The sequence below is a fragment of the Buteo buteo genome, chromosome 2 (genome assembly GCF_964188355.1).
Source record: "Buteo buteo chromosome 2, bButBut1.hap1.1, whole genome shotgun sequence".
Lineage (NCBI taxonomy): Eukaryota > Metazoa > Chordata > Aves > Accipitriformes > Accipitridae > Buteo > Buteo buteo.
In genome coordinates this window covers 66,993,924-67,066,012 of record NC_134172.1, presented here as the reverse complement: position 1 = coordinate 67,066,012, position 72,089 = coordinate 66,993,924, and positions in this window count along the sequence as shown.

Sequence of the window (72,089 nt, the reverse complement as noted above, 5' to 3'; positions counted from 1 at the left end):
CCCCATCCTGTTTTGCAGAAGCAGCCAGCCCAGTCTGGCAGCCTGAGCCACGACCCTTGTGTGGTATTCTGCCAGGCAAGTACATCTGGCAGCTCTTCTGATCTGAAGTCCTGTGGTTTCCTTTGTGATGTGGCAAAGCACGTGGCCCCCAGTACATCTGTATAATTAATGTGAGGGGAAAATATGAGCAACAACAGAAAAAGAAAAAAAAAATAAAAAGAGCCCTTAAAGAACAGAAGCTGTTCAGGGTCAGCAGAAGGTCTGATAGCAAAAAGATGGAGCACAGAGCCACGGGATGGGAATGGGTTTGCCTCCATACGTTGGGGTATTTAGGAGATGAGGAGAGCTCTGACTGCACCCTGTGCCACCGAACAAATTCTCCGTTGCTTGGAACATCTGTTTTACCAGTTTCTGGTAGTTTACAAGCCCTGCAGGGCAGGGACACTTTCTGCATTTACATATAAGGTCTCAGCTGGACCCAATAGCAATATAGAAACAAGGATAAAATAATCATCTGCCTATTGCAACCAGTGGGAGTTACCGTGTCTGCAAAACTTTTTTAACACTATTTGTTGTGTTTTGCCATAGTGGGTTTTTTGAACATTTTACTTAGGTAATTGGCAGCCTGCGATAATGGGGACAAGTGTTATCTGTAAAGGACAACAAAAGGTTCAGCTGCAGCAAGGGCTGTGGCCCTTAAAGAGCAGAGCTGGCAAGCTGAGTTCCTAGCCACAAGAAGCACCAAAAGCAAAACTGCAGTGATGCTGAGCAAAGAGCACCAGCTCTGAGTGAGGACCCCGGGAGGCAGTGACAGCACCAGGGGACAAGAACTTCCAAAGCCAGTGGGTCATTTCTGAGCCCTCTTCCACTCAGATCTTGTTCTTTGCAATTGCACTGTCTGAAAAAAAGGAGAAGCAAAAATAAACCTTTTTCTTTTAAAGGAGAAAGGGAAATCCTGAAATTCAAAGGAAACTTCTTACGTGATTTATAATATTTATAAAACCCTGTTATCAGGGACGTGTTGTATTAATTTCTGCCCCCCTATACACACTGAAGGTCATAGGTAGGGGATGACTTTCCACGTTTTATATTATGAACTCTCTCCTGTTCAGAACTCCCTTGTGCCACCCTTCTTCCTAGGGATTTCATTTATATTTGTAAAAGTCTGAGTGTCATTCTATTGTGTTAATGGATACTTAACATGCTACCAAGTATTTTTTGGTAAGGCTTTATTTTAGATTTCCCATGATTATGAATTCATTTTACATTGGAATTAATAGTCCCACTTCTAATGAATTCCTCTGGTATTAACGTGCCTCTCGCATGTGTCCATAGGTCCTCAAGTGCAATTTAGCATTAGTTAAATGAGAGTTAATGGACACTAAAAGTGCCACTTACTTTCCAAGTGATCCATTAGCACACAAAAAAAAAACAAGACGAAAGCCAGCCAGCAGATTTCTTTTGTAAGATAACTCAAGAGATCTGTTCTCCACATGTAAAATTTGTTTGGATACCAAGGGTGGCTTTTAAAGCACTGGCTGAGTGGATGCATATCGCAGGTGTCAGAGTGCAAGAAGCTGATGTGAAAAAGGGGAGGAGAGGGTGAAATTTGTACTGAAGACACAGGGGAAGGGAGACAAGGCCAGAACAGCAGGAAATTATTGCCTGATGCCAGACAGACAGAGATGATGTGGCCACTGTTAAGCTAGCAGTTCTGAATGGGTTGTAAACACCAGTAGTTCGTCAGTGATTACTTAGAAAAAGTTCTTAAATGAGTTAAACTAGTTTTTACTTTAAGTACTATTATGACTAGTCAACTGAGATAGTAATAAATACACTAAGCCTATCTATGTTTTAGTTTCCTCTTTCATAAAGCTGTAATTAGGAATTTGAAATATCTCAGTATTAAATCAAAATAGTTTTAAGGTTGTTAATAAAACATAATAATTTCAACTAGGTGAGGAGGAAGAAAGGATGCTTTTCCTTAGTATTCAAATTCAAGTGAAAGTGAAGAACACTTGTGACTCATTTTAACAAGAAATAAATCACTGAAACAAAGCTGATCATGGTTCACAACCTTCTTCACTTTATATTCCATAACTTTTCTTCAGAAGGTGATACACAAGAAACCCAAACATACAAGTTCTGCAGCAAGGAAGCTCCAGGTGCTACAGAACTTGGTTTAGTGAGCAACACTGTCAGCTCAACCTAAGGATTGTCCCAGCAAGAAGCATATGCCAAGTATTCATGCAAAATGGCATACATACTTCCTAATAAGCCTCTTACCAAAATTACTACATTCACAATTTTTGTTTTCTGAAATTAGATGCTAGCATTTCCCACACCCCCCCAGGCTCCCCAAAACTGTAGTTCATCATGTTGAATACTCTAAGATTCAAGGAGTTTTTTCACCCCTTAGGAATACAGGCATCCCCCAAGTTCTCAGTCCTGCACTAGGGCTTATAAACTACAGCACTCATTAGAGTCATGGAAATGCAGGACCAGGAGACGCTAAAGTAAGGCCAAGACTATTTCATGAATTTCGCCTTAAGAATGGAGATGCTCTGTAGCATTATTCCATTTGGATGTGAAAGACAAACATAGATGCAGACTGACATTATTTCCAAGCAGGGGGAAATAAACCCAACATTATATATATGTATATATAGGTAGGAAAGGGGATCAGCTAGGGGTGCCGTGGCCAGCCAGGAGCAGCAGAGGGGATATGGCTCTCAGCAGGTCGCGGGGAGCAGATGCAATGTGGGCCACACATTTTGCTGCCTACTTAATCCTTCCCTCAGTTGGCATTAACCTCCAAAATGCCTTACAACAGCTGTGTTCTCTCTGGTGTAGGTAAGCATACAGCTCATCAGAGCATGCTAAAACAACTTCATAAACAACCTGAAAAGCAAATAACTGAAAGCATTTTACTTTTAAAAAATCTACTTTCATCAGTTTAAGGTAATTAGTTCTGGGAGATGATGATAGAGCGGTGAAAGTTGCTGCAAGTGACAGCAGTGAAACTCCTGACACAGATATGGTACAGATTGCACGACCAAATAACACTTCCCATGTTTCAGAAATCACAACGTCAACAATGTTTCCAGGCCCTGAAATTAGCTGAAGTAATCAGGAGCTGTTGGCAGGAAGCAGCAGGCAGCTTGTTGGATTGCTTTTCTTTTTCACTGCAAGCATCTCTGGTCACAGCTTAAAAAAATGCACACCTGTAATAGCTTTCAATTAAGTTTCCCTCTGTGTCCAAGGGGCAGCCTCCCAAAAATGATGCAAAAAATCAAGGTCCCTGGGCCTTCTGCAACACTCCTCCAGCATCTTCTCTGCCTCAGAGAGAAGTGTAGCCAAGTGGTCCAGGCTGGCTTTGTTCTAGGCAGAACAGGTCCTCCCTTTTTTTTGTTTCCATCTGAAATATAAAAAGGTTAATGCTATAGGAAAACATTTAAGTTGTCAGGATTTTCCCCAAAACATGTCTTGCTGTCTTCTGTATTCTCAGATCTCTGTTGCAGTGTGGGTAGATAAGAAATTAGGCATGTCATTTCTATCCAAAATGGGCTCATTCTGACCACCTTCATCTACTTTCCGCAGGACTTGATTCAGATGACAGCTCTGAGAACTGGATCCTAGTTGGTTACAATATGCCAGAAAAGCAGACACTTCTGCAAAGATCCCTGAGATATTAACTTCTTGGGGTCACCTCATCTATTTCCTACACCTGTGTTACCAGGCACCAATCTTCCAGGTATCCCTTTACACCCAAAGAGCAGCATTTGAAGAAAATTCCTCTGCACTGCTCAGTCCTGTGCAACTGCGCAACAACATGACAAAAGCTGTTGGAGACCACTACAAGTGGCTGAAGTTTCAGTCACTATTTGCATGTCTAATCTTTGCTTAAATCCAGAAACACTAAAGGTTTAACCCAGTGGTGGGCTTAGCTACAAGGCTGATACAAAGGAAAAATGCATCCTTTCCACTTCTGTGTCCCAGAGAGTGCATTGTTTCCAGTAGGCGCATGGTTGCTGCCAGCCGGCACAAAAACCTGCCTTCCCGTTGAAGCTCTAACCACACAGCGCTGTGAGAAATCCTGCATGACTGTTGGGTCACTCCCTTGAGGCCAGATTTTTGACCCTGTAGTATTTCAGAGAAGAGCTTTCAAGAGGGCTATTGCTGTTTCCAGCATTTTTTTCCTATGCAGGCATGGTATAGGATCTATACGCCAGGGGAAGAGCCTCCACAGAGGATGGGTTGCTCTAGCACACCAGAGAGCAACTCAGGGACCTTGGGCTCCCCAAGCGGCTGAGGGAAGGCTGCTTCTCCATGTTGTCTCCATAGCCTCTGGAGAGCTGCTCGAAGCCAGCACATGACTTCTGCAAAAGGCAGCACAGGATGAGGCCTCTTCTGTTTTACTGTGAAGGTCAGAGGTGTCCTGATGAACAAGAATTTTCCTCCCTCCCTGGCCCTGCACCTGGTTTTCTCCATTTGCCAATTATCAAATAAAGCATAGCAATAAATCATCATCACCTCAGAGGCAAGTCCCCCTGCAATCACGACATCCTAATGCAATGGAAGATGCACATGTTCCAGAGTTAAATCACTGCACGCTCACATGAGGGCACATCTTGTTCTCTTTCCTTCTGTTTCCCGCCACTTTTGATGTTCTTGCCTGTTCTGCAGTATTTTCAGATGACATCTCTGAGGCAGTTACCAGGCATTTTTTTGTTTGTTTGGGTTTTTTTTTTACACTCCTTAAAACCCTTGGGGAAGTACCTGAACTGGATTTTTAGATTAACTCACACACACCAATTCCAAGCCTCTCTTCCTCCTCCACAGAAGTTAAAAATAGAAAAGATAGTTTAGCAAGGCAGACAGATCGGTGGATAAAAGCCCAGGAGTGACAAGCCACAGCACCAAGATTGTTAACTATCATGATGCAAATACTGAAAGTGGTTTAATCTCCAAGGTCTTTTACCTTCTGCCCACAAACCTCACTTCAGTTCACTGATTCTGGCTATATTTAGTCAACGTCAGGTACAATGTACAAGGAGATGGGTCTTGAGGAAAATATAACTCTTATTTTGTGGAAGTTAGAATCATCTCAAGCAATGACACACAGTAAAGTCAACCTGGGTTCTGTCTTGGAAGGGAAAAATTAAAAGCTATATAGTCAATCTAAAATGTCAGGACAACAAAGAATGACACCTCTCAGTCTGATAAAAATTCAGGAAATAAAACTAGTTTTGAAGGGAAGCTTGCTCTTCTAGGGTTTTCTACTGAGTTTGTAGAGGGAATACCCTTGGAGTAAAACCTCTAAACCCTTACCCGTATCTAAAACCAACTTTTGAATAGCCAGTATAAAGCTGCTTTTTAATTGTATTTTAGTTTCGGAAAAAAGAATACAAAAGGCATCTTTGGATAGTCAATAGAAGAGGCGGAGACAATCAGTATGAATATGCAAGTATTCAGAGATCATGAGAGACAAAGTCTACAAATGAATGATCAAACTCACGTTTCACAGCTTGAATTTGCCTTTGCATTTTGACCCTATTGGGATACAGTGAATTGTGTTTTCAACCTTGTCTTAGTAACTAAGAAAGGAGAAAAAGGTTACTTTTTTTTTTTTCCAAACACAGAGGTTTTCATGCAAGTGGAATTTAAGGGTGAAAAAAACAACCAACAAATACCAAGACTCACTTTGTCCTGATGTTACTGAAAAGTAAAAGAAAAAAGCACAGGTTGATGATATTGGGGTCACAGCCATTGACTTAATATGTGGTTGCAAATATGAAAGAAATTAGAACATACAAGAAGAGAACTGAGTCCATCAAGTCATTTATAACAGCACAGGCAGAACAAGGGAGTGTCTAACATCCTCACAAAGAGGGGATAATTCCACAGAAATCTTACTGCCAAAGGCTGTAATTATAACCGAGCAGTTTAATCTTGCACCAGGTCTTGATTCAGCCTCCAGGTTTGGCCTTTTGTCTCTGCCCACAGGTTTTGTGTACACAGGTGGCACATGTGGCGATGTCTCATGTCTTATTCTAAAGGTAACAAAAATATAGTAGAGCTTCCTGTTCTACTTTTTTTTCTTTTTGATAGTGAAAGAAGAGCTGAGTTTAAATTTGTTCCTTTTGTCGCCTTTTTCATATAGCTTGTTTGTGGTTCAATTATTATGACATTCTCCCTGCGGATAGTGATGCTTAGGGAATCTGGTAATACTTAACAAAAATAAAAAAATAAAAGGATCCTGTCTGCCAAGCAGAAAGTAATTAAGGATCCTGGAACACACAGAGGGCAATAAAGTTATTGAAGGAACAGTATTCATTAAGCAAGATAAAGCACAGCAGGGCATGCATTCCTGGCCCTATCCACTGTGCCCTCCACAACATCAGGTACTCAAGGGCTAACGCAGTAGTGCTACACGTAGGATGGTGTCAGACTGCAAGCCGTGAGCCAGAGGAACAGAGCACTAATGAGTGGAAAGCCCAGACTGCAATATCTCACTGCTCTTCTAAATCAGCGCTTGTTTAAAGTTCAGCAGTTGGCTGAACAAATAATTCCCAACAATATTCTTAGCCTAAACTTGCTCTTCAGCATTATTCTAGTACAGTATTTCACATATGAATGCTAGATTGGTTGAAGAATAGCCCTCAGTAAACATTTGTTGCTCTGCTAGAGATCTGTTAAATTCTGGCTGGCTGATACAGTATTGCCTCCACTTCTGAGCAGGTACCTATACAAAACAGAGCAAGAAGACAGAAATAAAACATGCAACTCCAAACTCTGTGTTTACAAGTTTAGTTTCTTCAAGCATGCACACAGAAATCCTTTAGTTGGTGTCTTCACGCAAGCTGCAGTAAGACAAACTCTCCAGAAACTCTAGGAAACTTTTACTCTATAATGTGACAGCTCTAATTCTGGGGCATGCCATGTCCCACCCCAGAAGTTGCTGCATTTTGCTGCTGATTGAAAAGATCTCAGGTGCATGGTAAAGACCTTCAGAATCATCCATTTGTATCCAAAACTTTCTCTTAACTAACTATGGTTGTCGCTGCAGTATTTAGTTTTCCTACATTGCTACAACATAGGAAGTTGCTACATTCCCACTTTACACAGACAAAGAAAATTGTCTTGTTCAAAGTTGCACAGAAAGTATGTGGCAGGAATGGGAAGTGAAGCCAAGTCTCTCAGCCCTCGTCATACCCTAGTTCCTGATCTCCTTCATCATGACCTAAGAAATTGGGGGATTTTTTTTCCTTTGTTTCTTTTTCTTCCTGTCCTCAGAATGTATTTAGGTTTTATTTTAAACCTTTTCCGTTCAGCCCATAAGGCTAGAAACATGATCTGAACCACAAATACACATGACTCCAGGACCTAACCCTATCTGATAACTTCTCTCAATTCTTGCCAGCTGGTAATAATGCCACATTTGTATTCCATAATGACCTAAAATGCTTACACAACAGGTAATATGCACATAACCAAAACCCCTAGATTAAATTAAAACTATTTAAACGTTTGAGTAGTCCCACCATGGCCAATTCAAATATGCAGCACGTGTGATACTATCAGTGTTTAATTATATTCCACAATAACGTACTCTAGTTTGCTGTTTCTCAAATACATACACCTTAACAGACCATACACAGGAGCTGCTAGGAACACATTTACAGATGATAACTATTTTACCGATGCAGTTAAGTACACAATATCAAGGCTTCATTTAGCTAGATACAAGAAGTATAGCTAGAGACTGATGTCAATGGATACTTGCTCCCGAAGCGTGCAAGGCAACTTCCAAAAACCTCCCATCCAAGCAGCCCTGTCGCTGGGCAGCCCTGCACCGCCTGCATCACAGTTTGCCCGAGCAGATCCAGCCTGGCCCTGCGCTGCACAGCTGAAGCCTGACGTATTCGTGCCAACAGCCGCATCCTCACAAAATGGCAATGGCACTGGGACCACGGAGCTGGGCAGGCTGACAAAAGGCAGGCGTCTTTATTTACATTCATTTGCAGCCTGCTTTGGGGAAAGTCAGGGAGAGGAGGAGTCCAAGGGTGCTGGGGCTGGACCTGCAATGAGACCCATCGTGCCTCGGCAAAGGGGGTACAAAGCACAGCACTCAAGGGTCAGGTGTCACAGTAGATCAGGGAGGAAAGCTTCACACAATACGGCAACTCACAAATGAATGCCATCAGCATTTCTCAGTATTGCCCAAGATCTCAGTTGTGGGAGCTGCTGTCCAGTTGCAGGGCTTCCCATCATCAAGACCTTTAGCTACCTGTGTACTGCAGCTATCCTCTTCATCCAACCAAACCTTAACAAAAACTATTTGCATTTAATCCTTTTCTACAGGTGCAGGTTCAGAGAGCTCCTGCTTTTTCAGAATGGCTTTTCCCTGTTCCCTTGTTTCTAACGCTTCTCCTCCTGTCCCCTGACTGCCTATCATGTCACACTCTCCAGCCCCAAACTTTGGAAGATATTTTCTGAATTTATAAACTTCCCGCCTTACAGTTTTTGTGTGCACAAGAAGTACCTTGAACTCCTGAATTCCTCAACTCCTTCTGACAATGCCACCTTGGGTCAGGCCTCGGGCTGTCTCACCTGAGTCAGGAAGTAGCATTTTTCCACCTAAAAATCAAGGATTCCCCATTTAAAGGAGCACTCTGAGTGCTACAGACGATGTAGCTTACGACATGGCAGGGAGATGGAAACACGAGGAGAAGGAGGGAGAAATCCAGTGTTTGGAAGAGTGGCACCATTGTCTGAGTATATAAATAAAGCAGGAGTTTATCATAATTTATTTATAAAAACTATTTCTAATCTAATTCTTTGCATATTATCTAGGGGCAAGAGAGACGAGACAAAAAAAATGGTTCTTAATCAGGAATTGCCACATGGAGTGGTTTTGATTAATATGCAAAACATAGATTATAAATAGATTTATAAATAAATGATCAACTACGGCTGCTGCTTTATTTATCTATGGACTTGCAGAAAATTTGAAGGCTGAATTCTGATTAAATGAGAATCGCCACTAATGGTGGACTGGCTGGCTCCAAGGGACTGGTAAAGGAAAGTGAGAATATATTTGCATAGCACCTTTGATTCAGAAGAACTCCCAAGTGCTTTGCAGAATTAATATTATATTTTAGGGGTCACTTCATCCATTACTGAAATACAGACTCTGAGGAGGAGGGAAGATAACTTTCTGCATCTATTTCACCTTTCATTGAAGATCTCAAAGCACTTTGCACACTAATTAAGCCTCCTATTGTATCTATGCAATCCACTCCTCCTGCAAATTACTAAACCAATGCAACCTAAAGAACCAGGAATAAAACCAAGGAAAATTCATCAACTGTTCCTTGGTATAACTTAATTTCACTTCCAGATCATCAGGCTGAGGTCAGCTGGTACCTCAAAGAGGTGGCCTCACCTGAACAGCAGTACAGATCCCAAATCACAACATTCAGGTAACTTAGAAGGTAGACTCACTGTGTCCGATATCACACCAGCCCAAAGTTCTCATCTAAGAGCACTGTAGCATCCCATCATAATCAAAACCTCATCCCCAAAGTCTGCAGCTCTGACCCAAGAGCCTGCATTTCTTTTCACTGATCTATTCTGCTGTGGAGATGCACACATCGCTGGGAGACTGCAGTTCAACACGACACTGGAGGCCAAGTCTAAAGACATGACAGTTTGCAGGTGCAACAGTCTGCCCATTCCCATCTGCGCCAAATCTATTCACGTAGGTCAGACTTGCTGGTATCCACCCAACAGCAGGGCATAAGATAGCCATATATCCACTGAAAATGCCTGCGAGTTGATTCAGCCTCTTCCATTTACCTTGCCTTTTAAAAATAAGAAAGTCATAGCATTTTTTTTCCTACGGCAAAGCTGTCCTGCCAAGTCAGTTTTCACAGCTGAACACCTCCCAAGGTGCCAGTTCTGCAATTCAGGGCCTGGATGTGATCCCCCAAGCATGATGGACAGCTTTAAAATGAAGGCACTGCGAGAAGTACCAGCTGTCCAGGTGCACATTGGATCAGCATGGCTGAACCACCCCTCCTCCTCCGCTGCCTCCCTCAGAGGAAGGAGCAGGAGCTCATCCTGTGCAGGAAGAAGGCTTTGACGGCAGGAGAGACACGAAAGCCCAGCAGACATGAGCAGGGGCACAGCCACACGTAGGTCACACCTCACCCTAATGTGAGCCTGCTTTTACTACGTCTGAAATAACTTGCTGTTACACGGCAAGTTTGGGTGACTCCTTTTCAACCCCTTTATTTGACCACCTCATTTCTGTCTTCTTTATCCCAACAACCAGTAGCTAAAAGAAGAGGCAGACCAAATGCAAAATGAACTTATTTTCTCTGAACAAACCGAGCCAACCTCCAACCTCAGCCACACACACACACGCCTCCTCCCAGTGCCCATTCCAGGCTTCCAGATGTCCCGAGAAAGAGGTTTCATTCTAAGCCACTCTGTTAATTAACAGTTTCTGTTCTGAGTCCAGACTATGAAGACCATCTTTAAACACTCCTTGCACCACAGCAATGGAGCACGCTCACACTGCAAGGGGTCAGCAAGCAGCAGGAGCCATCTTCAGCAAAGGGCACCTCTCTAGCACTTGTTATTTGAGGACTAGATGTCTGGGCTGAAATTCAGCCATGCTACGCAAGAAAGGCACCAGTGTGACTCCTTGCATGTTGTGCACATGCAATCTAAGTGTTCTTGAAAGGAGAAGACTTGTCTCTATCTCTATCAAAGGTTTTCTTGTCTTACAGTGTTTTTCAAGACAGCACAGGACACGTTCCAGGCATTCCGGGGAATCTGATTCTGTAAGTGACATAGTTCAATCTCCATTTAGTAGAAACGGTATGCCAATACAGTCCTACTTCCTCTCTCCACCCAGCAAATTAGCAACGTGGACAGTCTATTGACTAAACAGAGCAAATTTTACCACAGCAATAATAGTCTGTCCGGAGAGAACATTACCACTCACTGCCCAATTAGAAGAACATTGAATGCACGGAAATGCCTTTTGAATAAACACTTGATAACCCTCAATAAAACTGTAAGAGAGAGTTACTGCAGATTTACTACCCAGGAAAGGAAAGCTCTTCACGGTGCAGCCAAGAGCTTATTGCTTCTTATTTAATGCTGATAAATGCAAGAGCTTCGCACTCCCACAGCAACCTGGTTTAAAGCAGCTTAGCAGGAAAATAAAATAGGTACCTTATGATCTGCCCACAGAGAGATGGAGGAGAACCACAGGCTGGCCACAGTGACTGCAAGTTGCACGGGCTTGCTCCAAGTTGTGTGGCATTTTCTGAGGGGTACGTCACTCCTTTGGTAAGCCAGCCGCACCGAGCAGCAGCACACACATTGCTGATACGCTGGGGGTTTGTATCCCAGCTTGCTGCACCGTAACTGCTGGTGTGCTCAGGCACTGCAGTTGCAGACGTGAGCTTGGGTGGCATTGCTGCCCGTTGGCTTCTGTACATCCCTGGTTCTTGACAGAAAGCACAGCTGTCATATGCATCTGTGGCGGTGGTAAGACCTCTCTTCCTGCTGCCTCACATGGAGAAAAGGAGCACCATAAAAAAAGCCAGGTGATCAGCCTTACTGCCTCGACTGTGATGATGCTTAGACAGTATTTGGGTTTTCTGAAGAGGTGTCATTGGTGAGGAGGAAGGAACGGGTTGGCTCTATTTACACTAATCCAGGCTTCCCACAAAGGCTGCCCAGCCAATTTGGGCAACAGCCCTTCCTGCGTGAGCACAATGGGGATATTTACAACCCCAGGGAGGATACCGCAGCACATTTGTTCTGCAAATGAACATTGACATAAAGGTCTTGCCCTTGCTGATGAGCATTGATGTGTAGTTTTCTGTATTCAGTTCTTGGTGATACGGAAGTATTTACAGGGTAATTTTATTTTCCTCCTTAAGTCTAGTGGGGAACAGCGCAGTGCTTAAAAAATAAACACCCAACAAAAATCATTACTAATTCCCTTATCATCTTTATTCACTTGAACATGTTTCCTCCCTGGTAACCCTGCAGCTGGCGCCTTACCTTCTCGGGAGCACCCAGGGTGCTGGGGATCACCAACCCCTGCGAGCCCAGCAGCCATGCCACTGCTGTACCACCAGGCATGGCAGTAGATGTATTCTGGTGCTACACTTCCAGTTCTTCTTTTCCAAGAAAGGATCGGTGAATAGGCCCAGCCAAGGGTGGTCTCCAAGGTCCAGACACTTGTGTATAACACAGCTTAACTGTCCTCTTCAGCTAATGGCAGCTCTTCCCATTGCGTGGCTAATAGTGCCTGATGTTTGTTTTATCTTAGCAGCAGCTGCTGCAGTCTTGTATTGAGCGAGACAGTAAACTGTACTTTGGAGACCTCTCCTACTCATGCTATTAATGCTACAGCAAGCAATCTTTGGGGTAACAGAGGAAGGCAATCAAAGAAAATTTTCCTCTAGGCTCCCACTATTATTTCCTGTCCAAAAAATAATATTAAATGTGATCTACAATTGTAGTAATTAAAGGGATAATGTGCCATTTCATATATTATTGGACCCCTCACACAAGTAAGTGGAGTTACCTACCTACCACTGTTCCAGCTGCTTTCTGAATGCAAAAATGTGATAAGTGTCTCCGAAAGACAACAGAGCTTAAGCCATTTAAAATGACACTACACTATTCCTATAGGACTAAAGGTGCGCTATTGCTCAAATGAGTGTGCATCAACACCTTCAAATCTTTCCTCATTTAAGCCTTAACGACTTTGTATAGCAGAGATGGAGCCCTCATGGTTTTCTACACGGGGAAACCGAGGCAAAGTTGAGGGAAAGGAAAAGGGTTTCGTCAGCATCGTGCAGTGGGTTAGTGACATGCGAGGACAGAAGAAACTTCCCTGAATGAAGATGGATGCAGATTTAGGAAGCTAATGCCCAGACAACTTTCAATTGTTGGGGTGCAAAGAAGAGAAAAGATCTTTCTAAGCCAAAACATCACTTAAAGAATAAAAAGCAACACTCAGTTGGTAATGAGGACACAAATGCTGGATTGTCCAAATTTCCTGGTGATTTTTTTCTTCTTCTAAGACAATGGAATGAATCTTGCTTATATCTTACATAAAAATTAGAGGTAACGCTGATCAGCACTGGAGCTATTAAACCTCCACCCCCTTAGCAATCTACATTTTGGAAAACACTTTCAAAATATGGGTACAAGTTTGTGTAAAAAATGAGAATACTTACATGTAGGCACTTGCACATTCCTAGCAGGCTTCTGCAGTTGTTCACACTAATTTAATAAGAAAGGAGTATATAAATTAGATACCGAGCTGTTGCTGTAATCAGTCTGTGCATGTGATTACAGCAACAGCATATCCTTTTATTCCATCTCCTGAATCAGTAAATAAAAAACAGTAAAAGACTAGTCTCTCTCTGATATCAGATAAATTGTCTTAGATTTGAAAACAGGAACTATCAAGACACAAAACTAACAGAAAAGCAAAGGTTGTTAAGAGAAAAATCTTCTGATACCGACACTTCAGCTGGATTTGGTTAAGAAGGAGGAATAAAAACTATACAAGATACAACCCCCCTACTTTCATAAACAAAAAATCCAAACCCAAAATACTTCCTGTGCAATGCTTACAATTAATAATGTAAAGTTTCTTCCACCAATTTTAAATCCTTTTTGTGAATGCTGATGTTCATATCTTTTCTTTCACTTTATCAAATGCAATGAAGTGCTGTAAAACCATCCTGGCTATTGCCTTTTCTTTCCCCATGCAGAATCATACCCAAATGTTTCAATTTTTTTTAGTGCTCCATTTCTTTTAATGGCAAATGTGGTTTCAAAACATAGAGGAAGTTTTGAAAAGATATTATGAAAAACAACAAATTGGAAAATAAAGGGAGAGAGAAACACGAAGTACTACCTGCACAACATTATTTACGTTGTAGGGGAAAATATTGGGAACATGCAGAGAGAAAACTTTTAAACACTTACAGTAGTGACTTCTGCTGTTTTGCAGAATTCTGCCTAGAAGAGCAGAGGAAAAAAATATTAATGGAGATTTAGCATAATTTTGACTTGTATAAATGCAAACATTTTTATTGCAACTTAAAAAATTTCTGATTTAAAATGTTTTAAATCCAAAATTTGTTAGGATCTGCATTTTTAAATTATTTCTGCAACAAAGTTTGTTTCAGTTTGACTGAAGCAGCAAAAGTTACTGTGGGTGCTTATTCAGCCCTGCACAGCAACAGTCTGTCATTGTGCTATCTATTTGTTGACCTTTCTTGAATCTATCATGTTTTCACAAATTATTCCAGATCTCTACCATGTTCAATCATCTCTTAATCTGTGTGGTGAAAGATGCAATTTACACTAAGCAAGTTTTTATTTCTCATAATCTTTCTCTTTAATGATAGAGATTTTTCAAAAAAAAAAGTCAGCAGAAAACAAGCAAACAAGTACAAGCCCTGCACTCAAGGCAATATTGTTCTCTACAAGGAAACAATAACCACTTGTGTGTTTTTTCCTTTTTTTTTTTCCCAGAAAAGTTGCATTAGATGTTGCTATATTTGGAAGTACACAGACATTCTCTATTACTGGCAGTCAATGAATACTACAGCTACACAGGGCAAGATGGTTTTTTTAGGGTGGATGTTGAATAAACATATTACTCAAACCAAGGACTACCCATGATTGCCTGAAGTAGAAGGGAAACATGCTCTAATAAGGCAGGGTCCTCTAGCACAGCTCCTGAGCCTGTGCATGATACCCTTGTGAGAAGTGTGCTGTATATGGGAAAGAGGCAGAAAATGCCAGTGCAATCAAATCATTCTGGAAAGGAAACGATGAAGGAAAGCTAAGATTGAAGGTGGTCCTTCTCCCTTGGAGAAGTGGAAGACAGACTCCCAGCAAAGTCCTGTCGTCTGTCACCATCTCGCTGATGTGAGATGGCCATTAGTTGTATATCCTGCAAACCGATGCTGAGGGAGCTGTTTACTCACGTACCACCAAGTCACTAGGAAAAAAGGTGTAACACACAAATCTTCCTCTGACTGATAATATCGTCCTGTGAATTTTGACTTTGTTAACTTAATATCCAACTCATTGTTGGATATTAATTAATTAATATTTTTTATTATTTAATTGATATTAATTAAATGTTGATTCATACAGAATTTCCAGTGTGTCTGAGAAGACCAAACCAAGCTCTAGATTTTATAACTCAAATATTTCTCTTTTTGATGCTTCTTTATTGCTTGTATTACCATGATCACAATGGTAAGGCAGCTTATTCAGCATTTCTATCAAACAAATCAAAGCACATTACAAAGCAGCTCAAAGGATAAAGTCTAAGTCTGGGGAATGCAGCCTCCAGATCTCTTTATGAAGTTACCAGAGTTGAGAATGATCACAGAAATTGCTGTAATGCTTTCTAGAAAGTAGATTAACATGCAAAATCTATTTTAGGAGTGGATATCTACTGCTGTGCTTACTGAACTCATATGTTTATACAGTATCTTGGACAATGGTCAGGCAGTCCCTTCTCTGCAGGATGGACAATTTCAACTGCCCAAAGAGACAGAACAAGGGAAAAAGCAATAACTATTCTCAATTTATAGGTTGGAAAGTGAGGAAGAGGTTCAGTCTCATGTGCAATGTCATTCAGGAACTTGGTGGCAAAGCTGGGAGTGGACTTCCAATTCACAGGTTACAGTGCAAGTGTTAATTGCAAATCTCTATTTTAGAATCATATACAGATTTAATTTGATAAGCCAAATTCTGACAGTTTGTTCAGCATTACTGTAGTTCCTGCTCTAAATTACTGGGTGCTATGACACTCAAAACATAAAACAGTACAATATTAATCATGGGTTGTTGTAAGATTCCATCTCACAAAAACTATTGAAAATTCAACCCCACTGCTTCTAGGGCTAGGAAAAAAATTACATCTTTAGGAATGATTTTGAGCTGACACACTGCACCGAGATGGCTTTTTCCCTTCGCAGCTTGTGTACAGCAGTTCAGCTCTTTCTGTTTTCCCTACCAGCTGCTCTACAAACACTACCCCTGTCAGCGGGAAGTTACAAAAAAATGAATGAAGACTGATGATTAAGGAAGAAAGAGGGTGAATATTAATCATGGAGTCAACATTTGATGGGAACATTGATGGAATAGTGGTCCCACTGGAAGTTGTTAGGAGTTGATTTTTATGCCCCAGGGCAGTAGTTTTAAACCAGGACTCATGATGGAAGATCGGTTGCTGGTAATGCTTTAAACAGGCCATTGTGGAAAACATACCTGCGCCCTCCCCTCCCCCTGCCCCAACTGCATTCTTTGTTGTGCTAAGTTGAGAGCATAGCCCAGGTCTATTGTGCACCCTACATTCTCCCAAAACACCCAAAACTGTAAGGATCAAACCTTTGAACAGAAGCAAAACAGGAACAGGACATCTCCATTTTTCCTTGCTGAAATACAAGCGAGCCCTCACTACCTGAAGCCAGTTGTGTTGACTCAAGAAATACCAATGTTGCTAGTTCTGAGCAACTTTTCCCATTCAGCACACTCATATTACACCAGGAGAAGAAGGAGTGTCTGGCACAACACACTTCCATAGCTAGGTAATTCAGGTTTGAATTTTGGTTATTTGCAACCTGATCCAAAGCTCTTTGAAGGCAATAGGAGTCACAGCTACATTAGGGAGCTGTGTAGTCAAGCCCTCCTAACCTTGCCCGGAATTTCCTGTAGCTCAAAAATTAACAAGTGTACTTGCAATCAATACTGTATATAAAGTGCACAGCTGATACTCTTTTTCTTTGGTGTTGCACAAAATCATTCATTATACCAGATCATTCATTTTTCTTCTGCAAAAACCTTGCAGATGCTGCCTTCAGGCAAGCTTCATCCACATACTAGACCCAGCCACCAGAATCCTGGAAGTAACAGACATATGAAATACTGTAAAGATACTGAAGATTTACTGCACACATCAATTTGAATTGGACAGTCGTAGAAAGGACTTGCGAAGTCACTCAAATATGGCTGCAGTCTGACACCAAAGTTAATATGAGATGGATGCGCACCAACATCCAGCTTTTCCAACAGTCCTGTCATGCAAAATGGGCTTTTGCATATATTTTACAATTTCTGCTGCAGTTGTTTCAAAGGGGTTTTATTTGAGGGAGAGGAGAAGGAGGCAAGATGGCAAAGAAAAAAGGGCTATATTCAGAGCTGGTATCGATGCTGTAATTCTGTTGAGGTCAACAGACTTACGATGTTTCTCAGTGACATCTCTTCTGTTTTCCTATGCTGCTCCCTAATCTAAGCTCTACTGGTACTCCAAAAGGATGCAGAATCACGGCATATGGCCTCTTTCATGCACCTTGCTCTACAATTAATCCATACCGTAGCTCTTCTCAGGAGGACATAACATGCCCACTTGGCCACACACCAGCAGTTGTGTATATAGGCAAGGTTATTTTTCTAGATAAAGGCCTGGTTTAAAAAACACAAACAGATTTCATACTTGCAGCAAAAGGTTAGGCAGACGCATTTAGAAGCACGAGGGGTTATGTGTGCATTTTTCTGTAGATTTAGGCTGAGGTCTCTCGCCTTTCAGCAATAACTGATTTCCCAAAAATGAAGTGTGACTGCTCGTGGGATGCAGCTTGGCTAGCCCTCCACCCATGTGTCCCACAGTGTGAAGGTAAAAAGCAAAACTATTCCTTTAGTTTCAGCTGTAGTGAAGACTGAACTGGGCCACAGTGCAACAAGTTACAAAGAATCCAGAAGTCACAAAAAAATTCTCCCAAGTGCACTGAGGCCATAAGAAGCTGAACAGCAGAAGTTGTTTAATCCTCAGTGCTGCATTTTATCCAGAACATTGGGCCTTTAACAGCCCAGAAACCTTCAGGTGCATTTTCGTAGTTAGTTAATGCTGTTCCACGGGCGGGTGATTTGCAGATATGCAGGTTATTTGCTTGGGAGCAGCCTGCCACTGCGCTAGGACCCTGCTCCTTTTTTTTGCCTTTCAGTTCACAGACTATCACTGACAAATGCACAGGACTTGGCTGCTTGCTTTCACAGCAGCTGGTTGTAGAAAGCAAGCAGTACATGAAGCGGCAGACACAGAGGGGATGGCTCAGGCAGCCTTTATTCTAACATTCTTACAAAACTAGGTGCTACCTTGCAAAGGGTACGATGCACTGCAGCTCCCCCTAAATAAATAACTTTTTAATGCATCTGTCATTTCAGATGTCGGACCAGAGACAAGGTCAAGCTTGGAGAGAAATCAGCCTGCTCCATCCTTGACCCGTCATTCATCACCGCATTTGTCCACAGCCAAACAGCCCAGCTGGTTAACAGGGAAAATACCTTATCTGAGCTCTAAAAGGGTCCCATATCTGCTATGGAGAACTTCATTAATAATACTCTCCAGAAAGCAGCAGGAGTTCTGATGGACAGCTTTGCAGGGACATTTTTCAAAAGAGAAGCTTAAAATCCTATACTATGCACCCAATCTGCAGGCTGGAGGAGACAAGAGGTTAATTTTGCAGCCAGCAAATGGTGACTGTTTGTAAGTTATTAGAGATTCAGTGTTATGGGGATATATATGAGCCTTGCCTTCACCTTTCCTCATGTATCATGCTGCATGCCATCATAGCCGTGTTAACACTGCCACACTTCATGCAGGTCCCCTCTGAAATCACTGGGCAATAATTAGCAATGCCAACTCTTCGTTCTTAGCACCGCTTTCACAGGATTAGGCATGGTTCTTAAAATACACACCTCCTGAATTCATGCTAATTCACAAGGTTTTCAGCTATCTTTACAGGAAAAGATTCCTAGTTCCTGAGGAAAAAAAAAAACTTTAAAAGGTGAAGCTTAGTCCCTAAAGTAAATAACCATGTGCTTTAAGTCAGTCTTATAAATTGCTGGCATTTGTCTGAGGGTTTGGGATTTGGGGGATGAGGGGGGAAGAAGGGAATGAGAGAAGACAAGAAAAAAATAAAGGAATATTTTTTTTTAGTACTTTGTCGTTGTTTAACCCCAGCCAGCAGCTAAGCACCAAGCAGCCACTCACTCACTCCCCCCCTCCCCCCCAGTGGGATGGGGGAGAAAATTGGGAAAAGAAGTGAAACTTGTGGGTTGAGATAAGAACAGTTTAATAGAACAGAAGAGAGGAAACTAATAATGATAATGGTAACACTAATAAAATTACAATAGTAATAATAAAAGGATTAGAATATACAAATGATGCACAGTGCAATTGCTCACCACCTGCCGATCAATGCCCTGTTAGTCCCTGAGTGGTGATTCCCTGCCCCCGTTTCCCAGTTCCTATACGAGATGTGACATCCCATGGTATGGAATACACCGTTGGCCAGTTTGGGTCAGGTGCCCTGGCTGTGTCCTGTGCCACCTTCTTGTGCCCCTCCAGCTTTCTTGCTGGCTGGGCATGAGAGGCTGAAAAATCCTTGACTTTAGTCTAAACACTACTGAGCAACAACTGAAAACATCAGTGTTATCAACATCTTCTCATACTGAACTCAAAACATAGCACTGTACCAGCTAACATACTTGAAAGAAATACTAGCTCCTGAGCAAAAGAACAGCAACAATAACAAAAAAAAGGAGGCAAAGTGACTCCCCATTTGATGCAGAGCACTACGGTGCTTTTGGTTCTTTGACTTAAAAGCCCTTAGGCAGAACAACTCAGCTATAGGAAGAATTGCATCTGACCCATTGAAGGGGGGACACATTGTTTTTTCTCTTATAGATATTTGGGGTCTTTTCCCTCTCTACACTAAAATCAAGTTAAAGGCAGAGAATCTCTTTTGCTCCCTTGAATGTGGGATAGGTAGTGAAATGTCAGGGAGTGCTGGCCCATCATGCTGCTGGTAGGCAGTTGCAGCTACTCCATCATGGCTGCAGTGTGCTTGCTACCTTACTAAACCTTGTAATATTAGTAAATGCAAGACATGGGACCCATACAGATTTGGTACAGACCCAGGCCGACTTCTCAGTTTGACTCCTTTCTGCTGAGACATCTACACCTGCAACATTTTGAGAAACAATAATTTTTAGACCCACAGACTTCAGTTAACAGTTTATGGGCTCAGACACACAAGCAAGTTCCCACAGTCTAAAAAGTTTCCAAATCCCACCTAAGCCGTGGTAAATGTCCATGTATGAGCACTTAAACCATGACAGTGCAAGAATTTTCCACTTAGTGCAGCTTTCCTTCATTGCAAGCTGAATTAAGTTGTAATATTAACAGATGTAGCCCTGAAAAGTGCTGCAGACACTACCCACCACTCACAGAACGAAACACATCGAGCAGATGTCTGTGTTAACATTAAAGCCATGTGTGATGGTCAGAACAGAGGAAAGGCAAACATTACAATAACACATACCACGTTATCTCTGACCCTGTTCCTGGGCATGACAAGAGCCTACCATGACCTGATTGTCTTTTTGGTCCTTCTGCAACTTGCGATCACTGCCAAGTTTCACAGGCACTGTACTGGTGTGCACCAGTGGTGAAAGCCAGCTGCAAGGAAAGTAGTTTCTTAGCTCATCATACTCTCCTGTCAAAGATTTTACATTCATTTATGCATATCGGTTGTATTTCCCCAGTATTCCAAGGGCCACTGTATTTTCAGAGACAACATGACCATGTCTTATGACTACTTATGCACTCAAACAGTACAAGGAGGTTGACAAAATTGGCAGTGCTTTCTGCTCTGCCTACTTAAGAAAAAAAAGTCTTGGGCTTGCCTGTGTAATGTAGTGATTTAAATTATGGCTGAGATTTTCAGACACATGCACTGGATCCAAAACTCCTTGTGGATGGTGTTGGCTGAGGTGTGTATGTGTGCCAGTCACCTTTGAAATCCAAGGCTACACACAAAGTACTGCCTCGGTCCAAGGAATGAGTCTCTCTTGCCCTCCAGCATTTGTTACCCCAAATCTTTTAGCATTCCTCAGCTAAGATCACATCATTGCTCTCCCTGTGCCGACTCAGCGGCTCCATTAGCACTCGTTTGTTTGCTCTGAAATGCGTTCCTCTGCTTTGTTTCTTTGGACCTAACATTTTTATTTTTTGCTTCCTTTCTCCCTCCACAGGGTGACAGCTATTTTATCACCTACAACAAGAAATGCTGAGCCTGTTGTGCAGGCAAAACATTTGCAAAGGGGCAGGGGGTACACAGAAAGCAGTAGGAAATTGATAAGGGCTGTAAAGTAGCTTTATAAAAATGCCGACAAGCCTGTTCAGGGCACAGAGCACCTGCACCTCTGCCCCCGGCAGCGCTTCCTTCAGATGCTCCTATTGTTTTCATTACTATTTGTGACTCGATCATTAATAAATTACTATTTTTTTTCCTGTTGGCTCCAGCCACCAAGGGAGCCAGCAGGTGCACCACTTTTACAATTAGCCCTTCGTAATGCATGGTTGGCAAGAAAAGTTGTCCACAAGCTGCAGAGTTTACCAACTGGATTTCTGCTTGATGGCCACAGCTCTTGGAGCAATTAGAGGAGAATTTGCAGGAAAGCACCTTAATGCATCTGCTCATGTGGCCAAAAACTTTGATGGAGGGGCTAAATCCCAAACTTTGAGTCCTGCCCGTGAAACTGGGTGATACAAACAGAAGGAGGATGTGCAGAGCAATCCACAGGGCAATGAGAGCAAGCTATGTCTTTTTAAAAGCAGCCTTTCTACCACATATTTTGCTATCCTGCTTTGGTTATCCTGTACTACATGTTTCAATTAAATAGAAGCCTAACTGAGATGGGACTAAGAGGCTGATAAAACTGGGCTGATTTTGGTTTGAGAAGGGGCAGTATAGCAGCAAAATCAGAAAGTTGCTTATCTCCATCTTTCAGTAAATTCAGGTCTGCTCACAGGCAGCGCTCTGACTTTCCACAGCAGTGCCATTCTCTGCATTCATACTGGTAAAATGATGGATATACTAAATTCCCTTTCTATTACAATATGACTTTCTTAAATACCATCATAACTGCATGATCCTACAGAGGGATGCATTGTTTGAACAGCAGTTAAGGGGAACAGGCTGTGAGTTGGTTTTGGGTGGGTCAGGTCAGGGACTGTCAGCATCTAGAGTGGAGGTAGTTTCATCTTCATTGTGTAGTTTTTCCCCCACAGGAAAAAAAAAAACAAAAGAAAACGCAGAGCAGAAAGAATAAATGATTTGGTAATGCCTAAATAAGGTGAAAAAAAGTGAAAAATCCAAGGAAGAGTAACTTGCCACAGATTTTAAATCTGGCATACAGTCAGCAAAGCAGAGAAGTGGCATACCTGTTTGTCTCTGTGACAGTTTTCCTTCAGTCCCTATGAACTTGGGTGTTTCACACAGTTCTGGTAAAAAAGCACGTTGGCGTCTCTGTTAGAGAGACCCAGCTGGAACACTCAGGTTCTAGAGGAAGAGAACAAAAAATATTAAACATGACATGTCATATTGAAAACGGGCAAAATCAGCACTTGCATGGAGCAGACCTAGCTCCATTGACTCCACTGTCTTTCCTTTGATAGCAGCTACTATGGGATGCTCTGGAGAAGGAACAAGACCTACAGCAGGCAAACCTGGGGTAATCTGTCCCTTCCACAGCTACAGGTCAGGCTGAGATCTAGAGACTGATTCAAGCTTTGATTCACAAGATTAAAAATCCTCTCCAAAATTTCTTTCCATGAAAGGCAAAACCTAACATTATTTTAATGGCTTCCAAAGAACATCCAAGCTCCTTCTTGTGTGTTGCTAATTTGATCTGGAAAAGAAAACAACCTTCAAACAAATTAAAAAAACCCAACCAACCAAACAAAAAAAACCAACAAACCAAAACCTGTTTTTCTCACTTTACATGATGGCACATTCAGAAACTTTTCAGAAGACCGTCTTAAGAGACCTGCAGGTCACCATGAATTTAGCACACCAACTGCCTGAGACAACAAAGACCTCTCTGCAATTGATTTGAAGCAGAGGTCCAAATCTCTGGTGAGGATCCGAATCACCACATGATCAGGTCATTCTTTGTGACCCAACAAGCATTTACTTCTAAAAAGGGTAGAATAACTCTAGCAGGAGAGACTGCAGAGTCATGTCAATAGCTTTTGTAGCAAGTTTCATGGATGGAGACAACAGAAGAGCACTTCGGGAGAGGAATCCCATCTGTGCCTAATGAGCAAACCCATGTCACTCAGTTCACATTTGGTGCAGCTTCTGTTACCTTCCTGAGAAAAAAGCACACTGAGGTGAAAAAAAGCAAAGTTTCACATGACCCAGGAGACTTCCAAGAAAGAGAATTTAAGGCAGGACCCGTCGGGAATGTTTTTTAATGGGAAATCCAACAAACACTTGACTCAGAGCCACAGAATGAGGAATTTCTAACATGGAGTCAAACTGATGCTTTCTGCATAGCTGAGATATATGTACTCTGATAGCACTACATGTATCATGGCCATGTCCTGCCTGTGATATTATTCCAATTTTCTTGTTCCCTGGGATCTCCAGGACAAACCGTCGATGAAAGACAAAATTTCTTCCTGTAGATTTTGGTCTGAGGTCCATAGGAAAAAGCTGGCAGTCTACTACCTGCACTAGGTCTCTCCTGCACCCAGCTAGGCTCCCTCTACCAAAACGATAACAGTCTGAAATTATCTGCAAAATTCTTTACCTTAAGAAGTTACTTATTTATAACAACATAGAACCTCATTCAAAACAAATATGAAAGCTCAAAGCAAATTGTCCTGGCCAGATTTTTGTTATACATGCTCTAAAAGACAAAAAAAATAATCCAAAAGCATTTTTGAAAGCAAGGAGAGAAAAATCACAGTGTAGTTAGCTACAATTAAAGAGGTTACATAAATAAAGGACACAACTGTAAAAAAAAAAAGAATCAAAAACTCAGGAACTGAAGTGTAATGGAATAGTAGCATGAAGCAATGGAGTACAGTTAGAGTACAGTTTAATCTCAGCTTCAAAATCCACTCTTAATTTAGCCAAAATAAGTCATCTATCTCTGATCCTGGGAAATATGATATCTACATGGGTTTGTTGAAGTATGCAATTCAAAAAACTAAGCAGAAAATACATCCCCCCATTGCACCTGAAATACACGGTTTTCCCTAGCTAGAAAACACTGATGTTTTCCTTTTTTTCTTCTCCACTTTCAGAATTAACAAGGCTTCCTTTGTGTGTTTGCTTTGCCTCGCTGTGAGCATTAGCCTAGCCCCAGAAATGCCTGCTTTGTTAAAGGTGATGGACCAGACGCAAGGGGTGCATCTCCTCTCACTACCCCCTGCCCCAGCGCAGCAGCGCGGAGCTCGCTAGTGGCAGCAACTATCATATGTCTTGTTGAGGCCACATATTGTTAGGCCATTAGACTTTCTCCTGCAACCAACACACAGAGCCCCTTAGCTCCTTCCTTTTACTTGACCTGAACTATAGGTTCTGCTAGCAGTAAACTCAATCACTGTCCTTTCCAAGTCTGCTATTAAACCTTGGCTCTAACCAGCCAAGAAATTAATCTCTGGTGCCTGACCTCTCTCAGCCCCAGTGTGCTCTACAGCAGCTATGCACAACCTTTGATCCCCATCTGCATGGCTTCATCCATAAACAAAAGTACCTTGTGGAGTCCACTGAACCCAGCCAGTCCCTCACTAACATCATCTGGAAAAAAAACAGAGCACGAAGCCTTTCAGCTTGGAAGTTTCACGTTCTGCTGCCAAATCATACCCTTGGATTAAAAAAAAAAAACCAACAAATTAAACCAGAACCTCATGTCTCTGGTCTGCATTTTCTAGGGTTCGCATATATATGCACATTGTAATGGGTGAAAAACATCGCTTTCTCCAGTTGCCAGATCCTGTTATTGAGTGAGACAATGCCACACGTCCCTCTTCTCTGCGTATCTGGAATGCATGTCATTCAGGCAGTATTGCTTGTTCCTGGAGAGGGACTAAATCATTACACGTTTGTTAATCCATCATTCATCCTGACAGTTGCTGGTGCATGTTGACAGCTACGGGCCGAGGACAGCCACCAAACCCAGGCGAGCTTTACATTCAAATTCTGTCTAAAGTACCAGCATCTCAGGCAGGTTAGGTCTGTCTGCAGTAATTTTATTTTACTGATAGTTACAAGGATTGCTGCAATATAAACTGCACTCTAGAGTGCTGAGGAAGGAATGAGACTTCACTCCACCAAGCACAGTGCCAAACAGATAGGAAGAGCATCCATCATGAAAGAGATGCCCATATAAATATGCGGGGCACAAAGAAAGTATTTCTCCCAATTTTACAGGTGAGGAATTAAGGCTGAAAGCAATAAAACCATTTTCTTGAGGGCATGCAGGATATTTACAGGAGAAGTAAGAACTGAGCCTCAAATCTTAATCTATTGCCCAATCCCTGTTCCACTAAGAGAACTGATAAAGTCCAAGAGAAACCAACCTCTTGTGCTCTGCCATATGGGAGAGCAAAACTGGCTATGGCCCTCTGAAAAAACATTCATGTGGGCAGAAATTCACCTGTGATAAGCACTGAACTTGAACACAAATGCAGGCTGGTTTAGCATAGCTAATCAGTCACTTTGGGATTGAAACAAGCTAATATTTTTTTCTAACTGCAAACAATAGAAGATCTCCCTCTGTTTTATAATGCTGTCTTTTCTTCTCCATATAAGCTGTTCAGCAGTCACCAACTGACTACTTTGCAATTTCAGTAATAATCAGTTTATCTTTTATAATTTTCAGAAGTTCTCTAGAGACTTTTCCCCTCTCACTAGGCATGAACACACAAACACTTGACTTGGCATTTGCCAAGAGTGAGGAGACAAAAGCCCCTGCTATGGGGGGGAAGAAAAATGTGTTGGGACCCTTGTAAAACAAATCTCCTTGGAGAGTCCTACCCCCATCTGCTTCTCTCCCCCCAAAATTTTCAGCCTCCTCAGTTGTGCTGGAGGCTGAATCAACTGCATATATGGTTGTGCTCTGACCCAGAGGGTGCAGGGGTGTAGCAGCAGAAACAATAACCAAGATTCCTTTTTTCAAGTCCAATATCAGTTGTGCATACAAGGCAAAATTAACAATCCTCCTCCTTCTCTCTTTATACTGAAAAATACCAGACGGCGAACTCACCGCCTTTTCTCATTACCCTGTCCCTGCACAGCAGAGGCTCTCGCAGTGGGGCTGCAGGTCTCCAAGGAAGACTCAATTGCAGAAATGGGCTCCCAACCTCAAGGGCAGTTGCAAGCCCAGAAGGGAAAACATATGAGATCACCAGCAAAACTATTTGGGTAGTGCTGCTATCAAGCCTCCTAAAGAGCAGCCCTCAGTTAATTCCTTTTAGAGGTCTTTCTTCAACTGGTCTCCCTTCTTGCAGATCCCAGCCAGAAGCACGTGGAGACATGAACTTTTCCCTCACAGAATTGCTGTCCACAACTATTCCTGCTCAATAAGCTTTGTCACAGACTTGAGACTATTTTTGGAAGCTTTAAATATATCTAAGGGGCACCTTTCCTTTTTACTCAGACACAGCATCTTTTTATGTTTAATAGAGAGATTTAAAAAAAAATTATTTCTGCTTAGCATCAACATGCTTTTCTGTTAAAAATAAAACAGCTGAGCTAGCAAGAAGACTTGGGCAGGAGGAAATTCTATTTATAGAAACTTTTACAACAGTTATCACAAGATGATAAGGATCACTGTGAACCACAGACTCCACTGAGGGGTAGCATGGTGATGAACCAGTCACAGAAGGAGGCAACACAGCAGCACAGGAGGGACAAACAGCTTCTAGGGTCATGCACAGATGGGGACATCAATGGGTTTCCTGAAATATGGGAGAGGACACCCTGAAGGAACATGCTCAGGAGCACTGCATACTCTTCTCCAAAGACAGCAAGCCCAGGATCTGCAAGGGGTAGTGTAAATACCCGATGTCCCGAGCCACACCACCTCTCTGCATTTTAAGCAACAACCAAACAAAATAATATCTGCATTGTTTTGATTGCTGACATGGCTGTGATGGGGTAGGATAGTCAAGGAGCCGAACAGGGACCTTTGTAGTGCTATGCAAAGAAGCCATCCACTGTTCCTGTCTATCAGACTGAGCCTTTTTCATTCTGCACCCAAAAATAAAGAATAATCAACATTTCTGAGTTACAGACAGTGAAACTGATGGCAAAAAATGGGGAAAAAGACGACACATTTTCCTCTCCATTATAGGACCACCAAAAAATACAGCCTTAGAGCCATGAACAATAAGAAGGTAGGAGCAGATCTGATTTGAAACAATGGAATAAATAAGTCAAGATAATAATAAAAGTGAAATAATGACAGGGATGTCAGAGGAGGAATGAGTCAGACCAACAGGCTTCTCTTCCAAGCCCTGCCACCAGCTTGCTACATGACCTTGCACATGTCACTTTGTCTGTTTGTGCTGCAAATTTCTCATCTGCAAACCTGTATTTACCTTGCTTGGAAAATGCCTGGGTTTATAGAGACAAAACACTGAACATGAGCCAAGTATTGCTGCCACCTTGCTACCCCTGGCTCAGTGTAAATATTTCTCTAAAAGAATAATCAAATATCTCTGATAGTCAATGATCAGAAACTCTTCTGGAAGAGACTGGGTCAAATCCTGACTACATAGAGATCTTCTTGACTTTAGCAGAAGGAGGATTTTTATCTTTTGTATCCAAAAAGAAAACATTTTCATGTCTTGCTGCGGTTAAAATAACATATTTTGAGCATTCAAAGGAACATAATATATGTGATGCACTACAACGATCATTTCTGAAATTTCACCTTAATTCTCAAGTGTCTGTGTGTTCCCAGAGGACCTCCCATTACAAACAAGGATGTTATAAAAAGCAGATGGTTTAAGGCATGCCATCCTTTGACAATCAGATAACATTCATGCAAGTCTTTTCCTTATTAAAAAAAAAAAAAAAATCCCTGACAATGAGTCAGGCTTACAGGAGCTTATTTAGAAGTAAAGTTGATTTTAAAGTAAAGCTGATTTACATTTTTGTTTCAATACGGAGCTGCAGAAAGAGATGTGAAAAAGGGAAGCAAAGAGGAAGGGAGAATTAACCAGAGACAAGCACCCAATGTAGACAGTCACAGGAATTACTTTCTCATTTCTGGACTCCTTACAAAGCTGCTCTTCATTGGACTGTATCACTCGGCAGTTCCCTACCAAAGATAGTCAAGGGTGTCTTCTAATGGTCTGAGTGTTTTCTCCTCAGGTTTCTGATGACACTTATGTAAGCAAGCCCAAGGAAACTACAGAATCATCTCTTCAAATTTGCTGTCAAAGCATCCTACCAATAACAACAGAAAATATTTGCACACAAGGTTGGATTCAAAGCTCAACTCCTTGGGGGGAAGTCAGCATCTTGTCAGTGTGTACTTCACACTGCTTAGAGGGGTCCAGCAATTTTCAGTGTCACAGGTGACCAAAAAAAATCACCGTCCCTCACACTTCCCAAAATGCTGAGCCACCCTCTCACACCCTGAGAGGTCTCATCTCCCAGGCAGGCAGAAGCATGCTCAGGAACTTTCTGCACACTGTGCTACCACTCTACAGAGTTCTCAGAATTGTCCTCCTATATTTCTCTGAAAAATGACCATTCCTTTAAAATATGGCACCTCTTCTCATGGTACACTGTGATGTGACTCAACGGCACCAGAGCCACAGCTCATATTTCCACAGGGTGCCAGCATCTCAGCATCAAAGTGCTCCTGGCGCCGGGCTATCATTTGCACTGTAATTAAATTGAATCCACTCCTTGACTTGGCTTTATCCCTGAACAATACCAGCGTTTGAGTAATACATTCTCAGGGCACTAATACATCACCCGGGCGAACCCTGTCCATGATGTATTGGCGCAATACATCAGAGTGCACTCCCGCTATAAGGATCTATGGGCATCATACATCATCAAGGTGAGGCTGAGTGGTGATGTATGGCTCAGAAGATGGTACCGTGCAGCAGTGGACTAGGCCAGGACCAAGAGGATAAAGGTTGGCATCGCTGTTATCTGATTTCCCAATGTTATAATGCTGGCACTGAATCAGGCTTCTTGAACCAGCGTCTAACTTTAGCTCCTTATTTATTTATCCCAAGACATCGTATCACTGAAAGCACCTCTCCTCGGATGCATCATTCTCACAAAGGTCCCAGGGGATGGCCGGTACACAATTAGCGGGAGTATATTCTCAGCTTGATGTGAAGGGTTTTAGCCCATTAACACTAATGGCAGCTGCAGCGCCAAAGCTCCGTATATCACAGGAGACGTACACATGCACACGCTAAGCTTTGCACGCATCTCACCCACCCAAGAGGCACCTGCAAATTATTGGGAATAAAACATTCGCAATGCTCAGAAAATCCACTGAATTGAACAGTAACTTAATTGTTTTCAGATATTCACTGTTTCAAAAAAAACCCCCGCAAACTCAAAACATAAACCTGTCCAGTATGTGGAAGCAGAGTGTGCCATGTTCCCTGATGAAGGTGGCAGCCTAGAGACAATGATCATGACACTGCCATGAAGAAAAGCCACCCATCCCTTTGCCAGCCCATAAGGCATGAACTCTGTAGGGAGCCTTATTGCAAAGTAGTGGTGCTGTAGAGCTTGGGGGAATGATTAGTGCAGAGAAACAGGCTAATATCACTTGAGACAACTGAGGTAGAAACAAGGCAGAGAAGCATTTGCTGCCTGAGAGTCCTTCACCCCCTTTCTTTCTCCTCTTTCACAGTCCCTTTTGCTAATAACAAAGTAAAATTAAAGTGTATAGCAACATAAGGCTCAGCAGAGACACTTGGGGATATTCGCTCAGGAGGAGTGGCAGAGGATATCCCTAAATGAGCACAAAGGCCAGTTCTTAGGATGCATGCTGTGCATCATTGGAGCCTGCGCCTGGGCACTCTGATCCAATGTTTGGGACAGCAATGTCCTGGGGAGCAAAGGTGGCTAAAACCAATCTCTGTGCTCCTTATCGAGTCACTTGGGGTCTCCCATAAAGCAGATTTATTACTCCTGTGAAAGAAATAACAGGTATAATAAAATACATATATCCTGGCCAACACCTCTGCCCAGCCCAGCCAGCCCCAAGGGAGAGCGGGGAGCACTGGGGAGGACTCCAGGCCAAGTCACAGCACATCCTTCTACCCCTCCAGCTCCTCAGGGCAGGATCTGACCTGCTGCACAAACAACCACCACCTCGTGAGACCATCACAAGGAGACCGTCCTCCTTATAGCACATAGGGAGGAGGCTGGCACTGCCAGTGCTGCCACAATTTGGGGAAGAGCCAGCCAGGCCTGCCCTGTGCACCCAACTGCCCTGGTCAGTGGCATGTGAACCCGAGTTCTGCATCTTTACTATGAGGCCAAGTCTGGCTCTCCTTAAAAATATAAAAACAGCAATTTCCCTCCAGATGTATCCCCAAACCAAGCAACCAAGATGATAGTTTTCTTAATTTAAAAAAAAAAAAAAAAAAAAAAAAAGCCCCTAAGGCATTGACTGAAATAATTTCTCAGACTCTCAATCTAGTCTTTGAAAACAACCTGGAAATGACATTCTCATTAATTACACACCATGTACCCAGAAAATGACAGCACTGCCGAGCTGACAGCAACAGGAAAACAGCTTGGGCAGGTGGATACCGAGCACACTGCCATGAAAAAATACTTGTCTTCATACAGGGGAGGATGGCCAGAGCCCAGCAAGGAGCAGGAGCAACACTGATGTCAACAGACCATTTCTGCACTGGAGCCCCAGCAAGCAGTGGGTAAAGGCACCCTCCCATCACACCCAGCCAACACACAGAGGGAACTTCTAGCAGTATTTTCTTGTGTAAAGCCAAGACAAGCTCAGCCTGGACAAGTCATTTATCTTTGCTTACTCTTTGAGCTGCTATCAGTGCAGAGTGATTGATTACTGGAGCTGGGAGGCTTCCCCATGACGACACAGACTAAGAACAAAGTCAGAGGTCTTCCTCTTGATGACTCCTATACAAATTAATAGGAAGTAGATGTAAACTATAAACACCAAAATAAGCGGGGAAAAAATGTTTGGTGGGTGCTTCCACAGTGACAGAAGACTTTGCAAATTCATATAATGGAGAACATGAAGAGCAGCAAATCCTCTTTAAAACAGGAAAGAAACTGGCTAGGGTGAGTGGTGGAGTGGGAAAAACAGCCTGGTAGTTTACATGCTAATGAAGGATTTGGAAAACCCGGGTTTACTGGTCTGCAATGAAACCATAAACTTCTACACACCACCAGTGAAACTGGAGAACTGCACTTACGCCAAAACTCAGGAACCACTTACAAGAACTTTAGCAGTTGGGTTAAATCTTGTTGAAACTGGAAAACGTGCTCATTTCATTGAAACTATCACCTGAAACAACAGTGTTTGTGAACCAGCTTGGAATATGAGATACCCAGTGGATGGAGTTGGCAAGGCACTGCTCGAGCACAGGCAACGTTTGCACATCTGCCTGCAAAGAGGAGGAACAAGAAAGAGTGCATGAAAGCAGATAGCCAGCGAGCGGCTAATGAAGCCGCCTGCACAACTGCCGAGCCTGGCGTTCGTGCTGTGCATGCTGCTGGCTGGAAGAGTCAGTAAAAAACAAGCAACGAATCTGTTTCTGGTTGTTCAGTTCTCCTGTGTACAAGCAAACAAGACCCTCATGCGTCCTTTAGTAACAACAATAAAAGTTGCATTAGGAAACAAAAGCAACTTGAGAACAGTTTCTCCTGTTCCCTGGAATAATTTATAAGCTATTTCTTTTTTTCCTTCTGTTTTTTTGTTTTTAGAACAGCTCAGAGCAATACCTTACTTAAAGCAGATCCATCTTTACCTGAAAGCACAACCCATCAGCAACCTTTGGCTTGCTGAACCCTGAAAGCATCATCCCAGCAGGAAGGGCAGAGCCAGCCTTCTGTCAGCAGAGCCGCTGCAGCTGCGCATCGGGGAGGCCACAAACAGAAGCAACGGTGCTGGTGGAGTCAGGCACCCCTGAAAATGCACAAACGCTGCACCCGCACTGGCTGGGATGTGCATGGGTGCAGGAGGCTGGTGCAGATGCCGACACAAGTAGCCAGCTGCACTTGGTGGCTCCACTGGTTTTTCTTGGAACACATATGTTGACTTCTGCCGCGTAGAGGGAATAACGTGGTTTCGTTCAGGAGTTGTTTGGTTTAAGAACGTGCACCTCGGCAGGTTGGAGCTGTGCAGACGGACCGTTTTTGTGAGAGCGAGAGTGAAAACAGAGCAAAGTTTCAGGAAGAAAGTTTATTTTAAAGTATTTCCTACCGTCTGGTCAGATTATACTTTTAAAAGTTCAATTATCTTCCGATAAACTTACCAGCCAAATCAGGAAACTAAATACAATTATTAAAGCATAAGAGAACAATTTCAGATTTGCTTCAAGTGCCAATCCAAATTTAACAAGCCTGCAGATCCTGACGGATAATGCCAGAAAGATCCTTCAGCTTCATTTCAAACTAGAAGACCAGATGAATGCCTGGGATATGATTTACATTTATTCTCATGTTTTTAATCAAAACTTACACAGTCTTTTTAGCTAGCCAAAACCAGAACTAGGTTTTTATAAAAATGTATTCAATTTCTCCATGGAATTGGGGGATTTGAGCAGCTCTGTGCTGAGCTATTGAAGTGCTGCACAAACCCTACCTCCAGCGTGCAATACAAAGTCTAAAAACCCGGGAAAAAATTCCATGTACCCCAGCATTTTGCAGAAAGATCTTTTATCCAGATGTTCTCTCAGCAGCTAGGTTAATCTCCTCAAGAACATTTTTATGGAAAAAAAAAAACAAAACAAAAAAAAAAAACACAAAAAAAAACAAAACCAAAAAAAAAAACAAACAAACAAACAAAAAAAAAACCAACAACTTTTTAAAAAGAAAACTTCCCCTAAACTCTTGGCCAAGGGTTCAGAGTCCTGTGAATTTACAGAGCAACCTGCAGCATTAGCATTCCCCCCCACAGATCCGCACCCTGCCATGCACCCAACGCCTGTCACATATTGTATAGTGATGCTCCTAAATGATCACTAGCCTTATTGATATCCAACAGTAACAACATATTCATCAGAAGGAATTCAAAGCTAAAATTATCAAGAGTGAAAACATCAGGATGCAACACTGCCACTGGTGAAACATTATGTCAGAGGTGTTTCACCCTATAGATTCTTACATTTTACCTTTTCCTATATGCAACATGGGCTCCTGGACAGCACGTGTCAGTGGTGTTAGTTAGGAGCAGAGCAATTGCTGACCATCAGTCAAGAGACACCAATATCTTACACAGGAGTTGGTTCACAAGCTCAGTTTATGGATTATTAATGCCATTATGTTTAAAGGGCAAAACCTGGAAGGTGTGAGCGTAGCACCATTGGCTTTGATAGTGCTAATGGGATATACCCAAACCAGCAGAGCGGGCCATATGGTTTTAAGCTGCCTGAATTTATAAACTCTTGAGTCCCATATTCCAAGGAAAGGAAAAACCTTCAAACCTGACAACTCCTCCCCAGCAAGTTACAGGGAAAAAAAACGGTATTTAGAGGAAAATGTGAACTCCAATTCCTGATGGAAAAACACGCTCCTCTTGTAGCGATTTTTGTTGCTGTATTTTTGTAAGGGGGTTAAAAAAGGTTTGATTTTGCAGTTTAGCATGTTGAGGCCTCTCAGTGCTTACTGTCGGAGGGTGCCGATTACCCAGCTTCATTCATCAAAGTGTCACTTTTCTGACAGCCATTAATAAATATACTGCCAGAGCCCCTCACACCTGGCAGCCATGGCACACTGCAACACACCGCTAACCTAATTTGCTAATTGCTGCTTTCCCCATTAATTTTAGTCCTGTCTTGTTTGGTGTTGACATGGAGGGAAAAAGAAATAAGAGTGGGGGAAAAAGCAGGCAAGAAAGAAAGCATTTGATGATTTCTGTTTATTTGTTCATTTATTCCTCACCCTCCATCACTGTTTAGTTGGGGATGTCAACTTCTGTTAACCTCCTATTTACTTTTGCCCTTTCTGCCAGAGGACTATAGGCCATCCTAATTCTGGTGCCGCTGTGTGAAGGGTTAATGATCCACACACAGTGTTTTTATCCAAACATAAGCCGAGATTTTTGTGCCTCCAGTTCTGCCAGCCGATTATGTCCTCCCAACCCCCCACCCAGCCAGCGGCTGCACCCCACCGAGGCCAGGGGTGCTCTGCCTGCCCGGACTTGGGTCTCGGCTTTGCCAGTGCTTCACACCTGCCAAAAATCCCTGTTCTATTAATTCAATTCCTGGCCACTCTCAAACAGAGATCACTCAGTTCCATTAATCATGTGATTTTCTGATAAATATCCTCTTTAAGGCCCAAGCACAGACCAAGTCCTTGGTGACTAAGCTGGACTTAAATGCAGGTCTCCAGCCGAGGTCGATTAAGACGAGGAGTACCAGACCCATCAAACCTTCAGGCAGTGATGAATTGTTGTTGCAACGTTAGTAAAAGTCTCCCTGCAGGACACGCACCAAGCTGTTGTACTTGGACCACACATTGGGGTCCATATGCTCCAAAGCTTTTCTTTGCCTGATTAGATCCAGCAACGACTTTCTTCACTCACGTCTCCAGCTGTGGTGGTAGGTTCTGCCTCCTCTTTTCAGGAATGGGGCACTAACGCCCAGGAGCACTGAGGCTCTTTGGGCTCCAGGTAGATGCTTGGCCACAAAAGTCTGGCTAAGGAAGCAGAGACACCTGGGTTCTGCAAAGGTTTCCAGATCAATCTTCCCTTTCTCTAATTAATGTAAGAAATGGGAACATCTATCCCAAAAGCAAAACCCTTGTGCATCCTCTTGTCTCCTCAGCCTGCCAGTTTTGGTCCTTCTTTCAAAGCCTTCTTTTAAATACCAGCTGCTAGTGCAAGATTCCTGGTCCTTTCAGGTAACCAGAGCCTCCCGCTGCCAAGGCATTCAGACCCCAACCACACAGTTGTCTCTTGGTCCAAGAGCCTCGCCTTTAAGCGGACAGCCAGGACGGCTTCCACTGTCAGTCTGTGCCGAATGCAAAAATTTCTGATATTTCATTAAGAAATGGATGAGAAGAACATGGATGCCAAAGGCAGCCAAACTCCACCTTTATAAGGGACTTGCAGTCTGTCATCCACACACTGAATATCCCAGTCTCAGGAATAATTCAAACACTGGAGCAACATATTAGAAGCAGTTGCAGTAAGTTGCAAGTAGATATTAGCAAGAAAAGTTTTGCTGCTTCTGAACAGATTTTAGTGCAATGTTTTTCCCTAAGAGAAGCAGAGGGTATAAATAGAATAAAATTGGATCATGTCACCAAAAGGGTCAAAACCGGGAATAATTTAGGTTGGTTCAAAGTGTTGAGTATGTAAGAAAACTATTTCAAATCAGCATTCATATGACTGCTGCTAGGGGACCAGCTCAGGTCTGGAAGCAAGATTCAGCCAAACCTGCTAATTCAGGACACTGGACGTGGTTTTTTCTGCCTTTGAAACACACGTGTGTGTCCCTTTAGCTTTTCTGGCACTTAAGATTGTACTGATATTTCATTTTGTAATGGCACAGCGCTCCTCACAGCTGGTAGAAGTGTAACCCACAGCTCTCCTTAACCCACTGGTGGGATCTTTTTGTATTTTACCTTTATCCAGAAAAGCTGATCTGGTTCATAGTCACCTTGAAAGGTCTACCGCAGTATTGGACTGCTGCTCCACAAGGCCCCAGCTCCCAAGGAGCTGAATGAGACCTGCCACAGGCAGGGCCTTCAACTTCCAAAGGCCTTAGAAATAAAATATACTATCCTGTTCCAAGTGAAGTTAAAAGGGCCCAGTAAAGAGTAACAGCATTTCAGCTTTTAGCCAAAAGCTTCAATTCATGGTCCTTTAAAGTTAAATTTACTGCCTCCATTTAGCAATGTCCCTGTAAAAGTCCCTCCTGGCACAGAAAAACCTGCGTGCAGTTCAGCAGTGCTATGGCAAACAAAATATTTCATCCTAGGGATCTAGCTATGCATCTATCTGCCTTTATTTAGGTCTTTGTGCCTTTTTATTCCCTTCGGTGCTCAACAGCTCCAAGCAATAAGGCAGCACAGGTTATCACGCTCCCACTCCTCAAGCCCAGCATCTTCTGCTACTTGCTGAAGAGCCGATCACAAGGAGGAGAACCACCAACACGTCATTTACCCCTGCAACAGGAAAGGATACAGCTTTATACAACTCCACTGGCTCTTTCTCCCCGTGCAGACAGATCAAGAAAAACTACACAGGCAGAGCATGAATAAAATGATCAATGCTCTACCCACTAGTATGATAACTCCTATTTTTCAGAAGTCAAGGTTACCTCAGGGTTTTAACTGCTCTGCAGTATCACCCCTGCCCTTTAAAGATCAAATTCATTTTCTTGCACAAGCCTCGACATGCCCTGACCCATGGCCACTGAGCTTGCCGTACTTGTTTTCTGCATGCAGGCAGGCAGGACGCTGAAGCCAAGAAGCCCTTCCCAGGGAAAGTTTTGTCAGACCGGGTACATTTGCCATAAAAAGTTTTGTTTGAGAGCGCTTTCTGACAAAAGAGAAAATAAAAGAAAACATTTTGTTGAAAAATACCAGGTCGGTTGGAGAGGAAGCCCTTTCATCTTCCATTCTCTGGGTTGGTTTTATTATGCTGTGAAGCCATTTTACTGAATTAGTATCGTAATCATGGCAATATAATGGAGGTATCGAACACTGCAGCATGAGCCAGATCCCTCAGCTGGTACAAACCAGCATGGCTCCATTAACTTCAGTGGAGCCAATTTATATCAGCTGAGGATCTGCCCTTTAGTTTTTACTACAGGAAAGCCAGACTACAAATGGGAGAAACCTATATTAAAAAAAAATATCTTCAATCACAGCAGCAAGAATGCAGAAAAATATTGGCTGAGTCAACTTTTATAGCAATGTTTTCTTTCTCTCCTGAGTGCTCAATTTTGAACACTCCCCTATAAAATTTTCCAAGCCTGGAGCAACTTTCCTCCTTCCTCCAGTTAAAACCCATCTCACCTGATGGAGGCAACAGGGCTCCGGAGACGCTCTACTTCTTTGCCCACCTCGGGGAGCTGCCAGCATCCCCATGTTGAGACAGCTCAAGCCTGCAGCTAGCCAACAGGACAGTTGTGAAAACGGAGATCAGGCCACAAACATCTGCTCTTCCTAGGAAGCGTGACCCTTCCCACAAGGAGAAGGTTGCTCCACCAGTCCCCTTTGGAAGGCCACCAGGTCCCCCAAATGAAAGCACACTGAAGAGTTCAGGGCCCCTCAACAGCCTTGCGGTAATCGCCTTTTGTTCAAAGCCCAGAGCTGTTAATTAAAGACTGGTGATTAATGATTAAACTCCACGTGGTTCCTATCTCAGGCTTAAAAAGTCCTGGGGATGCTGACTTTGCTGAAGGCTTCAGTGCAAAGTTCTGGGATGTGAGTAGCTATTTATAGAGAAGTCCATCAGAGTTCTGAAAGGAAGTGCTCCTTCCACATAATTAAGAGGAAAAAAATACCATTTCCAAAAAAATATAAAGGTCAAATATTCAGATTAGGTAAACAAGCTCACTGCCTGTATAAGCTGCAGCCAGAAGTGAGAGACTATTTCTGCATGTGCTTTCCCCAACTGGGTGCATTCAGCTCTTGGACTCAGGTTTCTATAGCAAATATTCTCTCTGAGGGAGTTCAGAATTCATTGTCCATAAAGCTTGTGGATCCTCATGCCATACTGTGTCCACGACTAACGAACACAAAGCGTTTCTGCATGCAGGATCTCACTATTTGGTCAGGGCAGTGTTTACTCAGTGCCAGGGGTTGCTTTTAAAGGGCTTTCCAGTTGTATTTGCTGTGCAGTACACACTTAAGTATACATCTTACCAGTTCAGAAAAGCTGTCCTACCTGGAGAAGCATTTTAAGAATAATACAGAAGGACCCTTTGGTAGTAGAAGCCAGCCTAAAGCTGGTGCAAGCTGCTTTGCTTTCCTGAATGCTGTAAAAATCATGCTACTCTACAAGTTTCTTAGATATCCTGAAAAAGGTTAAAACAAAGCGAGGGCTGTCCAGGCGTATTGCAGAATTGATCCGCTCTGTAGCCAGGTAAATGCTTCAATCCTTCCTGAATTACGGTTTGAAAGCTTCAGTGTAGGATCTGGACCTCCCAGCTTCAAACTCTCATATCAGACAATGCCAGAAAAGTAATGTATGGCTTCTGCCATCCACTGCGAGCAAAACACGTCAGGGCAGCACACAGCCACCGTTCAGACCTGGACCAGCCACTCAGCACAAGGGAAGGCAAGCTCCAATCCAAGCCTGCCTGAGCAACACAGGCTGGTAAAACTGAATTCGATGGGATCTTTTCTGAGACCTGCACTACTATGGCTTAATGCTGTTTTGAAAACTGTTCGAGGTTTTAATTAGTTTAAGACATTGGTAATATAAATAATTTGCTAACGTCCCCAGATTTGGACATTGCTGACCAATTACAGGCCAGGCACCCTTCTGATTATAAACTCTCTCTCTGGCCACATTCAATTAGAGAAGGTTGACTTATGCTCTGAATGTTATGGGGTGGCTTCTCTTCTTACAATGACGGCTCCTCATTTGCTTCAGTCCAGCATCTGATTTACTGCTGTCCACAAAATCATGGAAACAATGGCTTGGAAGGGCCCTCTGGAGATCTCAGGTCCCACCTCCTGCTCCGAGAGGGACTATTGCCAGCACTAGGCCATGTCAGCCATGACTTTTGTTACACAAACATTCTTTGTCCTGTGCTATAGCCATACAAGCAGTTATTTCTTAAACAAAGGCAGTCATGTTGCTTAAGTATGATTTGCCCTTCATAAACTCATGCTGATTTTTCTGATTGTCGTCTTGTCCTTTCAAGCCCATGTTTGAAAATGGATTGCAAGAAGACACACTCCATGACCTGTAGACTGACTGACTGGGCTAACTGTTGCCTGGGTCTTGCTCATTGCATTTCTGGTGGACTGGTGTAACATCAGCCTTTTTACAGTCATCAGGGACCTTCCCCAGATCACTGTGATGTTTCATACATGATAGGCGGCGCCTCACAATCACATTGGCTGACTTCTTCATCACCTTTGGGTGAGTACCATTTGACCCCATAAATTCAAATACATCGAACTTCTCCGAGAAGTCCCTCAATAGTTGTTCCTCTACTGCTGGCTGCCTCTTTTCTTCCCATGTTGATTTTGACAAGAACATCATGTACCTTTTTCTTCGGTTTCATAACACTGCTATAATACATACTCCTGCTGAAACAGTGTATTTTCAAAATTTAAGTTAAAACAAATGAATATCCCCTTAGATAAATATTGCCAAGTCTGAGTCCTACTGCCACTGTTTTACATTTTCAGGTCTCCCTGTGGAACAAAACTTTCTAATTGTGGTTTGGGGGGGTTCCCCCTCCCTGTCCTTCAATCGTACTTGTGGGATGCAAGTTAGACATGTTTATGTTGAAAACTTTGGTAGGAGTTCTCAGAGCCTAATTGTTCCCTATCAAAGTATAATAAATCCTATATAGCTTGCATAGGCTTCAAGAGATTGTACATTATTATTATTATTATCCCTTTTTGCCCTCGACAGTTAGCCAAAACATTTTGGTGCTTAAATGTTTTTTCTAGTGTAAAGGGAAAACAACTGAAGGTGGTGTCAATGAGCAGATCCTGTTTGTTTACAAATGACGTAAAAAGTCCCATTCTTCCTTCCATGGCAGAAGTGGTGAAAAAAGACTGTTCTGTAGAACTTCTCACACCATGGCCTTTCTGCCCAGTGCTCAGCCCCAAAATCTCTCTCTAGGTTTTCTTAAAATTATTTTCACAATGTATTTTGCACTGCTGTCTCTCAGGTTTCATGGTCTTTCTACGAAAGTGTTTTACAAAACACTCCAAAGTTTTAGCATATATTCCACATGTGCCTGTTTCATACGCAGACACATGTTTGGGTTTTGGCTGGTGACTGCTATCACTTAAGCTATGTGGTTTTAAAAATGTCTTCTTACAACTATCCTAGTAAAGGAGTGGCACTTCTACTTAGCTCATAATGTTACTCGACTGGAATTCATTATATGGTTTTCTCTGCTTTGTTTTAGCCTGTGAAAGAATGCATTTGCTACACAGTGCCCCAGGCAGTTCATCAGCAACAGAGCTCAAGCCCAGCATGACAGACATTACAGAATCATGGAATATTCAGAGATTATATTAAAGTTACAAACACTATGTGTATATCCTTATCCATCCTAGTGATAGTTCTCCTGGCTCCATGAGTAAAATATAAAGTGCTTCCTGAAAAAAAATGAAGCCATTAGTGGGTAATTAATGCAAGGCTTGAATGCTAAAGCAGTATGAGTAATATGTCTTTTGAAGTTTGGCCACAAGAGGAGGAGGAGAAAATCTCACATATCAATTTAACCTGACTCAAAGCTTTAACAACAAAAGGTCCAAAATGATGTAAAATAAAGGTCCTAGCCTGGAATAAATGGTCACTTGTGTTTAAGATCCCATAGGCACAAAACTAGGCAGAGGAGCATTCCCTCTCCCTCCCCAGTCTATCAGGGCATATGCAAACTCTAAGGTCCTCACTGTATTATGGAAAACAGTAGAATGAAAATACAATTAAACTGCTTGTTTTTAAAGATAAATTTTCCTTGAAGTACTCTTGTTCCCAACAAATAGCTCTCTACTGCCTGACAACGGGCTGATCCATGTCCCTCCATTCTATGGACCGTGTAAAAAGCGGACATCAGCCTTAGTTCTATGAAAGGACAGTAAATTTCAGGAGCTTGAGGAGAAAGACCTGGCTTGAAACTAAGGTTTTACTTATATAGGGTGTCTTTAAGTAAGGTCAAAAATTGTCCAAAGAAAGGTAAGATCACATCCTGAAGACCAAGTTTCTAATACCTAGAGCTAGAATTCTATCTGCCATCAGTGGTGAGAAGATTCAGTCAGAGCTATCCCTAGCCCACAAAGCCAGAGAAAGCAAGCATGGGTTACACCACAGCTTTCAAACTGAATGTAAAAAAGGTTAAAACTTCAATAAATATAATTCCATGGTCTGTTATTGTGAAGAAAATCCAGCAACTTTTTGGAAGTCAGGAGTGGGTTACTCCTGGTTTAACTGTAAGAGAAATTTTGCCTGATGCTCTTAATTGTTGCAGCAGAACGCAAACATCTGGGTCCAATTCCCCACTGATCCAAGCCCTTAGTTACCACAACTGTAAAATACCTATTTCACAAGAAAGTTAGAAAGCCAGTATGAAAAGCCTTTTTGTGCTGACAAACGCCGTGACAATGAAGTATCACCTAGACTCAAGTCTAGCCAATTCCCTTTGTTTCCAATTTTCATATGCACCAAAGACTTATCCTCACTTAAGCAAAACAAGTCAGTAACATGACAATGGAAGATATATGTATGATGCATGAACACCAGAGGAAAAGAGTTAGAATGTGATTGCAAGTACAAGGATAAGTCCATTCCAGAGTGGGAATAATTAGCCCTTTAATTAAACTTATCTTGCTGCTAGACAAGAGCAATGTTCAGCAACACCTGGCCTGGAACATTCCCGTCTCTGCAGGCAGCAGATGGAGCACACAGACATGATCTACCTCTCTCCTACCAGGTCCACAGTTGCCTGTGCCAGTAATTAAGGTCTGGGACAATGTCTGAATTATCTTGAACATTGCCAGACTTTTCCTTATCTGATTCACCCTCAGTAGGTAAAGCTGGACTTTCCTTTTGGCTGATTTTCCCCTCGTCCTTCCCCCCTTTCTGCCATCCTAACATTACGCTCTTCATCTCATTCCTGTCCAGGGCAACACAGAAATAAACTCAGATTTTGCAGCAACTTGCATGCAAGTATTTCTTAGGGACTTAAGCAGGGCTTTGTTGAAACAAATTCATCCAGGTGACAGCCAGTACAGGCCTGAAAGTGTTAGCCTCCAAGTTAACTGCTTCTTTGACCCCTTTTTGGTGCCCTGACGAGGAATTAATTTAGATGTCAGGCCTTTGGGATCCTTTTCACATTCCTTCTGAAATCATTACAACATAACAACAGAACAGGGGCAGGTTAAAAGCTTAGCTGGTCCTGTAACCCTCCTCCAACAGCAGCCTGCTTGGGAGAAACAAAATGTAGGAACGAGTCAAGTAGACTTAGCAATGTAAAATATATAACAATATATTCAGTATCTAGTGATTATATTTTTTCCATGAATTAGACTATGTGAACCTAGGTAAATTTCACACAGCCTGTTATCCCATGGCAAGTAGCTCCATAGTATAACTATGTATCGTATGAAAAAGTAGCTGCTTTTGTTTATATTAAATCTGTGACCTGATAAATCATTTTAACGTTCCTTATTTTATCTTGTGAGAAACACAGTGATCAGCTGTTCCCTACTTACTTTCTCCTTGAAGCTCAGGCTTTTATACACCTCTAACACAGCAGGGTTTCCTTTTCCAAGCAGAAGAATCCAAAGTTAACATCTCTACACAGAGTGACTAATTGTATCATACATTTAATCACCTTTATTGCCCTTTGTTGCCCCTTTGCTATTCTAAACAAGCACTTGAGATAGGAGGACAACACTTCAAAGACTGTTCAGACTGTGGGCACACCAAAGATACCTACAGTATTTTGATAAGTGAGACAGTTCTATGGAAATGACTCCCAGATCTCTTTCCTGAGTAGTAATATCTTGCTCAAAGCCCATTACTGAGCATACAAAGTTAGGATTGATTTTCCCCATTTCCTTTCCTTTGCATTTAACAACATGAAATTTTATCCACTTCCTCACCCACTCAATATCAAGAGATTTCCTAAATCTTTGTCCCATATAATGCGATACTTAATCTCAGTTCTTTCCATGTCAACCATTTCACTGGGAGATCTGAGGACTAACCACTGACAAAACAGCTTTCACAAAAAAACTTCTCACCTGGCCAGAAATAGAAGGTCACATTTTAACTTAAAACCCTCCTTTAATGATCTTAAATTAAGGGGTGTTGGCCTTGTGTTCGTTGTGCTGTAAAGCATACTGAATTGTGGCAACAGGTGAACTTTAACCTTAAATCACGTGAATTCTAGGCCATGACTTACCTTGAATGAGGTAGAACCATTCCACTTTTCTCCCCTTAAAACATGCGACTTGGAAAGGCTTCCTAGTCTGCTTGCAGTGAAAATTTGCAAGAATTATCCATCCAGTGGTTTCAGTTTTGATAGGCAATGTTCTTTATCTGAAACAGTTAGTCAAGAACACAATCAGCAGCCAAACAAAAAAGATACATCTAGTACTCATGGTATAATAGTTTTGCTTATCCTGTGCGTCCACAGTGTCCCTCACAGTGGGGCTTAGAGAGAATGAGACAAGTTTAAATGGCATAAGGAAAGCAGTATCTATGATTTCTATAGTGCCATCAGCACATAGGGAACTCTTAAAATCTTGACAAGACAAAGTCTACTGCCTCTAAAATTTAGATTCTAAAGCTAACTAAAAAAAAAAAAATCTATAAGGATAGAGAAGCTGGGAAAGATAAGGCTTACACTAAGGCATTAGAGTTGGTTGAATAATAATAATAAAACTAGACTCATTAATATGTTCACAAATAAGCATGCCAGATTTCTAGGGTGACATTAATCATGGCTTGCAATTATTCACTTGAAAAATCAGCATGAGAAAATGAAGCATGATGTTTCATCCATTTTAGTACACATTCTTTGTATGAAAATTCATACCAGAATTTAGTGATTATTATTCTCTTGTTAGGAAAGGTTCTCTCATCCCATGAAGCAACACAGATTTGGAGTCCATTAACACCAACCAAAAGAGAAAAACAATTTTCTAAGGTGAGCTGGTCCAATTCCCAGAAAAAAAAAAAAAAACCAACAGACAAACACCACTTGACAAAAAATTACTACATTTTAATAAATTCAAATATTTTTTACTAAACTGAAAAATGAGGATGAGTTTGTAACTGGTTCTTTACAAGGAGTGTTTGACTTGGACTAATTTATGTTTTTCAGCTGTGAGAGTATCCTTGAACATAAGCAAGAGCATAATGGCCAATGAAGTGATCAGTAAGTTAGGGAGTTTTGTCCATCCATTTGTTATAATGTCTTGCTGTGTTACATCCATAAGTTAAAAGAAGAAAATACAGTTAAGGTAAAAGTAGAGAAGGGATCTGTTCAGATTATCATACTTATTTTTCTGTAGAGGTGAGGAGTAAGACTTTATTGTATATTGCATCTAGACAAGAATTCCAGATCTAAGGGAGTGGAAGAAGATAATGAAGCAAGAAGTTAAGGTAGGTTACCCAGCTCTAAAGTAGGCCCTAGTTTCTAACAGAGTGCCAAAGCAGTAACATGGGAAGAATCTACAACAGATCTAAGCAGGAGTAGAACCTAGGTCTCAGTGGATCTGTTTGGAAGAGCAAAGGAGAAATACAGCTTGTGTCTGCACAGAAATGCTAGAATACTTGGAACTTTGTTTTGTTTTGTTTTAAATAAAGGATGAGGATGGCCAAAAAAAACCAAACCATGGACCCTCAGAGGGCTGGATTTAGGTGGTATTCTCCTCTATTTTGCAGCTCAGCTCCTTTCCAGTCTGCACAGAGCAAACTGATTTGTAGGCAGCCTCAGAGATGGCTGATGCACAAAAACTGGGCAGTTGGAGGGAATAACAGGCCTCATTTGCATATGCAAAGTGGAATCAGAGTTGATCCTTGCTAAAATCTGACTTGAGATGTAGTTAGATTCAATTATAATTTTAAGCAGTCGCCTTAACAGAATCCTTTTAAAGGTGTGTGTCCAGATGAACATAAGCAGACTAAGTCAAATTCTGCGTCCCCCACACTGGTGTGGAGACGGCACTGGACCATCGCCTGCTCTGTTATAGGAGGCTGGAACTATTTGTAGCATCCCATCTCCTTACCTGTAGTTGATTTTTATATTAAACTAAATTTACTGATTTATTGCTGGGATAGAGAAGGTACATTTTAGGTAACATTTGTGCACAAGCAACCGCTAGTATTTGCACCCTGAAGCCCGTGAGTCCCAACATTTTCAATTCTCCAACAACCCTGGCATCTGCAAATGCAGTGTAATTGGGATCAGAAGTTATTTTTTAAAAGAGAAACTTATTTTTTAAAGAGTTAGCCAAAGGCAACTTTATTCACAAATATGGGGTAAAAACCTCAAAATCTAAGTCTTTCTTCCAAATATTTTTGACAGTCTCCTTGACCCATGACTCCTGGCAGTAGTTCATGACTTTCCTACTGACCAATGTTCCTCAGGACACAAAGGGAAAGCTAGATCTGTACAAGTATTATGTCCAAATACCAGTCGTGGTTCTGGAAAGTCAAGAGGAAAAAGCTAAGACTGATCACTAAAGAATAAGGAGACCGTGAGGTACAGGTGAGAAGACGGTTCTGTCTGACAGTAGGACACAGCTCCTACAAAAGGCTTTGCCAGAACACCGTCACTACTGGTACATGGCAGGACCCCACACCCGCCCAAAGAGACATTGTCTAAGAAGTAAAGGGAAGATCTCGGGGCCTGAGCACAGCTGCTCAAAAAGCAGCAGAGAACCATCAGCAGAAGATGCCCCCAGCTGTAGAGAAGATACAACAAATCCATTCCCAGTTCAGACTAAGCCTCCAGTCCTAGTCTCCTTGCAGAGATTTACAAGAGCAACCATGCAAACACAGAAAAGGAGAAAAAACATACAGGACCAAACACAGAGTGATGTGAATATAAGCAGAACAGCTTTGATTCAGCAAAAGGTCACTCATTGACACCCGCAATGGGTTTGCCCCTCTCCCCACAGGTGAAACGGGGGTTTGCTCCTTCTCTGTGCCATGTCTTGCTACCTCGCCTTCAGCTGCGAGGGCTCTTTGTTTCCTGCAGCTTTCAGCAGGACCCAGCAGCCCAAAGAGACATTCTGCCCATAGCATCCACAATCTGGGCACAATTAGAAACACAAATTGACCATTACGTCCTTTATTAATCTCCTCCAATTTTTATGCTGTGAAAACACCTAATTCCTCTGCTTTGGCTACTGGCCCCTAACATAACAAGTTACATGGGACTTGTCTCATCAAAATATCATCATGTCTAAATAGAGGATCTGTCTGAACCACAGTGAAAATGAGTAATGATCACAATTATGGGCCGTATAACAGTCCAATAAAATCTAATTAAAATGATCCACATCCCATCTGCCAACAGCACATAAGCAACACCAGCCATGGGGGGTGTGGGCAGGGGAAGAGAGTAAATAACACTGTCTTAATTTTTAAAATATCAAATATTTCACAGCAAAAAAGCTATTTATATTTTATAACTAGCTCCAAACTGTGTTGCCAATGAACTTCTGTGATGATTAGAGATTCCTCACCCTTAACTTAGGAGAAGTTTTGGGTGCTGGTCCCTAGAAGAAAATCCCAGGAAGAAGTTCCCTCAAAGTAAACTCTTCTGAAAAGCCTGTGCTGTTTGAGTCCCTAAGCCTATTTGCAAACTGATTTAAGAACTGAGTATCCTGGGTTCCAGTGACTTTTACTGACATAAGCACATTTGTACAAAAAAAAACCCAAAACAAACAACTTGGGCCATTATTCTATTGGTTGTTCCTTTCTCAAGACAGCAGACAAATAAAAATACCATCATGTGGTCTTACTTTCCATACTTGGTGTATCTCCAAACTTGGACACTACTTGGGCTTTCTACAGCCAGCAACAAATACAGTTCAAGTTACTTTCTATCACCTATTCTGTGACCTGTTCTCATTTTTGAGACGGTGAAGCTAATAATTTGCTTTCTGATAACATTGAATATGAGGTTATCAACAAATTGCCAGGAAGCAAAATAGTACTATCCAACTCTACCTGAAAACAGAAAACATTTGGAATAATACCATGTTCCCCTCTTGACTGTTGAAGGCAACCAAAAAATCAAAGGACAAGATACAAAAGATTAGGAAAAAGATGCTGAAATCTGGTTTGAAGGAAGAGTAAAGAAACCTTGGTGATGGAAACTGGAATATGTTTTCTCACCTGAAGGTGCCATGAAGTGCATGGCAAAGCCATACCTGGAAAGACACTAAGATGACAGCAAAGAGAGAGCAAGTTGAAGAGCAGGAAGAGTGCATACATCAGTGTGCTTGAGATGGCTTTACAAATGTTAAAGATTACACTCAAGGCAACAGTCAGAGTCTGAATAGTTTTCGATATTGAAGAGAAGTAAAGCTAGAGACAGCCTCTCCTGAATTCCAGGCAGCTAAAGCTCATACTAAGTTTCAGCATATTTGGCTGGCTGGAGCTTGAGCTTTGTTACAAGAAACCGACCCTGATTTCAGAGGGACAGTTCAACTTTGGATCCAACTCCTATCTGGAAGCCACCGAGGGAACAACTGCAAATGTGCACTACTTTAACACAGGTATCCACCGATGCAAAGAGGATCACTCTTGTAATACTTGGTTAAATTGCCTTTGTGTTCTATAGCTGATAGCTTGGTGAAAGGATGAAAACTTCCCCATCGTTTCTCTATAACATGGCTAGTCTTTAAGGTTGGCTCTCCGGTGCTTTGACCTTACAGGAGAGATGGCTCCTGATGGCTGGAACTACATCCTTGCCCTGTTGCTGGTACCAGCTTTCATCCAAGCATTGCTCACTTGAAATTAAACCAGTCTGAGCAGTCCTTTCTGCCCTTACAAAAACAGGTGCAAGGGAATGGATGTGATCCTCCCTCCCAGTCTAGAAGCAGTGGGACCATTTGTCATAGTTCAGTGGGAACTCAGCCTTCTCCTGATCTCTGGTATTGTCATTCGGAAGGAGAAGTGCTCCTCATTATTTGTAAAATCTTCCTAAACATATCTTGCTACCTCAGCCTGTTAGCAGGTAATTCTTGAACTGCATCCTTGAAAAGCTCCCTGACTCTGCACCTCCCAGGCTGTATCTCTTTCGAGGGGCACACATGCCTTCCTCATCCTCTGTTCTTCCTTCACAACAACAAAAAGCATGCTCTAGCTGCCAAGTCCAAAATATTGATTTTTAATTGAAGTTACCTCTTGAAATTTTACCTAGTGATCAATTTTTATATACAAATTTGTGAACATTTCTATGCCATGGTACCAAAGCCATCCAAAATTTTAAGTTTCTGAAACAGGAAGGGACGCACAATTAAATGAATTTTCTTCTAGCAGAATACACCTGGGATGGTGTCTACTTTTGTATTTTTTGTGATTAGTCTCCGTTCATCTGCAAAATGATTGTCACAGTTTCAGTCTCAGCTGCCCCAGTATCGCAGACTTTTAATACCTCACTGTTTGTTTATCATATGGCTACGGCTCATTTTCATACTGTTGTGCCAATCTAAAGCAGTGCAATTTTGCCATTAAAGGAAGCAGAAAGCTTCACAACTTTGCTTTGACTGTGGTTGCTCAAATCACTCTAACCTTTGACTGAGGAGGAAGTTCAGGAATGCAGACACACAACACCAGTCTCCAGCATAAGTGTTATTATAAAATGAAAGAGGGAAAATACATATTATACACATCACCTCTGGGAAACAGTAATCACAAAAGTTATTAAACATTCTGTCAAAGGCTCTGCAGACTCCGTTTCTCTCCTGCCCAGTTTTGTTAGCAATAAAGGCAGGTTGCTAATATTTGTCACTTTCAAATTCATAATTTACTACTCAAAAGGCAGCAAAGATACATTATATTTTCATAAAAGACTATGAAGTTGTCCAATTTTCCAGAGCTGCAGGAGGACTAAAACCCTGCGCTGTGGCATAGGTCCTTTCATGCATTATGGATATGGTGATTTTACAATTCAAAGCAACAGTTCTCACCTTTCACATTGCCTGGCATCATTGGATGATGTTTTAGGAGATGCAGCAGCTTTTGAGACTGACAAACACACACCCTTTATGAAGGCAAAGGACCCATGAGAGCCTGGTTGAGGCACCCCAAATGCTATCACTGTATTTAGGCAAGGACTTGGCCGTCTTGTCCAAGAGTCACTTCTAGTATTTCAGTGGTCTATAAAAGTATGTTGGAAATCACTGGGATCTGTGTTTTCACTGTTAATTCTGAGTTAGTAACCTACAAGAAAAACAGGTAATTTTTAGAAAACCACTTGGTATAAATATCCGGCGAGGCTGTACAGGACTTTGACTTCCAAGGCCACAGCATCCTGTCTTCAAAGCAAGTTGTTCCACCAGTTATCATACCTTACAGATTAACATCACATTTTTTGATTCCCCCCATTATAATAGGCTCTGATTAGGTTTTGGTAAGCATATTCCTATTGACTTGCTCTTGGGAATTCTCTAGAGTCTAATAAGGCATTGTACTCATTAATACAGTTTTTTCTGTAGCTAGAATCCTCTAACGCTGGGCACCCTATTTTAATGAAACTCATAGAAACTTAATCTCATTCAGACCCACTCACAGTATATGCTTAAAACAAGCTAAAAATGATCGTCAGTTTGCCTGCCTGTAATCAGGCTTCAGCCTTTTCCAGTTCTCAAAATGAAATCTTGCCTCTGCACATTCTCTGAAGCCAGCTTTGCCTGACACATTAGAGCAGAGAACAGCATTTCATTTTTTCCAAGTTTAATATAGACATAGAGCACAATTTCTTACTATACAGTTAACTCCTATTGGCTTGAGAAAAGTTTACTTAAATTCTTCTAAGGAAATTAGAGCCCATAGACACAGAGCTTGCATACCCATATACATGCCAAGAGACATGCCAAGCCTCATCACATCCAGTGAAAGAATTCCCATTTGAAAATTAAAGACAGATTCCAAAAGCTCTCTCTTCCTAAAGCATAGATTTTGCTATGTAGTTAATTTTGCAAGATTTGAAATTTTACTCTATATATCCTCCTGTTTCCAATATGTTAAAGAAGTCCATTGACAACATTTTTGATGCTCCTTTTCACTTTAAATTGACTCTTATTCCTGCTCTCTTCCCTCCTCCAAAATCTTCAGATTATCTCCAAAAATATACTTCATACACTGGAGAAACATAAAATAATTCCAGATCTTCAGTCTGTTCAATATAAATATTTCATTATGACCAAGTTCACTGTAAATGGGTCCAACTACAGAGAATAAAAACAAGCAAACAGCATACGTATAGAGTGGACCACATGCCATATACGCGTGAAGGGAGGGAAGGAGGACGGGGCATTATTTGCAAAACAAGAATCTGCATTTCCAACGGAGGATGAAGGTCCCCACACTGCCATATAAAAAGGGCAATGTGTTATGTATCCCTCTACGAACAAAACTATGGGGGAGCTACTAATGTCCAAAAAAGACTGGAAAGGCTGAGTAGGCAAGGGAGAAGGGAAGTTTATTAAATCAAATGAGATTCAATACTAACATAGCTCACTGCTATAGATCCTGAATCCAATATCCTACATGAGACGGATAATGATATAGTCAGTGGGAGGTCCTTCCAAAGGGGAGGAAAAATATAGCTGTATTTTTATTTTATTCTTTCTTTTTTTTTATCCCTTTCTATCTTGAACCTTTGCAGAAGGGAGGGGAAGTTTGTCTGGTTTCTACTTTTTCCCTGCTTAGAAAAAAGAAAACCAATTTCACCGCATACCCATACAAGAGACCAAAGCCAGAAATTCACAGGAAAGTGGCATTCAATCAGGAATTTGAGAATTAGGCTAGGAAGAGTTGGAGATGAAGTGTTCTGGGTTGTGGAGAATTCTGAATTAATTTGCTGAAACTCAGTATTCAAGTGAAAAGGGCCAACTTCCCAGCTTCTGTAAAAGAAACCAAAATAACTGAAATCAAATTAATTAGACTGATTTACCCCAAAATCCCCTGGCTTATTTCTGGCCCATTCACAACCAGCATTACTGAGTACACCCACTCTGAGCACAGAGTAGGAATAACAAATTCCCATTTTCTAATAATCCCAGTAGCAGAGAGCTGATATTCCTCAGTTCCTAATGAGCAGTGTTAATATTACATAGGACATTTTTAATAGACATTAAAACAGGGTCTCTCCTATACAGTCCCACAGGTACATCTTCTGTACTTGCTTATTGTGCATAAAGCAAAGGAAAAGTCTGATTGCACAGCTCTGATCGTCAGTGTGAGCTCAGCAACAGAAAGACTCGGTCACCTTGTAGCACGGATCCAGTAGCACAGTAAATATTAACATACAGATAAATTACATAGCTATTTCCTTGATTTACCCAAGCATGCTAACATTATGAACTGATACAAGAACAAAGCAGATACATTTGAGTCTTGATGCTACTGATCCCAGATGCATTATACAAAAAGACTGTAACAGACATACAGTAACTCACAGAAACCAGCAGAAATCTTCTGAACACCAAGTCTGGTAAAGAAGTGTATCTAGCAGGTTACCAGGTAAACAAAGCAAAATGCAAGGCTTGTATACAAGTTATTCTGTGATTATCTGAATGCAGGATTGGGCCCATTTAACGCTGAAAAAAAAATTACCCTCTCAGAGATGTTTCACAGAAGCATTCCAGGTAAGACAGTAAGATTTCTGTAAACTATACTAAGTGGTTTTCCTTACTCTGCAAACAAGGGGTAAATACTCTGAAAGTACTTTTAGGGTTGGATTTTAGCTTTACACTTCAGACAGATAAACACTCTCTGGCCAGCAAAAGCAAGAGGAGCTCTTAAACCTTTACAAAGGGAAAAAAAAAGCTGAAAGTCTCAGGCTACTCTTTGCTAACTTTTACAGAGAAGCTGAAGCTTTTCAACCTCCCCTCTTCATCTTTTCCCCAGCGCCACAGAGATTCTGACTCAAGGATTGGCTCCGGAGCCCCGCCACTAAATTGTGCAACTTGTGGTTTAAAACTACAGATGAACTTGCAGAATTTCTGAAACAACCCGAGGAGGAACAAAGAGCCTGGCTTTGCTACATGGGACCGCAACTGGGGTGATCATGTCACTGTTGTGAGCTGACCAAAATGATCATTTAACTCATTAAATGAGTTATTTCTCTGTATGGCTGTCTCTGTAAATTAACTAAACTAAAACAATGATTTAACAGGTAATTTGCAGGATGTATGAATATGTAAGCATGTATTAGGAGCTAAGTGTCACAACACAACAGAGAAATTACTCATTTTTAAAAACCCTAAAAGATAAACTATATAATTATAAAGAAGGCTGACTGCATTATATGACCTGTACCCAAATGTGATCTGAGAACCCTCATATTGCATTATCGTGGGCTTGTTTTTAAAATAACATACTCAATGTTTCTACTAATGTTGCCTGTTCACATTTTGTGTTCCCAAAAAGCTATATTAGGGTTGATATTGCAGTACCTTATATCAGCACAAACATGTCTGTCCAATGTCACATCAATACTAATAGGACTTTTAATGCTGGGTTCTGTTTTACAGGAATTTTCAGACACTATTTTGTATAGAGTATAAATATTTATATATGACGTGTTTGTGAATACATGTACGTACACAGGACCAGACAGACCAAGTTAATCAGCCAGTTTGAAAACTTCATTGCCTTCAGATGAAAAAGAAAATTATATTAACATATCAATAGCATATACATGCTGAGAGAGTGATTACCCTTTACATCTTCAGGATATCCAAGCACCCAGACAGGCCCAGCTACATTAACACCCTATCTGAAATACTCTGTCTCGGTATCTCTCATTTCTCCCCTACTCTTTCTTCAGACTTTCTTCTCTCTTATCTGCCTTTCCTCTTTAGCCTTTTCCATCCGTCTCATTTCTTTTTCCATTTCCCTTGTTCATCCATCTTTCTCCCCTCCCTTTTGTCATTCATCACTCCCTTGTCCTTTTTTTTTTTTCCTTCTCCCTTTTTCCCCCCCTCTTCCCCTCCTGTTCTCCTTCTCCCACCCCTGTTCCTCACTGCCTGTTTTGCTTGAAGTTTCCACCTTGTGGGTACGTACTGCTGACTTCACATTTGCTGTGGTGTGAGCTTCACATCTGTGAATGGATGACAGGAAAGATTAATAACCCCGCGTTCTCCTTCTCCTTGACTGTGGGCCTATCTAATGAATAAATATATAAATAAAAAAAACAGAGCTAAAAATCATCTAAATAGAGACCCAGAGCCTGGGAGAAAACAATATTTTGCTGAACCTAGTCTTTAAAGAAAAAAAAAAAACAAAAAAAACCAAAAAAAAACCCAGCAGCAAAAAAACCCCTACAACCTCTAATGATCTCTAGTTTACATACTCGGCATTTTTTTTTCCTAAATACTTTATGGGAAAAAAGAAAAGTTAGAGGCAAAGGAATGAGCCCTTTCTCTTGAGCCAATTAAAGGACAAGTGATTTAAAAGCAATAATACAGAAGATACAGAAGATGTGTGGGAAAGAAATTTAGATGCCCTGCAAAAGCAGACCTGTCTGATGGTGGCATCAGCACAAGATCCCTGTCGGTAACAACTCGCACATGACCGTGTAGAAATCACACTGCAGAGCCATAATGTTAAAGCAAGTAAGGTATTTCTAGCTAATTCTAGCTTTTCCATGCAAATGAAAACCTGCCTTTGGCTCCAGACCCTATTACACCATCCACAGCAACTTATCCAATTAGGTGTTTCCCATCACAATTTGGGTTTGACTGCTTTTTGGCAATTCCTCATTTGTAAGTTGAGCATTTGACTTAAAACTAAGTCTTAATTGAAAGCAGAGACAAACAGAGCAAGGAGCTCTATGTACGATGCATCTTCAGCATCTTTGGAGAAGGAGGAAAGGAGCTTTGCACCTAACTCATTCTCACTTTAATCCCCCACCTCTCTCTCAGTTCTAAGAAGACCTTAACAAGATCTTTTATTATTGAGGGAAGAGGAGACCCGTCAATGGATAGCTATAGGAGGAGACATTTCCCCCAACAAACAGCAGTCTGCCCAGCCTGTGGCTGTAGGTCAGATCTGACAGAGGTTGTAACAGCAACAAGTCCTGGGGTCTCAAGTCATTACCCCCCAGGAAATCACATGTAAAGCACTGTTACAAATACTGCGGTTTGATCCAAAGGCATTCAGCAAAAATTGGTGCACGAAAACATAAACGTCCAGGGGAAGCAGTGGAGAAATAATTAAATCGGGAACTCAGCTCCACTTCCTGCTCTTGGGTGAAGATGTCACAGGCTTTGCTGAGCCCCTTGCACAAGTGAGGAAAAGAAAAGTAACACACACACGCGCACACACACACGCCATTCACATGTTTAATTGCATTTTTGTCAAATGCTAGAAACCTGTCTGAGAGAAAACATCCCGTATCTTTCATCCCCAGGTGCCCCCCAGCCCCAATGTAAGCCAGAGGAATCCCCATATGAGCATCCTTTGACCATGTTTTTTTCCAGAGTAGTTTTTTCAGAGCTGTAGGGGAAGGAGACCAGAGATAGGAACCACCATGTTTATACACGACCACAAGAAACAAAAAGCCATAGTACGAAAATCCTAACACAGCTTATTTAACCTCCGCTCCTTTTCCAGTCCCGGCCACCTTTGCTGCTTTAGAGAAAGAACATCTACTACATTTTCATCCAGCTGGGACAGAGATCTCCAAACCACCCAGTGAAGGCTGCCCTCCGCTACCAGCCCTGGACGTGACAGCGGCTGAATGTGAAGCTGTGCAGACCCGAAGACAAGGTGTCTACTGCAGCAGGGACAGCTGACGCACCATTTCTGGTGTCCCCTTGTCCCCAAACGCCTGGTTGCTCTGCTGGGGTCCGAGGACAGGACCACAACCCAGGCATTCGACATCGGCAGAGTATTTCTTCCTGACCCAGAGTGTGATAAATCTGTCCCTTGTAAAGCGGGACTAAGATTACCCTTTCTTTGACTCCTCATCACCTTACCTGCTCCTTGCTGAGCCTCAGCAGCAGAACTCTCCCGGCCCCAGGCAGCAGCAGGTTTTACGAGGCAGCTGCGCTCGTTCACAGAAGCGTTTCCTTCTGCTGCTCTCATTTTAACTTCCAGCGATGCCGCCTGCTCCTCTGCCCTGAGCAAGGGAAAAAGAAAGCAGCAGGATGAACTCACTCTCTGCTGCCCTTCAAAACCTTAAACTCCCCCCTGTCCCTCCACTGCTGCGGTTCAGCGTGGAGGAGACTTCTAACCTGCAGGAGCCAAATTAAGGGTCTCCTACAGCAGGCAAATCCCCGGTTTCTCCCATCTCTCTTTGAAACACCTGAAACTAAACGTGGCAGCAAGGTCCTGGCCTCAACAACCTTGTTTGGGGATGCCTGCGTAGCAAAACCTGGTTGCTCTTTCTAAGGTCATCTATGCATCTGAGTGGGGTATTGCAAGAGAGAAAAACCTTTTAAACCTTCTTTAAAAAATACCTTCTTAAAAAAAAAATCAGCAGTGTAACAAATATAAGCTACTCTAAATTGGTTTTTTTTAGGTTAAGGAGGTCTGCAGCTGTGTGTAACATCTGCCCTTTGAAAAACAAAACAAAGAAACACAGACACAAAGCATATCCTTGCTAACTCGTGTACATGCGGGTAATTTCACTCATGCAAATTTACCAGATAAGGCCCATAAAACCATGTGGGAAAACCCTTAGAAAAAAAAGATAGATATCCTGTCATCTTTTCATAAATATGTATGTCACACAGGCACACATTTTTTTAAGTGGTGGTATTTAAATTACTGTTATTAATGAAGAAAAATATTGGGCCTAATCCTGCAGTTTTTATTTAGGAAAACAGCTGCTATAATGTAGTGCAGGAACATGCCCAGTGCAGGCAATCTTACAATTCTTTTTTTGCATTCCAATTTTAAAATAAGGCAATTTTTCTCCCTGGAAATTTTGCAATATCCATGAATAATAAACTGCTTTAAAATGGTAGTGACCTTCAGGTTTTAAATTTGAAAAGAATTCTAGATGGAAGAAATAAATGCAGTGTAAATAACCACTGGGTAATTAAATTTATTTTTAAATAGCATCAAAGTTCAGAAGAAAGAGAATAACAAAGAATATCTCATATAGACATGCACAAAGACTGTGTCTGTATAATTAGTTATCTAGCAGTAACCAAAGTCTTTTTCATATGGATTGATTATTTTTGAGATTGCATCTTGCAAATCTGAACTAGAAATGCTTTTTGTGCAGCGTTCAAACATGAAGTTGCCTTTGGTAACACTACAGGCTGAGGATCCCAAATAGATATTTAATTTAGATTGAACAGGACACTTACGCCATGGTAAATAAATGAGTTTATTAATGAAAGTCTTTTCATTGATGTTTAATGGCTATCATATCTATGGAATTGCTGTTAATCCAAAATAAATGTGTTTAATAATCAATTTATATTTGTTTATAGTACAATAATTGTCTTATTAAATCAGAATTAAATGCCTATTAGGAAATGTTAACTTAAAGCTTTACGAAGACTTCTGAATAAGAGTGTAATTAATAATTCTCTTACTTCTTGAAAAGGAGTAACAAATTAATTGTCAAAATATTGTAATGTATGTTGTGAAACCCCATAAATGAGAACTTTGAATTGTTAAATACAAAGAAGAGATAACCATTCCTAAGAGCAGACTAAAAATTCTACATTATAATTATTACATTTACTAGGATTTCTTTCACTGGGTTTCAATAATTCTAAAGTCTTTTTTTTTTTTTTTTTTTAATCAAATTGTTTGATGACTGGGAGAAGAAAAAGAGAAGAGGGATATCTTAATTTCCTTGTAGCTACTTGCAAAATAGCTGTTCTTGGTTCAACAGATTTTCCTTTCCAAAAGCAATTCCGTACTATTGAAAATTCCAAAGTTCTTTTTCTTTTTGATTCCTTTTAAACGTATGTTTTCTTTTAGAAGACAGAAGGGGAAAAAAAAGATTACAGTTAACTCATTGGCTTTAATTGCAAACATATCCCTTCCCATCAGCACGGCACTTGATCAAAATGCCAGAAATAAATATATTAAGACATCCATCAGTTTCCTGTCCCCGCTGTCATTTTTTAAAAGAAGTTGGAAAGCATCTGTTATTCCATCTTAAGGGCTGGGCTGAGCCGTGCCGGGGTTTCTGCCGCTTTTCAGGGACTGAAGAATTATTTGTTTCGGTGGTGTCAGCCTTGCACCTACCAGGAGACGTCAACAGCAGATGCAGGAGAACCAGGAGACAGCGCAGCTTCGGCTGCCCGTGACCAGCAGCAGCGGCTGGGGAACATCTCACCAGGGAACGGGTTCCTGAGGCACTACAGGGATCAAGGAGAGAGATAAAGAGGCTCTAATTCTAGGGGTAAAAGTCGAGTAACAGATGCTTGTGAGTCAGAAGTATGTTGATGGTCTTAAAGTGAAGTTGTTTAAGAGGAAGCTGGGTACCACCGAAGATGCTCTGTGCAACTCAGGAGCTATCCCTGCTTCACTCAGTGCCTTTGGCCACACTGGTGTTATTTATAAACAGGTTGCACTGGAAGGAGAGGAGGGTGGGAGAGCAGTTCTGTTCGATTTAAGGAGTAGTGATGTTTTACAATGGAACCAAAAAGGTTTGAACAAAGTGACACGTCGTTTTTCTTTTGGTCATCACTCAGGAAGCTATAACCTTGTCCACTTCTGACAATTATCTCTATTAATGACTCAAAGCACAGTCAGACCTTAAAATTGTTCTTTTCCTAACATTTCAAAAAAGAAAAGAAAAAAAGGAATTTGGTGTGTTTCCAAGTCCTTTCAGACAGCTATTGGAGTTATAAAAAGAAATAATGCCCACAACTAAGCGCCCAGTAAAAAAATAAATCCACTATTTCCTTGAGCTAGCAAATCGAACTGAAACAAGCAGTGCTTTTGCTCTTTCTTTTTGCTATTTGTGACGACATTTAGCACAGGAGCCTCCTGGCACAAATATTTATAGGAATGCCAGTTCGAGGAATCTGGATTTAGAAAAAAAAAATCTGCGTTGCATCTGTCTCATCAAGGCAGAAAAGCACCATCGGGTGATCTATCCCTCAGTCAGACTGGAGGAACGGGACAAAAACTTGCAGAAAAAGGATTAGTCACGAAGTATCCAGCATGTAATGAATAGAGGAACACATACAAAAAACAGACTGCTCGGACAGTTTGCAAATAGAAAGGGAATAAATTCTCTTAATGAATTATTCAGGATGCGGTCAGCTCTACCTTGGGCCAAATTTATCTTCCATGTAAGCAAATGCAACTCCTCATAAAGTTCATGGCACTTTTAACAGGAGGTTTACTACGGTGTTCATCGGCCGCTCTCGGAGTGTTACACTGGAGACTAATTTCTCTGGAAGCCTCTGTCAAGTGGTTCAAATTTCTAATAAAAATGTTAACTTCCATAAAGGAGGCAAGTACATTTTCAGTAACTGATATTGCACGCCCCAGCCCAGAAGTGTTTCATAAACCTTTTATAAAATGTTTGTTTGTGTCGGTTAAGTAATTAACAATATTCCAGGAGACCATCAGCTACCAGAATCTCATTGTCCTCTCTGCATGTGAGCTGGAGCGTATAAACATATAAAAAAATAAATTTCTTGTCACTTGAAACTGCATGTGTGCACAGCTATTACAACCAAACTCCAGCAAGTCAAAAGAATCACCCTGTCTATGTAATACAACCGTAATTAAACACTCAAGTCCTGCCATAACAGCAGTCAGAGCTGAAAAGATCTGACATCCTTAGCACAAGTTCACTCGGAAAAGCAGCACGTTGCAGAAGAGAGCTCACCCCCTTTGAAGAGAAAAAGAAAAAGAAAGACGGAGAAAAAAAGAAGGAAGAAAAGCTGTTATTTTGCACAGCAAACTATTGAATTCTTTCATTTCTTTATAATTTCTATATAATGTAGGATCTAAAATGCTTTTGTTTAATTGAAGAATCCACTTCTAATTCACTGCACTGGTTTAAATTTTACCTGCTAAGTGTTCATTGATTGCAAGGAAAGAGGAGTACTTCAAAATATCATTTATTCCCTTACACACGCAGGAAGGCCAGTGTTAAATATTTGCATATAGACCTGGGTAGGTTTGAGGGCTTCCTCAACATAGTCAGGGTGTCATTTAGAAGAACTATATGGTCTAACACTGTCTCTGGGATGCCAGCCTCCCAGAAGATTGAAAAATGTTACCCTGTTACAATTGTAAAAATAAAAATAAAAGTTCCCACCCTAAAAAGGAAAAGTAAATACCTTCGAATAGCAACGATAAATTAGATTTTTCATTTATAACATCTATAACATTTACCATTTTTAAATGAATGTAAAAATTAAACTGAGTGAAAAATTAATAAACCCCATAATTTCAAGGTCTCCAAACGGCTTTCTAGCCATCAACCAAGCCCGCCTCCTGTGGAAAGCCCCAGAGCTCCATCTTGTGGCTTTTCTGTTCCGAGGAAGGGAAAAGAATGAAAAATAAAAGTAATTTTGTTATTAAATCACTCTAAAATGCAGTTTCTTTTACTGGCATCACACGTAGAAGGAAGGCAGAGAAGAAGAAGAGCCAACAAACTATTTTTGCTCTATTTAGCTATGCAATGTCATCTCCTTTTTGCTTAAGGAAAAATTATCTGCTTTTTCCTAACCCACAGCCCATTGCAAAACCATCGCCAACAGTAGGACCTAAATTAAATAAATCTGTGGTCTGGAAGAGAAAGTTGCTGGGCTGGAGAAGGGCACAGCACAGAGCAGAGAGGCCACACAGCTCCCAATTGAAACCAGTTTGCAGTCGTTTGGTGCGATTACTTCTCTCCCCACAAGCGCCCTCCTTAATCCCGAAAGAAAAGGGATATGTGGGCCAGACCTCCTGCATCCCGGGCCCTGCAGTTATTTTCTACTTTTGTTATTTGCCATTTTACGACCTTCGCAGTAGGATGCCGGAGAGTTTCTGAACTGAATGTTCTTGCCTTGTACGAGAGCTGCACCCGCCGCGGGGACAACTCCAGCTCCGTTCGCTCCTCTGCCTCCGACCTGCAGCTTCTGCTGCACAGACAGTCACACTCTGTTGCCCATGAGAACCTCAAGGGTGAGTTTGTAGGTGCTATGGGGAAAAAGAGAGAGATGACAAAAGATAAATGAAAATCAAGAAGGCACGACTCGCTTATCTGACGGAGAAAAGCTTCTAGCTCTGTCATAAAACGTGGCTGTTTCAGTATTGTGACATGCAGCTTTGCTGCATTTGGAGATGCAAGATTCTGCTTAGACTTTACGCAGACACAGCTAAAGCAGGCAAGTCTGCTCCTGTAGACTTCTGTAACGTGGTGGTGTTGTTTTTTAATCCTGAATCAGTAACAGATAAATCCCAACTTAATTGTTGTTTCCCCACTCTGAAACGGGATCGTCCTTAGGAGGCTATTGATCTGTTTCCCACAGGAAATTATGCTCAAAATTCAGATCTCCACTCAATGTTCAGTCCAATCAAGGAGCATCCCTGATGATATATTTTTGGGAGGCTCATAAATCTTGGTGCCTCATTAATTTAAAATCAAGCCAGGAAAAAAAGAAGTGAGTTCTTTTAGAAACATCTCCATTACATGACAAAGTGGGCAGCACCAGACTTATAATGAATGCACTGTGCATCTTATCAAAATACCCCCATGGAGAAACACATGGCTCTATGAATTTACAGTGAAGCAAAGTGTCTGTTGCTTCCAGGTGACCCATTTGAAACTGGTCCGGTTGCCACCCAGGCTCGCTGTCATCGGGCAAGGCATGCAAAGCCAGCCCTGCTCCAGCCATGGCTAATTCACACTCCAGGACAGGGCTGCAGCAGGCATGGATGTAGCCCAGGTAATTCGAATGGAGCTAAACGGGGGACTGACCACAGTGAAACTAAGGAAGGAAGGGTAGTAATGAACTGCAAGGAGTCACTCAGCAGTGAAACTTCTCCCGTAACACTTTATTACCTGTGGTGGTTATACCAAAACCAAGAGCAAGCCGCTGAGAGTTAGCTAGTTCGCATATACAGGTCTACTGAATAAGATCAAGGTACTGGAGAGAAAGAAGCCCTCCTGCAAGGTCTGGTGCTGAGCAGCACATATGGTCCAGAAGACATTTTCCCCGCTGGCAAGCACAGGAGGAGTTCATCCCCTCCTCACCTCCGCTGCGCAGAGCCCAGCCATCGCCCGCTGCAGCCCCGTGGAGGGCTGAGCAGAAGCAGGCAGACGTCTCTGCTGGCCTTGGGAGGGTTGGAGGTTGGCCTAGGAACAGCTGGCTCACCCACAGCTAAAAATAATCAGCGTCTTCCTATATGTGATAGGAATCTTAGGAAACACATTGTCAAGTTCAGGGAAGGGCTAACGGCCATTTCCCCAAACCCATTTGTCTTTTGGCACTAGGTCGTGCAACCTTTACTCATCCTGGGACAGGACTTTGCTCCTTCAGGACTTCCACTGGGAATAATGTCACTCTCCCTGATTAAAAAGAAAATAATGTATGAAAAGGAGGAGGCAGGAGCAGAAGGATGTGGTGCAGCTCCGGAGATGTTAGAGGACCTCTGCAGAATAGCCAAGGCCACATCACCAGCAACCTGAAGTCCACAATTAAGGAGAATAAAAGCAAAGCCAAGAGAAGGGAGAGTGTAGTATAGGTCTAAGGGAGAATGACAGTAGCTCTCCAGAGAGGGATTTTTTTTTTTTTTTTTAGAGGAAACATTTCAGAGCTACAAGGCAGAGGAGCTGAGCGGGGAGCAGGCAGCCAGGTGGCACCAGGATGGCGTTTGCCAAGACTTGGGAGGGTCACAGGAGGGAAAGGAAGCCCACAGAGGGGCCCAAGGTGGGAGCAGGAGGAGGAGACATTACAGATGCCCCAGCGGAAGCGCAGGCAGCTGCTGGGAGGTTTGGTAGCACCAGGCCAACTTCTCAGGCCAAACTCCCTTATTGCAGATAGAGAAGGACTGCAGCTAGGGGTATGGTACTAAATAAATCTGAACTTTTCAGTTATTCTTGTGGAGTACGAAAAGAAGAAAAACACCATACATGGGCCAGAAGCAAATTTGGGGTAAACATGCAAATGGGATAACGAGACCATGTATATATTCATATCAAACTTTTTTCCTAGACTCATTTATACAACTGGCTATATTTATATTTCAAAATACTTCCCATCAAAATAACTTGAGAGGATACAGGAGTTGACTGACACCTTATTTCTCTGTGTTTGCATTTTTTTGCCATGCAGGGCATAATCTGGTTCTTAGGGAGTTAATGCACCTGCCATTCCAGTGCTGACAAGCAGTTTTTCAGAGGAACATGGAATTTTATTTATTTATTTATTTATCTAAGAAGCCCTGAAGATTGTACTCAGGAGACTTCTTGAGTAGTGCCAATAACTAGCAGGTACCAACACATGTACATTTTTGACTGCACTATGATTGATGGTGCTTATTTGTGGCTTGCTGCCTAAACCGTTCCTTTTCCTTTGCTTTGTGTCTGTCTCTCTCACTAGGGCTTTTTTTGTGGGTTGTGGGGGTTTTTTTAGATTTTTAAATAATAAAGACACTTTAGCCATTTGGGTTGGGGGCGAAAGGGGAAGAAGCAGGGAAGGTATGATTTGTCTGGTGCTTCTGTTATCTTTGAGCTGCTCTATTCCATAGAGATTTGCAGAGCACTGAGTGGTCAGAGAAGAGAAATTGAGGGAGGGAAAGGCAATTGAGGCAAGGGAGGACTTTGGGCTGATGAACTGGAGCTGGGCACACAAAGCAGCAAAACCATGCAGGAGCACTGCTGGGGGGAAACCTACCTTCTGGGTTTGGTCCTGAGCCCACGCTGAATTTCTTCCCTCTCCAGAGTCAAGAAACCCAGCTAATTCCCATGGGCAAAAATATCAATCTTCATTTCTCCACCCCTCCTTTCCTATCTTCACCTCCTTGAAGCAGGAGGTCTGGGGATAAGAAGTCCATATAGGAGACACAAGGGTCTAGAAAACAGCAGACAACTGTAAAATCCACCTGGTACAACATTCACTTGCCCATCCACCCTTTACAAGCCTCCATCCAACATTTGAGCCAATCTTAATAGGCTTACAGTGAACCCAAACAAACCTCTGAGCTGGATGCTATTTCTCCTTCAATTCCACAGATGCCTAATTGCTTTTATCACTTTTTCTAAGCCCCTCTACACCTGCACAGCACATTGGGGAGAGGCAGAGGAGTGTTTTCCATTTCCCTCGCACACAGGTTAACCTGCTACTTTTCTTTGAAAGGAAGAAAATTGATCTGATGAAAGCTTAAGCATGAAGTGCCTGGCAACAAGACAGAAATAGCAATAGGTCTACCAGGAGATCATTTTGACTATGCATAGCTGAATCCAGCCAGAAGTCGCTGCTTTGTTCCGTGCAGCCATATGGGAGCTATTCACACCAACGCGGTCGAAGCAGAGCACGTGGCACAGCCTCTGCACCAAACAAGAGGGGCCGTGAACGAAGACCCAAAGCCTCCAGCCTGGAGAAGTTCAAAGCTCTTGACACCTCATCCACGAGGCAAGCCTGCAAGGAAATCAAAAGCCAAATGAATTTCAGCCAGATACAGGGGCGCCTGTTTCTGGCGCTTTTTACAAAGACATCTCCGTGTGAATGCGCACATGCGGTACACATGTGCTACACATCGTGCCGCCAATGCTCGCTGCCGCGTGGCTTAAACAGGGGGCAAAACAGCTGTACTTGATGCCGTGCTGCTGTCTGCAACTGGTTTAGGTTTACCCTGAGCAGCGAGTGCCAACATGGTGTTGTAGGTCTCCCTGGTGAGCTGGGAGATGCACAAGCGTGTGCCAGCTGAGAGGGTAGCTCACAGCTGCCTGGGGTGTCCACAGCACAGTAGGAAAAGACAAATACTTCCTTATCTAGATTACAGCTAAATTCAACCTTGAGTAACTGCCCTCTCCTTGGGCCTGAAGTAACACCACAGACCAGGTCCGAAGGGAGAAGGTGAAGAAGAGGTGATTTCCCACATTATTGACTTTAAAGGGGCACTGTGATTTCAGGACTGAAAAGTGGATACGTGCAGAGAAAAGGGAAAAGATAACCGAGTGTAGCCCAGAAATGAGCTGAGCATGGCTGACTCTGTACAGCATCATTCCCAGAGCAGAGAAAAATTGTGGAGGACACAGCAGACCACTGGTATGGTTATACCAGTATTTAAACCCAGGAAAGACAAGATGTTCTTCCCACACCTTTGTAAGGCAGGAGTCACTCCAGGGCTAGCACGGTGCCTCTAATGCAGGCTCATGAACAAGCAAACCATCAGGTTACATATCACAAAAACCTAACCAGAAGCATGAAATGTATATATAAGCCCCCTACCCCTACTCAGCCTTGTGCTTCACGCACCAGCTTCTCAGAAGAAACCGGTGTCACCACCCAGAGTCCCCAGTGCTGCTTTCCTCCAGCACAGCAGCGCCGCAGCTTCGACTGATGAGGAGTTGATTAAACCGCACAAAAACTCTGGCCATCCCCCCAGATAAAGCTGTTAAATTCCCTCGGGGTAAAGTTATTACCCACCGCCCCAGGTTGCCTGCACTAACACTAGGCATTCACCGCGCTGCCGAGGGTTGTGCCTGCAAACTCCCTCTTACACGGCACACAGGCACCCTCGGGAGGGTGCTGGGCTCCTGCCTCCCACGCAGGTGCCTGACCTTCCCAAACCCACCCCGAAATTGGGTATCCCTCGGGTAAGGCAAGACTTTTGTCCTTGCACCTACCTGAGAGCAGGCTGAGCGCTGCCCAGCCATCGGGCTGCTGCTGGGCCCCTAAGCGTGCATGCACACGCGTGGAAGGGTCACCCTAAGAGCTGCGCTGGTACTGACCGTGGAGGGCTGCAAAATGGTCCAACAGTACCACCTGCAGGGAAGAATAAAAATTGCAATAGGTGCCTAGTGGCCAGGAACACTGTTACTCCAGACAAAGCGGGCTCTGGTGGGCTTTAGCTGAGTTACCAGCTGCCTTTGCTCACTTGAAAAGAGGTTAACGAAAGGACATTTTAAAAAAAAAAATAAAATACAACGACAAAATAGTCTTTAAAATTTGCAAAAATATCCCGAGGGTAGGAAGCCCAGGAGCGAGCCGGTGAGTGCTAGCTGACAGCTCACACTGCAAACCTCAGCCCGGCGTCGCGCAGATGCCCAGCGTGCTCTCGGGAGACACAGGCCAGAGTAAAGCTGTCCAGGGATCAGCAGAAGGAGCTCAGAGCCGGGAGGACTAACGGAACACAAGCACGGGATCAAGAGTCTAGCTCCCTCGCCAACTGCAAGGAGAGTTTTCAGAAATCAATGCATGGGGAACACTCAGATGTGCGCTGTGACTGGTTCATCTGGGCTGCAAACCGGTCGCAAAGGACTCCTGGGTTTGTTTGCTATCCATTTACATATCTCCTGGTAAAAGATGTCTCCTGGATAGAGAATTTCACTGTAGTATTGAAACAGCAATAGCAAGCCAGATCATTACAAACTATGAGATTTATCCCGTTAATAAACCATGCCAGAACCGTGAAAGAAAGGCATTTGTAAACTGCACAGTTTAAGACATCACACTCTCATCAACCCAGACTGTGGCAGGATGACCGCAGGTCCCCCAGAAGATGGATCAGGTGCTCATCTGGTTTATTTTCTCTGATGGAATAATGCATAAAAGGAAGCGGAAAGTACGCACAGCCATACCTGTCAGCAGTAAGATCAGCTCACCCACCTACCAAGGGTCCCAGTGGGGCAGGATGGGACTCATCAGCGGTTGCCAGTAACCTCAGAAGACCACAGGCAGCGCTGACATCCCAGTGATGGTGCACACATGGTCATGGGCAGGTTTGGGGGCAATGCCCTTTTTAAGGCCATAGACACTCTGCCTGGTCTTTACAACATCTGCAAGTGATCCAGAAAGGTTCATTCCAGGAGGAGAAAAGCTGTCCTTTATCAGCTTTTCCATATTTTAGCAAAAGAGACTACCTCTAATCAACATTTTAATAGCAGGGTCACTTATTGTATTAAAGGTGTTCAGGGATCCCAGGCTATTTATCCTGGATCCCACCTATGATTTTTGCTGTTGGTGCTATTTGGTACACCAAGAAACATCTCCCTGAGTCACTGGGAAACAGCCCCGCAAGAGATCCATATGTCAAGTCCTTCAGTCTTCCTACATCTCAGTACCTGATCTGAAAACCAAAATAAACAACTGTTTTCTTTTGTCCTGCTGATTTAAACCATACAGTTTGTCTAGCAGGGACACTATCTCTTGCAGTTCTTGATAACACTGAGTCCTGATCTCAGGTGGGGTCTGCGGAGCAAGTTGCATGTAGTTAGATGGCAATCAGAGCCTGTAACTGTAACCTCAAGAAGGGTTTTATTTTCACCACCCTTTGTACTAGTATTAGTACGCTAATGGGAGAGTCAGCCAAAACACTACCCTTCTTCTGGTAAACCTGCAGAAGTGGAAAAGGACACCCATGCTTAATTTTAAAAGGGGAGAGGAAATAGCCACAGGTACAGCAGTGGGAGCTTGCAGCACACGAAGTGTTGTTTAGGGACAGGGCAGCTCAAGAAAAGGGGACTTCTTTCTTTAGCTGTTAATTTGTGGTGCTTCCCCTAAAACCACCACCACAGTAAACCTAAATAGCTGCAGCCACAGCATTTACTGCGCATTATGGCATCTGCGAAAGTGCTGACAGGGACAGCTGACAACCGCTCTGCAATGTAATTCACACCATAACATCATCTCCCAGGCACTTGGATTTCTCATTGAAAAATTATGTGATGCTTTTTTGGAAATCCAGTGCCAGTTTATTGATACACAGGCTGCACCAATTACTGAGGCCTCCAGCAAATTAGCTTAATTTTAAAAAAATTTTTTATCATGTAAGGTCTGTCTCAACTCCTTCACTCACCACATTAAAAGTCAATGAATTCTTTAGCTGTAAGAAATGTGTTTATTTTATCATCTACCTCTGTCTCCCCATGCAAGTAACTCGCTCTCCGTGCAACATTCCTCTGACTCCAGCCTGCTCACTTTAGGATTTCTGTCCTGAGCAGTTTTATTTGCTAAACCCTACAACAAGCCTTAGCAATGAAAAATTCTAACACTCAATAAACTCTTTTTAGTTTCTTTCACAATATAAAATAAATCTAGAGGTCAGAGCCTAGCAGTGATCTACCTCTTTATTGAATAGATCAACCCGAGATATTCCTTACATCAAATACTTTACTTTATCTGGTCTGCAGCCTCTTTGAGTCAGGGACCATTCAGTTGTAAAACACAAGCATTATTCCCAGCTTAAGTTCATAAGCACCACTGATTTCCCAATATCAAGCCCTATATAGGATTTGCCACATCAAATCAGACTTCTGTCTCACTAGATTTTAAATCCAATACAGGTGACAAAAAAAAAATAATCCACAGTATATATAAGGCCTTCAAAGCCTAGGTTCTGCTACCAGCTAGCCAAGACTGGATTAGTCCCAATTGCGTCCGGCACCTACCATCAAGGAGGCAGAGCAAAGCCCAAGTGTTATAAAGCTGCCAGACCACACAGGACACTGGTGCTGCAGGAGCCAGGGACCTCCTTGTTCAGCTGTAAATCCAGTGCTGGGATCGACCCAGCTCCGGTGCATCAAGCTATAAACATGATGATGGTCATAAAGTTATCTAGCTGGCTCCATTTAAAAAATTAAAAAAAAAAAAATTAAAAATAATCTGTTACATTTGTAACCTGGGCACATTTCTCTATGTTGTTTAGATTATAGGGCATGGAAAAACCATGCACAAGGTCAAATCTTTTCACCTCTGCCACTGCTCAAACCCAGTCTTAGTATTGAAAAGGCACCATGATCCTCATGTTTTGCTCATGTGCCTGGACTGTACACTGAGTTTCAGCATGCAATAAGCCACCAGAAACCTTGTGGATTATTTGATCTTTGGCTTGACACTTTGTTCCTGCCACGCTCCTCTATCTGACGTTGCATCTTATGTCTGTAAACTGGAAAGGATAAGAACAACACAGAGACTGTCTGCTCAAGCCTGGCTGGGGAGAGCAGCAGTGAGGATGTGTTGGCTGGGATGGTTCAAAATCCATCCACTGGGTCCAAAGCTTAGGCTGAATAACACATGGGAACAGAGACGGGCCAGAAGGGGAGGGCAAAAGGCAGCTAATCCTGGGATTCAGTGAAATCTTCCGAAACAGTGATCCAACCTGAGTATTTTATCTGGGTGCCTACAAAATGGCTAGGAACTTGAACTGTAGGATCCTTCTTACACCCAAACATTCACATTTCCTTTTACTAAATCGCATATCAACAGCAAAGGGCATCCCTCAAGGAGCGCCGTGCCAGAGTTTATGAGAGCTCCCCTCTTACTTGTCACAGGAGCCATCTCCTCGCATCCTCTGGGAAATCACGCACCAGAGTCAGGAAACAAAGAAAAATGGATGTTTAATTCACCCACAAATGAATAGACTTCTCGTCCTTCTGCAGCTTTGTACCAAAATCTACTTCAGTGTCAAATTAGTAGTTTTGATGTAGTTAAGTTCAACTCTTCCTGGTAAATGTATATTTTTAATATCCATAGGAAGAAGGTTATCTTGAAACAGCATTAGGTACTATATGTTTAGCTACAACTTCAACTTTTGTCCATAAAAGGTTTTGCAAAAGCAGATGAAGGCATATTTTAAAGCTGGAAATCAAACCCAAATGTATTTTCTAGGAGCACCTTTAAAAAAGTAAGTGGGAATTATTGTGATCAGTTGAAGTTAACCATAAGTCTCAGTTCCTACTGAAAAAGGCAGCCTCACCTGCTCGCCTCTGCACTCCCCTCACCTCCAGCTCAGTGCTTAAGGCAAAACCTCACCTTTCTGGGTCCTGGTCGGGTCCACTTTCAGAATCACCCAAATCTCAGAGGGAGCATGCGGCCAGCGGCAGGGGTGCAGGGAGCAGCCCTTTAGCCCCTCTTGTCCCTATTACTGAACTGCACTTTTAGGAGGTTTTAAAATCTGTGGCAAATTTGCCTGTGTTCACTTTACAAGAGCACGTGTAACACAAGAACTTTGCAAAGCAGATGAAAATCACAATGCAAAATGGATAAAGAAGGTTTTAATGTTCTAAACACAAAAAGGGGAGGCACGGGCATTTCCCTACAACAGAGCCGGAGCAGAACCTGTGCTTTGCAATCTGTCAGCGCCTGCTGAAACACACTGCCAGGGACCCAGGGGCTCCTCCCAGCCCTTGCTCCTGAGTTTCCGAAGTCAAATAGTGTTCTGAGAAAGTGGGTAATGACTTTCCCCTAACCCACGACCCACCGAGAGCTGCTGTCGGGAAGGAGCACGTGCTCAGTGCTGATTTTTGTGGGGTTTTCATCAATCAGTTCATATTATTTTGACACAGTTTGCTTTTTGCTGCCGAACATGACAGCTCCATATATTGACACTGTATAGTATATTTATTCTAGTTTAGCGCAATCGCTGGTCCAAAGCATTTAAAGCTACAGTCCGTGTTCAATCTGTATCAGCTTAACATGCCAGCACCATATGGCATTCTATAATCAGCTGCAGCATTGTACTTCAAACCCACTGCTGCATTTATTATATTATTGTATGCTGCACAAACACCAATATTTAGAAAGAAAAATGTCCTTTTTATTGGACTCCTGCTGATACCCCAGCTGTTAGCCAAAGCACGCAAAGAGTTTCTCTTTTTTGCATTCAAAAAAAGAGCCTGAAGCATTTTTTAAAAATCTTACATCTGAAAGGTACATTTTGTCCTGCCCCAGTAGGTCTGTATGACTGAGTTAAAATGTGTTTTTTTATTAGATGAATTGCATCATTAAATTACATTATAAAAACTAAAAATGCACCATTAATTTTCAAAAACAATAGTAAATACATCTCATTTCTGATACATGATTCTGCATTTAATTTTTGCCCTGGGCCACATTTTTCTAACAAACAGGCTCACTGTCTTCCATTATGCAGACTATACAAATGGAGCTAAATTGCTGAAGTTGGGGGAGATCGGTTCGTTGGGGGGGAGAGAGAGATTGGTCAAATGTCTAATGTGAAAATAAATGAATTTCTAATCGGCTGTTGCAAAAAGAAAAATTACTTTTTGATCTCGGCTCAGCCAAGCAAGAATCTACCTAGCTCAAGTAATAAGATACAATGGCATTGTATAGAATACAGAGAGAGACAAAAGGCTAGACAGAGGGACAGACAGACATGGCAGTAAATTAGGTTAGTGCATTCAGTTCTGTATGAGAAGCATTTCTTAATTAAATGGACAGAAGTTCCACCGAACTCAAGACTCATTGCTGCAGGGTATTCGCCATTAATGTAGCTGCAGCTCTGAGCATCCATAGATCACTATGGTTTGGAAGGAGAAGTGAGAATTAGGGGGAGGGCATCAGTCCGTATGGCAGGGGTTGAGCAAGGGTATGGAAGCAGAAGAGAAGCAACCACCTCAAAACTTTTACACATGCCATGAACGAGTAAGCCAAACCTCGCAAAAAGTCTCAAAAGCCTGGCAAAAGCTAAGGACGTGCCTGCATGTTCAATGGCTGTAGTCTGCTATAATGCCATGCACATGTCTGTCTGCTGAGAAAGCTGCTTGCCAGCGAGTGCTTGTGCTTTCCAAACCAGCCCACAGCTGAAAACTATACTAAAAATGTCCTTTGGAATGGAAGCATGCATCCCAAAACACACCAAATCAGGGCACGAGCAACACCCAAAGTCAACTGGATGGCCCTATCAGGTCTCCTGCTCAGGTCCGAACTCAGCAGGTGATGTCTCCCATCCGAAAGAGCCACATCTACATTGCCAGGGAACGTAGACCAAGGGAAGAGGAGCTGCACAGCCAGACTCCCAAGGACCTGACATCCACACTAGCCACAGCTCAAAGGTTTTTTGCTCCAGATTAGTCCCAGCCTGGTCCCATGGCCTAAATGCCCCTTAGTGGCTGCAGTCACATACTTGAAGAACATTTTCCATTTCACTTGGTTTTAAAGGAATTTAGGTCAGACACTCCAAGACGTGAAAGCAAACCAAAATGCAGTAAGTAGAGACAGCCAAGAGATTCACTTCAGAAGTGCCTTCCTGATCCAAAGTATACCCCCGCTATAGGTGCACATAGAAAGCCCCTGGCTGCCAACATCTCTGAGCAACTGAACACAAAGGAGAGAGTACAGAGAGATGGAGAATTTCATGTCCTTCAGAAGATGGGCAAAGAAGACTCGAGCTTCAGGCTTGTACAGCTAAGTCCATCAGAAGTGTTTTATGAGTCATTTTCTTCTGCCACCACCTACCCCTATTAAAAATTACTGTGTTTTTTTATGGTGAGAATGAAATCTACCCAGTAAAATTGACTAAAGCTGTGGTGTTTAGGACTATAACTATAGAATAATGTAGCAATATTATAAGGCAGTTACGGTTCAGTATCATTTTACACATAAAGAGGTTGAATTCTGCTTTTTGTAGGAAAAGCACAGAATAACTGCACAGAATTACAACGCTCTATATTTAACACTATAGTAAATTGTTTATGATTTATATTATTAATCTTTTTTATTACAGTAATGATGAGGGGTCAATGCAGAATGAGGCCCTGTACAGTAAAAAATCCTTTTTGGTCTCAACAGGCAGGTGAGGCTGCATGGGAGGAGGGAAGGGAGCACATGGACCAAGCACTGATGCAGTCCGTGGTGCTTCTAATATTTTGTGCTTTTTTTATGGAGCTGGGATAAATAAAAATTTAAGGGAAACCCTCAGGAAGAGGGAAGAAAATAAGAAAAGGGCATATATGGAAAATCCAAAGATATCTGCTGCTTTTTTTGATCTGAATAGTTAGTTTTAATACAAACACACATTTGTGCACGTCAGATGTTAGTCTGAGACCCGACCCCCCCATCAACCAGATGAGTGATGGTAATTTACCCTCTTAAGTTAACAACCATTGTCCTGCTCTCCACCCCCCCTCGATGCCAAGCAGCAGCATGAAGCACCATTTTTATAATCTGCTA